Raw genomic sequence first — 71841 nt, 5'->3', positions numbered from 1 at the left:
CTAAAAATGAGCTGCATCTCGATTGCCATTAGAAAAAAAATGAAAGAAATGAAGAGTCACTTGTGGCACAGGGTAATGTAGCCCAGACATTACCTCTGCTTCCCACCCTGGAAGTGAGGGAGGTGTAAATTAAGTCAGGTGCCATTGCTGGAGAGCCAGAGATAAACTGTGGTGTTCCAGCAGAAATCATTGTGTGTGAAACATGGAGCATAAACACCATCCTTCTGTGACACTGAGAATGCCAGGCTTAAAATACTCACTATAAACAGTGTTAAAAAGAGTTACTGTCTTGGGACATCAGCCTGCTGTAATAGTGTGCATCCCTGAGGCCTTCTGCTTCCTTCCCACCTCCCAAGTGAGTGTGGTGCTGGTCTGAGGGGTGCATTGAGCACCTTGCATGGCAGGCGTGGCTGGGGGTCACTGCCCAGAGAGCAGCAGGCTGGAGCCAAGGAGTGCAGTGCTGGAAAGGAGATTAATCTCCTGGTAAACTGCAGTGCAGTGCAGTGCTCAGCGCCTGCAGCATTAAGTCTGAGCAGGTATCTAGGAGAGCAAACAAGCCTGGGTGCTGGAGATGGTTTCAGCTGCAGAAATGTTTTGCAATGACAAGAAAAGTAATGTGAATTTCTTGAACATCTCCAGGGGTGGTGAATCCACCACCTCCCTGGGCAGCCCATTCCAATGCTTGACAACCTTTTCCATTAACAAATTCCTCCTGAATATCATACACATACATTCCATAGACATGCAGTATGGAATAATTCTTTCTGCTTCTAGATGTTTGTTCTGAGGAGCTTCCTGCACAGCTTCTGATTCCTGCATTCTCTTTGACAGAACGATAAAGTGAATTATGTAGATGTTGGTGGATCATATGTGGGACCTACCCAAAACCGGATTCTCCGACTGGCAAAAGAGCTGGGTGTGGAGACCTATAAAGTGCATGTCGAGGGCCATATGTTCCATCATAAGGGGGTAAGTATTGCCTTTCCATGCTGAGGTACCCAAAGGTAGCACTGAAATTTGGAAATTACTGACAGTCATCAAGAGGGTTTCATTTAAAACTCATCCTTAGTAATCCAGAAAGCACCTGCTTGAAGTGTTGTTATTCTGTTTTAACTCACCGGGAGTGGGACAAATGGTTCTTACTTCCTTTCTAAGTGTTCAGAAAGTGTAACTGACAGCAGCTAAAAAATTTGGGATGCATTTGGCACATTGTCTTTGAACATACCCTCCAAAGAAGTTTTGCCTCAAATTCAGGAAGTACTTGTTCTGAAATAAAAGCCAAATTTAAATTTACAAAGTAATAGTATTGATGGATAGTATTGACTAATGATACTGGACAACAGTGTCACGGAACTAGCCTGAGAGTAGGATAATATATTTGCCCTGTGTAACTAGATTCACATGAGATCTCTCCCTGTCCTGTAGTGTAGGATTTATCTTACTTCCAAATGGATGTCTGGAAGTTAATCTTTTAATCTGGGACTCTGAGGTGCCCTCTCTAGCTAATGGTGACACACAAGCCCTTCCCAAGAGTCACCAAAAGTTTCACCTCTGAGATGTGGGGCAGCAGGAGTCCAGGTGGCCACTCTTGAGCAGGTACTGGTGTGGCTAAAGTGAAACTGTCTTCAGAGCAGATTTCCAGCCCTTGTCCCAGATCTTTAGCCCACTCATTTTTTTGCACAGGTCCTACTACTGCCAAAACCAGTGCAGGGTGAGACCAGCAGGGAGAAGGACAAAGAAAGGGCTAAGATTCATAGGTATGAGATGTGACTGTCTGTATCCATAATTCAAACTATTTTACTTTGCAAAGACCATCACTTCCATTTATTTAATTTTTTTTCTTTTTTTTTCTATAATATTCTTTAGTTCTGGTACTTAACAGACTCTGGTAGAACCAGACTTGAAGCCTCATACTCAGTATGAGTCAGAGTTGACATACTTGATGAAGGCAAGCCAGCCTATGTGATGGATCCTTAATTGGTTTCATTTCTATTACCTTCCCACTTTTTCTCCTAAGAATTAGAGCGATGTGTTCACACTGCAGAGTTTTACCATCTGGTTCTGCAAGCACCCCTTATTGGGCAAATTGATGCCATGCTCATAAAATAGGCACATCTTAAATAATTGCACAGCCACTCCATAATACTAAAAAAGTTATTTGTCACCTCCTCATGCAAAACTGATGTTATTCTACAGCAAGAGGGATGGGCTGGTTTGTACCAGCAGAATGTTTGTCCCACTCTAATTTAAGCTCAGGCATGAATCTCTCAGCATCCTAAAAGGCACTTATCTTCTTTATGTTAAATAAAAGGCTCTAATGGGTTACATTACTTTGAGCCCTTAATCCATTTTGACACCAAAGCTGCAGCTGTTTATTGTCCCACGTTGCATTATGCACGTCCCTGCTAATGACCATGTAATTTTGGAAGTTTTCTTTGAAGTGGAAGCATGTTTCTAAGCAGGAGGCAGCATTATGAGCTATTCAGCTGGATCACAGGCTGTGGATCAGTTCTGGGTTTGTCATCGTGGTCCTGCTGAGCTAATCAGGGTCCCAAGGGAGCTGTAGTTGTTGGAGCAGGGTGACAGCAAAGGGGCTTTAAGGTCTCCCAGATTAAAGCACTGGATGAATAATAATGATGCTTTTCTTCATGTAGGTCTCAATTCTCCCACATTCTCTTCCCACTCTTTGAATTATAGCTTTTTCTTCCTTTTTTTTCCCCTAAGGTTTTGTACTTCCCCTTTCTTTTCCCTTGAGACATTGTGCAGTCACCGTACCTTTTGATTTAGGGATGTGTTGTTGAACCCTCTCTTACACCCCACTTCTAGAGGAAGCTTATTGAACTCCATCTGTGCAGTCCTGGCTGTTGGCCGGGCTGGTCAGTGTGCAGGGCTCTTTTACCTGCCTCTCTTTTACCTGCCTGCTGCACACTGTTCCCAGGCTGGAGGGTGAGGTGCAAGTAGGGGTTTGTGCTCTCCCAGCTGTAGATGCACCCCTCGTATTCATTAAAGATGCTCCAGGAACACAAGCACTTGTGGTATTTCCTAAATGACAGAAAATGTTAGCAAAGACATTATTTGGTATTAAAGGATCATATCCACCAAAAATTAAATATTAATCTGAAAGATGGATGTTTTCAGCTTCTTGGGCTAAAACACCATCAGCCATGGGCCAGCTGCTGCCTTTCAGGTTTGAATGGTCTGACTAAAACTTCTCCCCTTGTGTCTCAGCTGTTGTTGCTGTCAGCTGGTGGCTGTCCAGGAATGTGTAGCCAGGGCCAGACGGGAAGGTCTCCTCCCAAGAGCTTTCTCCAAAGTCTGCAATGTTGTGTGGTTTTGTCAGAGGTGAGAGGAAGTGTTTTGAGCAGTGACTAAGCACAGCTTTAGATGTGTTTGTGACAGTACTACTCTGTATGTAATATCCAGCACCCTTGGATTACGAGATTTTTGGTCTTTTGTTTGCCATAACAATCGGTTCAGTTTGGCTTTTTCTGAAGATTTCCAGGATACTGCTTTGATTGAGTTAGGAGAAAGTGGGAAAATGGTTTATCCGAGCAGCGGATGCAGCCAAGGGAAAGTGAAAATCCCCAGAGGGATTTAATGAGCTTCTTTTCTCTGACAGGAATTTTTCCCATATGCATGTGGAAAAATTCCATGTACTGCAAGCTTTGATAACCAAGTTGCTTCATTGGTGCAGGTTTCCTTTGTAGTTACAGTTTATTTGAGAATCCAAATATGTAACCATTGTTTATCTTTTTTTTTTTTGTTTGTTTGTTCTCTCCCATCAGTTAGCATGGTAACATGGACTCCTTTGGTGTCAATCAGGAATTTTTTTGGCATCCTGTCCTTGTAAATCTGTAACTTGAAACTGTAGTGTTTATTATGAGCCCCAGACTTTCTTTCCAGCTAAATTTCTCTGTGGCTACTGTCCCATAGTTCAGTAAGAATGCTTTCGAACTGAGAAAGGGCAGATGTGCTGGAGTTCTCCCTTCCCTGAGCTGGCAGACAGCTTTTTGTTTTTACAGAGGTCCATGAAGCTCTGTGCTGTTTTCACCCTTTTAATAGAAGACCCTAGAAAGTAAAGGCTTTGGGCCTTGGTGTGGTATTAGCCTTCTCACATAACTGTACTCCTCCAATATCTGGCAGCAGCACACAGCCCCAGGATATATAATATTACTTAATAAGGAATTACGATTTTCAGAGCGAGGGAACACTTGACAAAATATGAGCATTTCTATACAATGCTTTACATTTGCCATCTAGTCTTTTCTTTCCTCCATCCTGCCTTAAGATGAAGAGCTCAGGGTGCAGCAGGTGGGTCTGTGACTAAGACTGCACATCACAATAAACTTGTTCAGACACAGGAGTCAGACAGTCCCAGGCACTGCAGTGCTCCCAGGGCTAGACCTGCTGGAGGAGGTGGTGATCAGGGAAGGACACTCACCCGAGGAATCACACCACGGGGAGCTGCTGCTCTGTGTGTGCTGTGCACAGCCCCAGGCAATAACAACCCCTGCTCTGGGGCATGGGGGATGCTCCCCCTGTGCTTCCTGATGTGTGCCCTGTCCCTGGCACAGCAGGCAGGAGACAGACTTGCCTTTCTCAAGACTGGCAAAATCATTTTCTCCTCTGGCACAATGTGAAACTTGGGGTGGTGTCACGGCTTGAGGTTAATTCCTGTAGTTTTGGCATAGCCCTGAGCAGGGAAGGGACCTTGCAGAGCTCGTTTCTCACTGCCTTCTTTCTAACCACTGAAGGATGGTGCTTGAGGATCTTGTTTTCTTTGGATTGGTGTGGGGTAACTAGTGCAAGCAGGCAGCAGAACTCAGATCTGAGGTCTGCAGGAAACCACTTTACACACTAGGAAATGAGAAAAAGGGTTGGATAAACTCTGTGGGTCAGTCAAGCAGCCCTGTGTTAGCATGGGAACAAAGCCAGTAGGTTATTTGCCTTTCAGTTAAGAAAACAGTAGTTCTGAAAAGAATGTGTCCAGAACACTATAAACTTGTTTAAAAATGGAATATTGCAAGACCTTGCCTGTTTGCAGTGAGCTCCTCTGTGAAACATGCAGCCAGAACTCCTCTGCCTAGCAGGGAGACAATATTAAAACCAAATTAATAACTCACCCAGCCCCAGCTCACTCGAGCTAGATTTACTCCCTGCCGTGGAGATACTTGTGCCAGAGAGAAAGCTGGAGAACTGATGTGTCTCAGGCTGTTGGGCTCACTCTCCCTGGTGGGAAATGGGAATTTCTTTCCTGGAATTTGCTGGAGTTGGGCTTTCCTCTGACCTCATGTCAGATAGGTACAGCCCTGCCACACAAGGGGTCACTGTGTCTGTGAACCATTTCAGTCTCTCTGAATTCAGTCTTAGCCTCTTCCAGGTCTGTTGGCACTGCTGTCTTTTTGCAGCTTTTCCTGCCACTGGACTCCAGTCTTACTGAAGTTCTGGGGTTTTTTGCATGCAGAAGAGAGCAATAAGTAACACAACTTTAGGCTTTTTAAATTATCAGTTGGCATTTCATAGTTCTCAGGGGATAAAATACATTTTCTCATTGATCTCTCTGGGCTATGCCATTGACCAAAGATGTTTTAAGCTAAGTAAGCTAAGGATAGGAGAGCTCTTTGCAAGTTACATCACTCTGTACAAGCACAGTCACTTATCAAAAAGACTTTTGAAAAGAGGTGTCACTGAACAGTGAAAAACTGGGAACTTTTTGCTGCCACTCCTGATTGGACACAGGCTTATCTTTTCCCTTTGCCCCCTTGCAGTATTTCCTGACAGAACTACAGTAATAACTTCTCCTCACCTGGATTTGGGTGGTCTGACAGCATTGCACCTCATCTCTGCTGCAGGGCAGAATTATTGCTGTTAAAGCACGTCAAGGAAGGAATGTGGATGGCACCTGTGTTCCTAACCAGAATGAAAAGCCTAGCAATATATGAATTTTGAGAAGCAGTGTTTGATGATCTTTTAGAAAAGCAAAATGTTGTGCAATAAGAATAAAATGATTAGTAGTATGTTACTGCTTGGTATCAGTATTTCCCAGTTTGATGCAGCATCAGTTTACGACAGTAAAAGCTGCAGTATGCAGTATATCTCTTTGCATGCATTGTTTGGCCTTCTTTTCTGTGGCTGAACACAGTGCTCTGGCCTGCCAGTGAGAATTTGTCCTCAAGGGAAAGGAAGAGCCAGTGTCATTTGGAGGATTCCCCTGCTGGTAGTTCACAGGAGCATTTATTCTGCTCTTGCCATGGCAGAAATGTTTTGCATGCACGTGTGCACCTGGAGAAAGCTGGAGCACCCACCACCCTCCTTTAGTGTAACTCTCTGGAAAAGAACAAAATGGGGATAAAAGAGAAAGAAGTATGTGGTACACAAGACTGAGATTACATACCCAGAAATCCAGAGGTAACCAACCACCTCCTGGTGACTTGAAAGCACAACATTTACTGGAAATTTAAAAAAACCCCCGAAAACCTTAAACATGTGGATCTCAAGCTGAACTAAGGCTGAGATCACAACCTGATGCTTTGCTTGGCCCAGAGGAGAAATTATTGGGTCTGGATGGAACAGGAGAGTGGCTTTGCTGCTGCCCTCACTGAAGATGGTGAGGAGGAACAGCACAGAGTGACCTGATGGATGTCAGAGCTGGGGCACCCCTGGAGCCCTGCTCTGAGGAGTGAGGACCACGCAGTGTCAGCCAAGTTGCTGTGGTCCCTTACCCACCACATACATTTGCCTCCCCTACTGTACCTGTCCTGGGGCGGACAAGTGTTGACCAAAGCGTAGGAATTTCAGTATTTTACTGCTTTTGCCAAGTGTGAAAGCTCACTATGATCTCTGAGTTTCATCTTGCACCTTTTATCTTTGTTATGATCTTTGCAGAGAAAAATGTTCTGCAGAATATCAAAAACCCATATGTGTTTACAAACAAATACACAAATACCAGTGGGAAAGATCAGTAAATTCTCTCTCATGAAGTGTGAGAAGGGTGTGTTTGGCTCCTGGTTTGTGTCCTCTGTCTCTGGGTCCCCATCTCCTGTATTTGAAGCACTTCAGCCTCTCTTTTGGTCTGTGGCTCCCACCTGCCAGGTGTGATGGGCTGGCACAGGGTCCATGGCACTGAAAAGCTTTAGCACCCCAGCTCCTATCTGTCATGGTCAGTGTGTTCCCTGCATCCTCACACAAACTTCTGACACATCTGGAAGGGCAAACAACAGAGAGGTCTGATGAGAAATTCACCACTGGCTTACATGGGGGAAGGTTCAAAGCAATTTAGTAAGAGAAAATTTTACCTGCTCATCCGGTCCTCTTTCAGATTAAAGTTATCACAAAGAAGCAGCTGCTGCCAGATTGTTTCTCTTATCATTATATCACAGGATTATCTGAAACAGTCAGTTTCAGATAATAACAGCTGCAGCCACTGCTGCAGCTCAGTGTCATACACGTTGTAAGTACTGACACCATTTTTGCAAGTGTACAGTATTTTTCTTCCTGCAGCCAAAAACTTCCTTTTCAGATTTTTTTATAGGCTAGGTTTCTTCCATGGAATAATAAAGTGAGATGTACCATAAAGGTGCTTAAATAGTTTGAAATGCATGCAATTATAGACCCATGCCAACTTCAGGATGCACATTTCAGCAGACAGGCAAATAGTAGATTCATTTAAATGTAATAATGGAGGATGCTTAGGAACAAGAAATATTACCTCTTTGGCCATGGCTTCGGTCTCCTTAGCCCAGAATTTGACAACCTGCTCAGAACAAATGTACCTTTCCCCATCCTGTCAGAATAATAAATATAAAAAGTTGTTATTGTCCCTTTTAATGTCAGTCCAGCTGTTTTTATCCCTCCTGCTTAGCTACATGCATTTCATTGCTTGCATGCATATGCAGGAAAAAAAAAAGAAAACACCTAAAACCCAGCCAGGTCTTTTGTGGCAAAAGGCCAGCCATGTGATGACTGAGAATTTTGTGTTCTTGAGTAGTGAAGATATGCTGGGTTGTATTTCAGTTGCTTTTGTTTTTATGTGCATTTCAGGGAAAGTCACGAAATTTCACAGGAATTTGCCCTTCAACATGGAATCCCTTGGTTTATCTGGATTACAATAACTTCTGGAGAACCATGGACAAGATGGGAAAAGAGGTAGGCTGTGAAAATTCTGTGTTTCCTACAATGCTCATGTCACCATGAATAAATCAGGTTTGGTTTTGTTTTGTTTTGTTTCTGGCAGGGTTTTTTATTCCTTCTTTAATACAAAAAAAACCCCTCAACAGCAAAACAAAACAGAAAGGAAGCATTCATCAGGAAAGATTCCTATATTGCCCAGGAACTGTCAGAAGTAAAAGGTCCTCCTCACTGAAGGAGGGTGGACTAGATGACTTTTAAAGGTCCCTTCCCACCCAAACTATTTTATGATTCTGTGAGAGAAGACAAAAAGGTCTGGAGGTGTCTAAGATATCTGAAAAAAGTGAGGTTGAACTCAGTGTATATATATTTTCTCATGACAGGGAAAACCATTCCATGAGCTAGGGGATTAGAAGGAGTTTTTTTCCCTTCCCTTGTGACAGCATTTTGAGTAAAGATGATTCCTTTTTTTGTAGCTGCCTAAGCTGAGCTCCAGTTTGACTTCAAAGTAACTTTTTTTTTTTAATTCAGAATATAAGCAGTACAGCTGCAGCCCCTGGAGCATTATACTGTCTTTCAAATGTTCATCAGTTGCCATATAATCTAGCAACAAACCAAGGGCTTTACCTTACCAGAACCTTCAAGCATAACTCACTGTACTCCTGCAAATTTTATTGGTTTCATGCAGTTTTGCAGAATCAAATTTGTGTATGATGCTACACTTTTTTTTTTTTCCAAATAGTACATTTTTTAAAGATTTAGGGATTTGGTAGTGTCCTCCACATGTTACTTACATGCAAAAAATTGTTATTAAGAATTTAACTGCCTAAAAATATTTCAGTGGTATCTAGACTTTTTTTTCACTCTGCAATTAGCAGAGAGACATGGGTACCTTTGGATACCCATCTTGGAACTGACTGAAAAAAGAACTTTCCCCTCAACTTTTAGAGGACACCAAGACAACTAAATTGCAATCACTTCTGGACAACTAAAAGCCAGATGAGTCCCAACACAAGGATATAGTTCATTGGTCAGACATAGACAGATTTAGTGGTCATGGTACAATTCATGCCGAGATGTGTGAATGGAAACTATTCCATTTAGTGAATTTGTTCCAAATTTATATCCATGTGCAGCAGACAAAATAACTCCTGGCCAACATATCAATTAAGTCTGTGCTAGTAACTAGCTATGACCAGGCAATGGTGAAGTATTGAATCATTTATTGAGTATTTCACCTCTATCTCCAGATTCCTGTTGATGCACCATGGGATGCTCCACATGCTGAAGAATGGGACAAAATGACCATGAAAGAGCTGATAAATAAGATTTGCTGGACCAAGTACGTAAATCTTTATCTGCTTTGAAATTCCAGCTGTGGAATTATAGTGGCTTTTTGGCAGATTCTGGGGTACAGCTGAGTACAGGTGCTGAGAGATCAGGAGGTGTTCGAGATGGGGTTTGGTTAGCTGGCAGGTGGCATCAAAGGTGCTGGGGGAGCCTGGGGTTTGCTTCAGCAGGTCCCTGCACACAGCAGTGGTGGTGTGGGCTCTTCCCACCATCCTTTCACTTCAAACCATTGCACTCCAGCCAACTCTTTGCCCTGCAGGATAGTTTCCTAGGAGACACTGGCAGTCAGGCCCTCGAGGAGGATGTAATCTGCCCTTCCAGATTCCAGGGCTGCAATTCTGCTGTTTGCCTTACTCCTCTCAGGATCTTAAACTCCACAGTCTCATGGCCACTGCAGCCTAGGCTGCCCTTCACCTTTGCATCATCCCACAGGTCCTCCTTGTTTATGAGTGGCAGATCCAACAGAGCATCAACAATAGTTGGTAGGAAGAGGGCTGAAGGTCTATAAAATGACCAGTGTGTTCTCTGTGAGGGACCACACTGTACAAATAAAAAAAGGAGCAATGTTCAATACATTGAGGTGATGACCACTGGAAATTCTGTTTCCTTCCTTTCTCTTTTCAGTCATTTCTCCTTATAAGGCAAAGAGAAGTGTGATTGTATGAGCACTCATGTCCCCGCTTGCTGTGCCAGCCCCTGTGCTGTTCTCTAACACTCTCCTCCCTCCTATTCAGTGTCTTTTATTTGTATGGCTGTGCTCTGTTTGCCCTTTCATTCTGAGTGCAGTTTAGTGCTGTGTCTGCGGCTTTCTGACCAAAACTTTTCATTTTAAATTCGTTTTTATGACTTAGGTCTTGCTCCAGCTCCATGGGATCTGCTGTACAGCCATTTGGACTTGCTCGAGCTCTCTGTGGCATTGGAGTTTCCTTTGCAATTAGCTTTATGAGCCTTTTGCCTGCAAACTCAGTTACTTTGGACTACTGTTGCAAGTGCACTGATTCTTCCTCTTCTACTTTTACTGCTTCTCTTAGTCATGGAGCTGGTGGGAGTATAAGCAGGACTGGGTTTATAGTGATCCCTCCTTTAACAGACTTCTCTGCAAGGCAGCTTCTACTGCCAATGGTGTTGTCAGTAAAACATCCAGTTTTAATGGATGTTCTCAGCTGAAACGCATTCAAAAACTCAGTAAAAACCCATTTTAGATCTTCAAGCCAAGCCACATTTTTCTACACACAGTTAAAAAACAGTGCTTAAACAGACAAGCTCTTCCACAGGGTTTTCTGTATGACTGAGGCCAAGATTACAAAAGAAGGTTGGTTTGTCCTGTGTCACAGGTCAGCATCTACTGATCCTGGAGACTTTTTTCACATTTCTCAGGCCTGAACCTGCTGCAGCTGTTTAGTGTCTTGGTGCTCTCAGGATTGTCACGGAGTTCTTGTGTGCAGGCTGTTTTCGTATCCTGGCTAATGAAATAGGGATGAATGGACTTCATACTTAGGGAAATGAGGTTATAAAAGTTTATGTTACATATTTTAGCCCAGATAACTTGCAAAGTTCCTTCCTTTAGCAGAGGATTATAAAATCATGTTGTTTCATGGAGCTTCATCCAAGTCAAAGTCCTTTTACCTTCTTTGAAAATAATCTCAATTTCCTTAGCAATTTGTAGCCACAAATTAAAGAAATGTGAATATCGAGATCTTCAGTTCCTGCTGCTGTTTCTCTGTTCATGTTCAGAGGACTTACTGTGGTAGACAGGTGACCCTTTCCTTATTTTTATGACAATGATTGCCAATTTGGTTTCTCTGGGTTATTTACCAAGTCTGATTCTCAATTTCACAAAAGATCAGTGCAGCAGTGTTACGTGAGAGGTGGGGAATGTTTTGGCTGCATGGCTACTTCAGTCCCTCAGGACCCATCAGACCTTGGAACTGATGTGCTCAATGAGCTCCCCATAGAGGAGAAATGCAGAAAAGTTTCACTAACAGATTACCAAAAATGTTCTTCTGCTGAGAAAAATATTTATTCTGATGAAAGGAGTAGCAGCTGGGAAACTCTTTAACTGAGGTGAAATCAGTGGGATTTCAAACTAAATGGGTAAATGCTTTGGGAGGGAAGGAGGTGCTGGTAGAAACCATTTGAACACTCGCACTACAGACTGAAAAATTAAACAGATATAAATCACCTTGACTTTTCTGACTTTGGGAAAGCAGTCCTTGTTTAGTAAGACAAATAAAATCCTGAAAGCAGTCAGGAAGTCATATTTTCTCACTGTCTCTTTCTGCTCCTGTGTCTCATGCAGAGCTGTTAGAGACTTCGCCACGGTCTTTGTGAACGTCAATGTCACATCTGAGCCTCACGAAGTTTCTGCTCTCTGGTTCCTGTGGTATGTGAGGCAGTGTGGGGGCACATCCAGGATTTTCTCTATCACCAATGGGGGCCAGGTACAAAATGTCTCATTTTCTTCCTTCTCTCTTGAAATTATAAGGAGCAAGTGGAGTGTTGTACCCATCAAAACCCTGCAATTAATGAAAAGATAAGAGCATGTGGCACCAGAGAGAGACATGTTCTCCCGGGGTGATACAGCCCTCTCAACTAACCCTATTTAATGAAGGATTTTATTGGCTAAGCTGTGGGATAAATTGGGTCTATTTAAACATTTGGGGGGGTTTCTGCATTCACTTCAGCACAGTACTGTTGTTGCAGTTCTGTTGCTTTTTTGCCAATTTATTTTCTATGGGTTACTTGGCACATTTGAATGTTTGCAAGAGTTCAGAACAAGTGCACTTCAGAGTGAAATATGGGTGTTTTTTTGGTGTTGAAGCCTCTAATGACAAGAGTTGGAAGTAAATAGCAAAAGGTCCTTCCTTCTTGAGTCAGCTCACATGGCAACAGTTTCCATCAACATCTGTCCACTGGGGTAAGAATAGACAACTGTATGTCAGGAAGGATGTGTGCTGATGCTGTCCTGAGGTAGGAGACAGACCTGACTAAGAGCCTTCCTCCTCAGGAGCCCCTCAGTCATGTTTACTGTCCCACATCAACAACTGCTAGATGTTGCAGCAAGAATTAAAAATAAAATTAAACCCAAGATACTCAGAGCTAAACAAAACATGTGGAGAAGGGAAAGCTAGCCTGGGAAGAGCACTTGCTTTTCTTGGTAGCTGGATGGGAAAAGCTGTCTTTGTTCCTATCATGCTTCCCTCTTCCTTCACCCCAATCAATATAAGTTGAGCAAAAGCACTAAGGGTTTCTGGCTTTGTGGCCCTGACAAGTCTTATAAAACCTCCTTGGGCAGCCATTTCAGTCTTTCAGCATGAAACTTTGTGGATCCTTTCCTCCTTGCCAGTACCAGCATCTTACACGTGAAAGTGAGCTGCTTGATACCACGCTGGTGGCTGGTAGATAAAAGAGGTTTTAGTGCTTCCCCTGCCCCTCTGCATGGACATTACAGGGAAATGTGTGTCACAGATTGTGCTTTTTTCCAGACAGCACTGTCTTTGTGTCTTCCCAGGGACAGAGAAAACTCATTACCTTGGGACCAGACCCAGTTAAAGATCTGTCTTGCTTCTGGGCTGGTGCAGTTTTTCACTCTGCAGTTGGTTTCTTTGTCACACTTGAGGGTTTTGGTGTGTAAAATACTCAAAACCTGTTTTGAATGAAGTGATATGTTTATTTTTGCTAGAATGCCTGCATTATATGTGCATGTTCTCTAGGCTTAAAGAGTCTTTAAGCCACGTCATTAGGGAAGGCACTGTAAAAGTGGTTTAGTCAGTAATCCCCACTGAGGCTCAGGTTTATGCCCTCACTCTTCTGAAAGTCTGGGTGTCTTTATGCACCCTTAGGACTTGAAGATTTGGCCTGGAATTTCATGATGGTGAGCAGAAGTCATATTCAATATCATTGTGATTAATGCTGTTGACTTTTTGTTTGTGTTTCTTTTCTCTTTGTTGTTTTAGGAGAGGAAGTTTAAAGGGGGTTCTGGTCAGATATCGGAGAAAATAATGGAACGCCTCAAAGGCAGAGTTAAACTGGAGAGACCTGTGATCAGTATCGATCAGACAGGTGATAATGTCCTTGTGGAGACTCTAAACCATGAGATATATGAGGTAACTCGATCAGAATAAGAGTAGAATATGCATTTAGTGGGGGAATACATCTGCTGTAGCTCTTAGCCAGATGTAATCAGGAAGTACCCATTTGTGTGTGTCTATTTCTTGGACTATGCTGACACTCCATGAAGCCTGCTTTACAGATTTATTTATGACTGGCTCTCTTCTTGGTGTTCTGCTACTTGGTTTCTGTCATTACTCTGACTTCTCTGCCATAATTTTTATGTCTTTATAAATTTTTACATTTTAGTTCTGCATTGAGACCATTTCAAAGGAAGGAAAAGTAACCTTCCTGTTCGTGTCTAAGTTTGTGGTTTGCAGCACAAAAAACAAAAAAAAGACATTTCAAACACCCTTAGTAAGATTTTGCCTCTGTGCTGTGAAATGCTCTATCAGCACATGTTTACCCACAGTGGTACCCATGGGACAGCAGCAGCCCCACCAGCCTGAAAGCACCTGAGAGCAGCTGTGTTGTGATATAGTGTCATCCTATAGAGTCCTGCACTGCTCCAGTCAGACCCAGACCCTGTGAGAGGGATGGAACACATTCAGGAAAGCTGAAATCACCATTAGTATTCCTTGTCCTGAAGTAACGTCCTGTGAATATGCACAAATGGGATTTTTTTAGCATCTTTTAATCGGGATAAATATGGGTGATATTTTCCTGGGGATGATAAAAGGCAGTTTTACCTAGGCCATAAGATCTCTCATGTCCCATTTCCCTACCTGTCTCCAGCCAAGTTTCAACTATGCTCTGTTTTTTCCATCTCCTTTTTTCTGAAATGGCAGAATTACTTTGGTCACCTGGAAATATATGTGTGGGAAAGCCAGCTAGCAGGGTCAGGTGTGGGAAAGCTGTTAACAGCTACAAAGAGTGTCTTTCAAATGTGTCCTGTGGAACGAGCTCACTGAGAGGCAGCGCCTTGTGCTGACTTTGTTCTACATTTCAGGGCAAGTATGTGATCAGTGCCATCCCTCCAATCCTGACAACAAAGATTCATTACAAACCAGAGCTGCCACCAAAGAGAAACCAATTGATTCAGCGTTTGCCTATGGGGAGTGTCATAAAATGCATGATGTACTACAGGGAAGCCTTCTGGAGGAGGAAGGGTAGGTGGAGGATGTGGAGGACTTGGGAACTCTGAGCAAATTTTGAAGCTCTGCTGTCTAACAATCAAGGAATAAATCCAAGGGGGGGTTAAATGGGTAAAACCCCAAAATCAAACACACAGAAAAGTGAAAAGTAAAGCTCCTTAGAAAGGAGAACTTTTTCTCCAAGCTTGAGTGCATGCCTTATCCCAAAGATGAGTCCAGACCCAAACAGGATCCTGAATCTCATTGCTGTTAGCTGAGGTGGGACAACCAAGAGAGCAAGCATGGGAAAACCTGCAGAGAACAGAAGCATCAGCTTCCCTGCAGCATCAGCTCCCTTCTTCTCCTGCCAGGGACAGTTAGGTCAGCCAAAGAGAATTTACAGCAAAGCTCAAGGTATATGCAAGACCTTTCCCTGGTTTTAATCTTCTGTTCTGCAGACTTGGTATCTCAGAGGACTGGGAAAAGTAGGTTCAGTTTTTGTTTAGCTCAAGATATTTTTTCCATGCTGCAATGTTATGTTTTTCTCAGCTTTATGATACCATATTCAGAACTATTTGTATGAACAGATTAGTTCCACTTCCTTTGTACCGGTACTGAGAGTGGCAAGAGTATTTCTTAATCAAAGTAATATAATTTTTGCATGTTTCAGGGCATAAACTGGCCACAGAGATTAGACAGGAATACAATCAGGTGTATACATTGTTCTCTAGATGAGATTTTTTGCATGTTCATCTGAAACATGTCCTGACGTGATCCTAGATTAGACAGGCCATGCTTCTGCTGCATTACTGTTACAGAACACCATTCCTAACAATCTTACCACCAGCAAAATCAAAATAGTGTAAATTTGAGCCTGCAGTGACCAGATGTATTTACACTGGGTTTTGCTTTGGTCAAAGTTAGTCATGGAATGAATCACCATACTTCTGACTAGATCAATTTATTTTTAATGTTTATTGTCCCCGAAACAGAAAGCCAAAGAGACTTGCAGCAATCCACAGAAATTCGTTGTTAAGTAACAATGGAATTTTAAAGATTTTTATAAGTCTGTGTACACAATTTCCCAGAGTCAGAGAGAAGAGAGTAGAGAAACTGTTGCAGAGACACTTCAGACATGTAGGTGTTATTGGTAACAAAGGAATTACTGTACAATTCCTTTTATGGATAACTTTCCTTGCTCGTTGCTATCAGCAACAGTGATCACCAACAAGTTTCTCTGACAATCATCTTGGGGTTCTTTTCCCTTTAGGTTACTGTGGTTCCTTCATCATTGAGGATGAAGAGTCTCCAATTGGAATAACCATAGATGACACAAAACCTGATGGAACTTTCCCTGCCATTATGGGGTAAGAGCTTCCAGCCCACACTCACAGATGGGTATTTCTTCTTGTAAGAGTTAGTGGGAGGAGGAGGGAGAGGGGAAATGACCAGATTAAATCAGTGTTTTCCACTTCCACAGTCTGCACTTCTGCCAAGCCTCTTGTGCCCCTCTAGTCCATATAAACTTTCTGGTGAAGGTTCTGCTACAAACAGCCTAATACAAAGGATGTGGTTGGGAAGGAGTTCCTTGAATTCAGCTGTAGTTTATTTTAAGCACTCATTTCATGTCTTTTTTTGCCGTGGAGTAGATTCAGAAAGAAATCCCTGTCTTACCTATCTGTTTGAGCCTGTATTTGGCTTATGTTGGGCTTTTATGTTTAGTGCCTGGGCCAAAATGACAATGCAATTGTCCAAGAAATCCTCATTTGTCTCCTCTCACCACTGAGCTGAGGCAGGACAAGGAACATCAGCTGGTGGAGCAGAGAAGCAGCTGTGCAGTGAAAAAAATCAAGATTCTGTAGAAACTGACAAGTAAAAATGTTATAGTTTGGAAAAACAGGTGGTAAAATACATGACAGCACTGACTGACTTTTAAAATAGCTGAAACCAAATGAACAATCAACCTTTACAGACGTTTCCACCATAATCTGAGGTGATGCTGCCAAAAAAAGGCCTGTATAAATGTCAGACAACTACTCCTTAACTGTCTGGCAGGAAAAGCTCACCACTTCTACTGAACTGTACATGTTTGTGGGCATGTTCAAGACTTAAAAGCTTCCATGGCCCGAGAGCAGCAAGCCTGCTCCAAACCCCATATGGCAAACAGCTTCCTGCTTTCTTTCTCCTTGTGGATTTATGTGACTTTCTGAAAGAGTGCAGGAATATACTTCATCCCCTGGGTATCTCCACTAGGGTCAGATGGACTAATTGCCAAATCTGTTTCCTTCAAGATGAATAAATACTAATCCCAGTTCTTGCAGGAGGGATCCATGACACTGTGCAGTGCCTGTCAGAGCAGCAGGCTGCCGTCACCTACTAACACCAAGTGACACAGGCAGCTGCCTGCTAGACTACAAAAGCTCAAGAAAGCTCAGGGTCTCTCAGTCCTTTTGGATCAGACCTTGATAGGTGCCCTCTGGGAATACACACCCTCCCTTTCATTTAACTCTGCAGGTTACCCTGCACAGGCTTTTTCACCTGTGTGACCTGTAATTATTAAATGTTGAGGTATGATTACAAACATCAAGCCCATTACATACCAGTAAGGTGTTTTGCCAATCCCTTTTTAGAGTCATTTCGAGCAAGAGCTTGCGAATCAGCTGGGGTGATGTTCATAAGCCTTATTTTTCTTTTCAGTTTCATCCTTACCAGAAAGGCTGTCAAACTGGCCCATCTCAGCCAGGAAGAGAGGTAAGAGTTCAGAAGCTGTAAACATTCAGAAGCAAGTTGTTTCTCTGGGATGCTTCCCCACAGGAATATGTGTGAATATGTGTGTGAATATGCACAATATGCTCAGTGCAACTACCAACACTGGAAATTGAGGCAGAAATTGAGATTTAGCATAAACAAGCCAAGACACTAATGCTAATATTCATCCAGCTATGGATATTTCTACATTTCTGAGTCCTGCCCACTCTTCCATGCTATGATTTACCAGCTCTGGGTCTCTGTGTGAACGGAAATGATTTTTCTAGAGATGTTCCCAGACGACATCCCCACTGAATGATGCTTTAACCCAGGGATACAGGGAGTGCTGACACGTCTCCTTTTGGGTCCCCTTCACATTCAGACTGGCTGATAAAGTTTTTAAACTTCAGTGTTGACAAAAGTGTGGTTTCCCTGTTAGTCAGTGAAATCAACAAACAGTACTTTCTAAATGTGAATCTTAGTAATGTGCAAGAGGAGCTCTGCTTAGGAATGTGAGCAGCATTCTTCAGCTCATATTTTATTCCCAGCTATAGTAAATCTGTAGGGATTTAATTGATTTGTATTGCTTTTCTTCTGGTCTTACACCAGTGAACATGAGAATGAATTGGCTCTGCATCCTAAAATAGCTGTACAAAGATTTGTTTTTTTAGAGCTCATTGCCAAAATCAACCTTCATTTCTCATTCCCTGGGTCCATTTTAGATGTAACTTTCAGGCATCAGCATTTGAAATATGTATGTTACGATAAGAACTTGAAATCAGACTTAAAAACAAATCCTAACCCAACTTTCTTTCCAGTGTGTTGCAATAAATTTGTTGGGTTTTTTATAAGAAGAATTAGAGCGGAGAGGTTTCCCCCCCTTTTTTTTTCTGACTCTGATTTTATTTTCATACAGGAAAAAGAAGATCTGTGAGGCATATGCCAAGGCACTGGGGATGAAAGAGGCTTTACAAGTAAGGAATTAATGCCTGGTTTTGCCTCTGTTGTACAATAATGTTGCTCCTTTGTTCTGGGTGATGAAGCCGAAGTTCCTGGCACCTAAAATGTGTACCTAAAATTGCATGTTGTGCCATACAATCTGTACTCCCAAGGGGAGGGCAGCATCGAGTACAGGAAGAAAAGAACTGCCAGTCTCACCCTGCACAAGAAAAGAGAAGGCAGTGCATGTTTTAATTTGTCCTGTTGTGTCCCCGTGGGGGGCTGGTGTTTCTGTAAAAGCACAAAAATTTGTTTTGTGCAGATGGATAGCATTAGCCAGATGACGTGGCACTCCTTTGTCAGGTATTCTTAGCCTGTATTTTCCCCCTTTTCAAAAGAAATCTGTTGTTTATTTCCAATTTCTCTGCCAGTGTTTTACTCTGTTTTCTCTGTTGATACTCACAGCCTGTGCATTATGAAGAGAAGAACTGGACCATGGAGCAATATTCAGGGGGCTGCTACACAGCCTACTTCCCACCAGGCATAATGCATTCCTATGGAAGGTAAAACAGAGAAAGCTTTGCTTTCTAATTCACATTTCTTAGCTCACATACAATGCCTGTATACCTGATGTAACACACCTGTGGCATATATTGAATACTGGGGGAGCCTCAACCCTCATTCCACTCTCCTACTCCCTGGCTAACAAGGATCTTGCTATTTACTTTATTAAGAGCAGAGTTTCTCTTGTGGCTTTCAAGGAAACAAAACACAGTCACAAAGGGACCTGCTAAAGCGACAAAACTTTTCCCCACTGGACTATTTACGATTGTTTGTGCTATGCAGTATTTGCAATGGATCCCTCTAGAGACACCCAAGCCCTTGAGAACACACATCTTGGACAGAGGAAGACTGTGTAGGTGGAGCATCAGGTTCAGGAGATGCCCAGGAGTTCTTCAACATGTCCAGCATGGGGTTACACCCTGTCTGAGCCAAGATCATGTGGGGAGGGGTCATCCCATGCACAGTCTCTTCTCTTGTCATTTATCCAAACACTTGGGCAGTGATGGGTGAGGTATATGGCCCAGGGAAGCTGCTGTCAGGCAGACTGGGAAAACCTAATGGGGGATTAAGTGGGAGCCATTACACCAGGCACATTCCCAGGGGGAGAGGGAGCTCATTACCTACAGCTGGGTTGGCTGGGATGCTTGTGCAGGACTGCAGGGCTGAGGGAATGGATTTATGACCCTACAGGGTGAATGCAGCTCCCTGAATGCCAGGCCTTCAGCAGCCAGGCAAGTCCAGCCTCCAAATAGAAGCTGATATTAGTGATCCATCACTGCAAAAATGTCATTCACATTCCACTTAATGGAAGGATAACAGCAAAGCTGCCCTGCAGAAGACATAAATCTATCAGCTGCACGGCATTGCTGGAGGCTGTTAGGATTATCCCTTATCCCAGCACTAAAATAAGGCCTGTATTACTTTGCATGGAAGCTGGGAACACTGATTTATGCCTTAGATTTTTCTCTCTCTCTGATGTTGAGTTTTGTGTACAGAAGCAAGCAGGTGGTCCTGCAGGGACAGCTTATGGCACCTCAGCCCAGGTCTGCGGGGATTCTGGAGAACTGAAGCCACGCGCTCCATCAAAGCCATAAATTGCTTTTAGAAGGATCATTGCCTTCCTGTCACTTGTCATCTGACATTCTCCACTTGTTTTGAAGGATCATTCGCCACCCTGTTGACAGAATCTACTTTGCTGGCACGGAGACAGCAACCCAGTGGAGCGGATACATGGAGGGGGCCGTGCAGGCGGGAGAGAGAGCAGCCAGAGAGGTACAGACCGTTGCTCTGCTTTCAACATCTCTATCAAAAGGCTAGAAAGGATTAAGTACAGCTTGGAGGGTCTGATTTTGTGCAAAGGCTCCTAGAATTGCCAGGGAGGGATCCCATAAAACAGCAGGAACCAAAGTATTTTTATTTTTTTAAACTTACTTAGTTTGTTATTGAATAAAGTGAAGCCAAGAATCTCAACCAAATCAGAATATTACTGCACTGGAGACTTAAAATAAAGCTTATGCCACGTACTGCATGTCTAGAGGAAAAAACCCCCAACCTGATGCTGCTTGTAGATATACTACCTCAATTTCTGACAGATTAATCACTGCGTGTTTTAAAACTACTCTAAGTCATTTCAAATGCTCACAGCTATTTCCTGTGCAGCAATCTGGAAATCTGAACATTGTTATTGTGTTTGATCTATCCCTTCTGCTTCTCCTTTTACAAGACAGTCCTGTTAGCTGAGCTTTATGAATTTGTAATGTGCAGCTCTGATAATGTCTAAATCTCCTCAGAGGGACACACATTGGGCTGGGCTCCCAGTGACAGTGAAATCCCTTTACAACAATCTAGGGGGAGGGGAAAAAAGCATTAAAGGGTGCACATTACAGTTACAACTGCTGCATGGCAAAGCCACAGAGTTGTTACTTAGGGAAAATCAGTCTTTTACTTCCATTTGGCACAATGTCATATTCACCTTATAATCCTTATTACTTGCTTTGTTTCAAGTCACCTAATTTCTCTTTTCTCCATGCCTGTGAGCAGTAGTTACAGAGACAGTTAGCTGTCTCTTCTGGAGGCATTCTTTTGCCCCCTGGAACCTCCATGATTGTTACAATCAGTTTATTCTCAAGAAAAATCCTTGATGAGCTTTGTACTGCCTGAATAGGCGAGGGATGACTGCATAATTCTGTGCTGTGAGAGCCTCAGGGTTTCATCTTTCCTGTTTCTATATCCCAGCAGCATCACTCCTAACAGGTTTTGTGTCCCAAGTGTGTGGCAGTAACCTCACCTTGGTATTTCTCAAACTGCCTTGAGAAAAAGCATTTTTACTTTTATTTAGGAAAAAAAAACCAACAAAACAAAACAAAAAAAAAAAACATAATTAAAAATCCCCCCCCCCCAAAAATATTTAGAGAAGCTCTAGTAGAAATCATTGTATTTTCTGGTTCAAAATTTTCTGGTTCAAGAGACTTTCAACTACTCACAGTTACGCTTTTTATCAATGTCACCTTGCTCTGATTTCCTCTGTGTTTCCAAAACTGGAAGTAGTGTGGGTTATAATTTTTTCATGTGGTACAAACAATTTTTCCTTCCAGGTACTGCACAGTATGGGGAAGATCTCCAAGAGTGAAATTTGGGTGCCAGAGCCAGACTCAAAGGTAAGCCAGTCAGGCACACACCCCTCAGTCCCACGTGTCCCTATTTCAGTGATGCCTATGCACCCTGCTCCCAGGCAAGGCTTTGGTCACCTCACATGCTGATGGTATTAATTTTTGTGACTTGTCCAAGGAATATCATTACCCATGTCTGAAGGGTGGATGGCTAAGAGCCAAGGACAATGATCTCAGGGCCCGGGGGACTGAAAAATGCAGCCTAATTCTGCCCAGTCCCAAGCCATGGTTTAAAGCCAAATATAACCTCCTTCCAATCACAAGTAACTCCATCTTCACTGTCCTGTGGCTGTTCAGGATGACAGAAAATACTTCTCACAGCCATGACTCTTCTTCCCTGCACAATCTAGCCCTTGGGAAAAACCTGTGACATCCCCAGCCTCGTGGGGGACGTTTGCCACCTCCCTGCTCACGTGGTGAGGAGGGACCCTGCAGTTACCATCTCCTCTCTCCCCCAGGATGTCCCAGCCCGACCATTCACCACCACCTTCTGGGAGAGGAACCTGCCCTCAGCGCCGGGGCTGCTGTGCCTGCTGAGCTGCGCCCTGTGTCTCACCTCTGTGGCTGCTGCAGGGCTCTTTGCCTGTAAAAAGGGACTTGTCGCTCGAAATTAGTGGGGACCACACGCCCAGTGGAAGCTGCATATCCCCTCTCCTTCCCTTTTACCAGATGAGTGTTATTTGGAGAAAAGTGGCATGGACAGCTGGAAAGAGCATAAGTTATTCTCCTTGTGATTTTTCTTTTTAGTCCCATAATTAATGCATCAAATCTACTGCAGTTGCTACCAGCTAAACAGAAATAAATCAACTGTGGGGGCATTTTTCAGATTTGCCTTATTCTTGTCCATTTGTTTTTGATTGGACATGGTAATATCAGTATATATCAGTAATATCAGAATATATTCCTAATAAAGGCAAGGCAAAATGCAGATCACACCTTTTCTGAGTTGCAAAGAGGTCTCGGAGAATGCTTTTGTTTCCACTCAGTGTTTTATTTTTCTCCACATGAGATAGTAAATGCCCTCATGCATTCACCTCAGTCAGCAGCTCAGAACATCCGAGGTTATTCCCATAACGTGCCTGCTGCATAGAAGAGATTAGCATGCCAATCAGTCATAGAATTGCCAAATTAATTTTCAAATGCATTTGATTAATTATTAATCATTGCAACGTGAAACTTAACCCGAGCTGGATGAAAGGAGGGAATTAGCACGAAGCACAGCACTGAACAGAGAGAGAGGAGGCGTGGGTGGACTTTATTCTGCCCACTGCCAAGGAAACATCTGTGCACATCTGCTCTGCGGGGTGCCTGCCCCGAGAGCACCCATCCAGCCCAGCCTTGTGCTGTGCAGCACAGTGAAATGAATTAGCAAAGTTAAATCCCCCCAGCTTGCAGCAGGTGGTGGCTGTTATTTTCCAAATAACAGCCAGCAGCTTCCTGGCTCCCTGTCAATTCGCTGCCCCTCATTTCACTCCTAATCCGTAGCCCCTTCTTCCAATAAGGAGAAATGTATTTGAGGCTCGAATTACTGCCTTGTAAATTACAGTAATTGGATGCATCTGCCTGTGCTGCTCTTATTATGTACATGATACACTTAAAATAATCACTTTAGTGTTTTACTGAAGTCAGGAATGTATGTTTCACAATGTACCATCATTATGTGGTCTTTTTGCTATGAATTTTGAGCATTGTACTTGTCCATGAACTCAACTGTTGTTCAACATGGGTGAAATGTGCCTTTCAATAGTTCTGAAACCTTGATCTTCTTATAAACTTTTCTTCAGATTCTTTCTTGCTTGGTTTTTTGTGAGTTACATGAATTGCTGATTGACTCGAGGGCTCCCTGCTGAATGTGCTCTCCCCAGCTCCAGCCATTACTGAGCGGGGATTCCAGTGCCCAAGGACTAGCCCATGCATGCAGCTTGGCACAGCCACGGTGTCTCCTCAGGGAGGGAGGACAGGCTTGCTACTGCTGAGCCTTTTGTGGTGTGAAACAGTTCTACACCACTGCATGCTTCCTCCCGGGGGATATTTCCACCACCTGAAAAACACTGCCCATATTTGTTCAAAAATAATTTATCCATAGGTGTATTTGTAGCAATCAGAGCCATTCATTTTCAGGCTTACTTTAAACTTGACATCAGAACTTCTGTGTGCACATAGAAAGGGACCCCAAATCATCTGGAATACACTCATGAGCCAGCACTGTCCAGCTTCACTTTTCACCTTATTCACGCACATTTATATTGCAATTAGTTTGGGGTTTGGAATACCAGTTCAATTCAGCTGAACTCATCTCAAACTGTTAAACAGGGCCAGGTACAATGTTCTCCCCTTCCCAGGGAAAGGCACATCTCACCACCATGGGATTGGCAGGCGGCAAGTGAAATGAGAGAGATTGATTAAAATTGGCATTTCTGAAACTCCTGCAGCTCCCAGGCACCAGGCTGCTGCCGAGAAAGGGCAGCATTAGTCAGAGATTATAGACCCGTTCCCATCCTGCTTTAATGCCCTTTCTGACAATCAGACCAATTCCCCTGTTTAAACATTAAACATTTAGCTTAAATATTAAACAGCCAGGCATCTTTCTTAAACCAATTTTGAAACAGAATGGAACCGAGTTTATCACTACTGACAACTCCTCAAGCAAGCTGCTGCTGTGGTATTAAAGCCATGAGGATGAAGCACCAGGGAAACACCTCTTTCTTCTGGGGACCAAGCAGAGTCCTCACCCAGGCTGGGGAGTGGGAAAGCCTTAGGACACCTTCCCTAACCAGGAGTGCTCAGTGCCCCAGGTTTTGGAGGAAGAGCCCTGCACTCCCTTGGCAGAAGTGGAAATGTTCTGTCCTCTCCTAAGTGAAGGGTGGGATGGGAGAGGTAAAATTCTACACCATCAGCACCAGTGTGGGAAGTAAATTGCAATTCCCTGGAAAATGGGAAAACATTAGGTGAAAGGGCTGCTGGAAGTAAAACAAAGACCAGAGCAAGCACTGGCAGAAGGAGTAGCAGAGGGGAAAGAGAGAGAAAAGACCCTAACCCTCCACAGTAGCAGTGAAATAAGAAGCACCACAGAGCACATAGATCAGGCGGTCCAAAATAAGCAAGCAGGGATGATACATGTGAGAAAATCTGCCTCTTTTTAATCAAGTTGCTGGGTTTGCTTACAGACAGCATAGCAGCTTTGCCCAAGCCCTGGGGATGGAAGAACACTCCTTTGAGACTCTCCCTGCTTCCCACCTCCTTTCTGGCCCACTCCCCTTGGCTGCAGCTCCTGCCTGTAAAGGGTGACATGCTTGGTCCCTCCCTTGCTGCCATCAACCAGCCCATGGGGACAGGGATGCTGAAACGGGATGGGCTGCTGGGTCAGCAGGAGCTGGACAGGCAGGAGGGGCAGGAGGAGAGCCACTGGCTTGATTTTAGCACCATCAGCCCAGCGAGGCTTTCCTTCCCTCGTTACCTGCCCAGCCCACAACCTCCTGACACAGGAACTGACAACCCAAACCTCTCAGGTTGGAAACCCACTATGTGACAGGTCTGGGAAGGGGCCACCACCCCAAGGAAGCTGTGCCAGGTCGCAGGGGCTCCATGTTGTGGAGCAGTGAACATGGATGTTCCCCAGGGCAGGCAGTGGCCCTCCAGTTGTCCTCCTTGTGCAGGACAAGGGGGAGGTCTGACAACACACACAGTTTGCTAAAAAGGTACATGCAGCCTCGAAATGGTGAGGGACAGGGTGCCCAGAGAACTCAGGCTTGTCCCATCCCTGGAAGTGTTCAAGGTTTTCTGGATGGAGCTCCGAGAACTTGTTTTTGTCAAACAGGGATTGGAATGAAATGATCTTTGAGGTCCCTTCCAACCCAAAGCATTCTATTACTCTATGAAAATCCACTCTGGGGAAGCAAGAAGTTGCTGCCTTCCCTTGGTCTCTTTGTTAGTCCTTCAACAGCAGTACTTTTCAACTCACATTTCATTCAGCCCCCAGGTTCACACTTGATCTCTTTTCCCAGGATCAAACATATCCCCCAACTACTGGCAAAATTAGCTTTATATATTAGAATAAAAATATCACCCAGGGTGATGTGCCAACATTGCACAGTCTGGCACATCTAAACATCCAGGTTTTCCACCTGGATTCCCATGTCCCACTGATCAGGTTCTGATGCCTGACAACAAGGGTTTTCCCCAGCCAAAAACCATGCCAGGATCAAGCTGGGGACTGGTTTTATGCTCTCCGCACAGAGTTCAGCTCCCAGCTCCAAAAATAGAAAAATAGACAAACCAGAGAGTCCTCTTCTGTGGAAATGTGGCCATAGTGGGTTCTCTTCCTCGTGGGCTGTTTGTCCCCTGCAGCAATTGCTTTTCACACACACAGAGAAAGGAAATTTCATCTTGGTGAAAATCCAGGAGGAGAAATCAAATGTGCTCTTTGTGAGTGAACTGTAACTTTTTCTTTTCCCACTCAGCTCCTGCACTTGGCAACAAATGCTTTGGGCTCCAGCTGCAATTCCTATTTTGCTCTTTATTTGTAGCACTTGGCTTTCCAGTTTCTGTTCCCTGTTTCTTGCTCTCTTTGTTTTGTTTTTTTTGACTCATCTTACATAACAGAGACAGAATAACCCAGGACACATAGAAGGAACAGGGAAAAAGTTTCCCAAGTGAGAGCCCATTGCTGATGATAGGAGAGGGAAGCTTTAGCAGAGTGGTGCTGGCACCTTGCTGGGTGCCAAAGGAGGTCAGCAGTGCCTTCAAGCCACACATCTCTTCTTCCAGAGCCCCAGGGGTGTGGTGATCCCTGGCCTATAATGAACAGATCCAACAGAGGCATGAATTTGCACGGCCTATGACCTTACCAAACACAAGAGAATATAAGACAGATGCACTTTGCCATCTGTGTCTTCCCACGGTTGTTCTTTATGAAATGTGCCTGACACTCACAGTACAAGAGGACAGCTGCCACTTGAGATGGGGTTGAAAATGAAGCAAAGGATGTAATTAGTGCTTGTGTTGGCATTTGGACTTCCATGGCCAGTCCATTCACTTGAAAACTCCTTGGATTATAGCCTGAGTCCCATCATTTTCATCAAAACCTTGGTTAAATGCAGGACACCTGGCTGAATTCCAAAAGGCAGAGGCTAGCATTTGAGGAGGACTTCTGTCAGCAGACACCAGCTGCAGACAGCTGAGCTGAAGCCCGGCCAGCTCAGCAGCATGGCACAGCAGGGCTCAATGCTGAAATAAAGGCTGTCATCTTCTGGGCTACCTCATAGCAGTATTTTATCACCTCACAAAAAAAAATGTGGCAGAAGCTTAACACTTTGGTTTGCAGAAAGGTCTCTGTGGGTATTTCTGGGCTGGTGCTTAACATTCCTGCCAGCTACCCAAAATATTGATCTCTGTAACGAAAGCACACTAAAGGAAAGGATGTAAGTCCCCAGCTTTCAGCACCACTCCTCACCCATCTCCAAGCTCTGATGCGCCACAGTGGAGGAAGCAGAGAAAGGCAGGCTCCATCCCTGTGGCCTCTGCCTCCTGGCTTTGGCCAGTCCCTGGCAGAAATCAGGGCAGTGAAATGGCTGAGGCACCACCCCTCTGCCAGCATTGCAAAACTTCCTGCAAAGGGCAGCTCAAGTCCCTTTTCCTGCTTGGCAGCATAAAGGAGCTGGAACAAAAGCGTGAGCACAGATCCTAAATGCACCTGGACACTCCCCTCCTCCAAGACGGGGGTTTCTGTGGTGGCAATTTTCTTGGCAGAGATGGATAGAGGTGCTGGCTCAAATATGCACACTATGAAAAATTGTTCTGGCCAAACTCCATCTCATAAAGAATTATTGGGAAATAATATGGTTTCTAATTTAGTTAAATATTCTTGTTCCACTTTGGACTGAATTGGCAAGTGGAGGCTGGAGTAATGTCTTCCCTTGATTTTGATTAACTACAAGCATGCATTTCAATTGTTTAAGATAATGACTACACAGCCCAATGGGACACCTCCCTGCCTCAGACCTGGAATAGAAGTTTCCACATCTGAAATTATAATGTAATTTCTGCTAAATGCAACACTGCTGTGCAAAGTGTTTTCTTACAGCTTGGAGCGTATGCAAATTGGGCACAGCCTGAGGGCTGACAAGGATGCCTCAGTGCATTATTGATATGTTTCCTTTTCCCTGCTCCTTCCCAGCCAAGCACTGGAGCATATTCGAGTGCAGTGTTGAATCCCATTAGACAGAGGGGCAGGAGCAAACAGAGCCACTTGAGAAACCAAATCATCCAAAGGCTGGTGTTTCTGCTGGGTACCACTTCCTCAAGTGCTTCTTGGAGTCTCTGCTGCTGCAGGGAAATGGCACTCAGAGACACTCCCTCTCTCAAAGATACCACTGAAGTTCAATGACATTATGCCCTTGGGCAGATGGGGCTGGTCTGTGTTTGCTCAGCCCCTTTCTGCTGCAGGTCGGATGAATGGATCACTTAGATTTGGATGAGGCTTTTTCTCCCCCACAAAGCTGGAGGGATGGTGGGAAGGAGTCTACAGAGCCTGTAGATGTCAGAGTAAATGGAGCTGGATGGATATGGATTATTTTGTTAGGGCCGTCCTGCTAAGAAAGGATTAGAAACATTGCTATCAGAAAATTCACTGTGCACCCAGCAAAAGCCAGCCGTGGAAGAAAGCTAATACCCTTTGCTTCTAAATTAGAAACAGTATCTCACCTTCTGTCAAAACACAGAGTGAGACCAGCTTGGACTCAAACCAACTTGGTTTGCCTCTTTCAGCAGTGCCAGGAAGAATGGAAAACTGGGATGGGCCAGCATGGCACTGGGTACAGTCCCAGTGGATGAGACCATGTGTGTGTCACAGGTGTTTTGACAACAGGAAAGACATGGACCTGTTGGAGTGGGTCCAGAGGAGGGTCACTGAGCTGATCTCAGCACTGGAGCACCTCTCCTACAACAACAGGTTGAGAGAGTTGGGGCTGTTCAGCCTGGGGAAGAGAAGGCTCTGGGGAGATCTCAGAGAACCTTCCAGTACCTAAAAGGGTTGGAGAGGGACTTTTTAGGAGGGCTTGTTGTAATAGAACAAAGGAGTTAAAACTAAAAGAAGATAGATTTAGACTAGGTATAAGGGGAAACAATGGAACAGGTTGCCCAAAGAAGTTGGGGATGCCCCATTCCTGGAAATATTCAGGACCAGTTTGGACGGGGCTCTGAGCACCATGGTCAAGTTGAAGATGTCCCTGCCCATGGCAAGGGGTTTGGACTAGATGATGTAGAAAGATCCCCTTTCTAGATCCCCTCCAACCCAAACTATTCTATGATTTTTTTTTTTAATTATTTTTTGAGCTTTTTCTAGCCAAGCTTCAGAATAGTTTCTTGCTACCGACTGTACAAATCATGCACACTAAAATCAACTTACAAAGCCTCTTAGTCAGGTGTATTTTTTTACAGCTTATCTTGGCACTCAGCTGCTAACTGAAGGCTTTTCTAGCAAACACTGCTAATATTATGACTAGACTATCATGGCTCTGTTTCCAATGACAAATAAAATTCATCTATAGCCTGCCTGGCTAAAGGACAGCTGTGTATTAACATATTAAATGTGCAGCTACCTAGTAACACGCAACACATTAACTTGCAACGTGTTAGATCCACAGAGCCCACATCATTCCTGTTGGCATTTCTTCAAAACTAAATGCCCCAAGAAGTACCTAATTGCCATCAGCAGTCGGTGGGAGTAGAACCTCCCCAGTTTGGTACCCAAAGAGCATCTGTGCCACCAGGCAGGGCTGGTTTAGGACACACATTCCGTTGGGCCTCCGGAAGAGGTGCCTCCTTTTGGGGCAGCAGCTGGAGGCTGAGCAATGTGTCCTCAAATGTCTGAGAGGCACACGGCTTTGGCTCATGAATTGCTCTCTAGGTGGGTAAATATGTGCTCTTTGCAGAAAAAGTGAGATGCAAGTAAATTCCATCCAATAACTGAATTTAAAAGCCCATCCATCCCTCCTGCATGGGCACAGAGAGAGAAGGACATGTCTGTAGGAGTCCTACAGTACCTGCATGGGTTAAAATGAGGAGTCCCCCTCCACACCCACACCACAGAGCAGGACCAACCTGAAGAAAATGTCTTGTTTCCAGCAGATACCAAACTGTACTTTGGTTCTACCATCTGAGGTCACTTTTGCCTATCATTCTTGCATGTTTTGTTTTTTTTTCTTCTGAGGCAATTCCACAGGCTCAGGGGGAATTTATCCTGTCTTGAGCCAAAAGGCAAAACTCATCAGTCCCTCCAACATTTTGGGATTTGCTCCAGATGAGCAATTGATATAATTACACAAGACAAGAGGAAAAAATGATCCTCAGCTCTCATAGTAGCAGTGAGTTTTGCATGATTTAGCCAAATAATTTGCACACACATCCTATCCTCTTCTGAACAATGAGTGGGATTTCTAATTGGTTTCTTGGGAAATCATATTTGTATCTTCTATAGATGTTAAACAAAATAGATTTCTTCTGTATTAATCTGTCCACATTAATTTTCTGTACTCTGGACTGATGGAAATAATGAAGTGCCCCTTGGCTGACACAGTCTCTTAGAAATGCACACTGAAAGCTTTGTAAATAACTAAATTAATAACAATACCATTTCAGTTGTGTCCTCTGGGATTCTCCAGGATATGTCTGAACAAAGGATTAAAGAAGGTCGGTCAAATCTGACTCCACTTTCCACCCCTCACCCGTGTAAATCATATATTTAAGCATTTAAGAATTATCATTAAAATCCACATCTATCACACAATCTGCACTCACATCAACAAAACCAACCAAACAAAGCAAGACAATCCCTACACAAAAATCAAAGTAACTCCGTCATAACACAGAGCAAAAATGGGAAATTTACACAAAATCTACCCCTTGTCCCTTCACCATAATTACAACAAAAATTCCCCACAACCATTCTACTCTCTAACATTGTTCAGTTCATGTTTTGCCTAACCTTTCCCAATTACCATCCTTATCTCAAAATCCTCATGATCCTGGGTTTCAGCCCCAAAAAGGCTGTGAGGGGTTGACCCTGGCTGGATGCCAGGCATCCACCAAAGTCACTCTGTCACTCCCCTCCTCAGCTGGACAGGAGAGAGAAAATACAACAAAGGGTTCATGAGTCCAGATAAGGACAGGGAGAGATCTCTCACCAAAAACCATCACAGGCAAAACAGACTCAGCTTGGGGATATTAACTGAATTTATTAGTAACAAAATCAGAGCAGGATAATGAGAAGTAAAAATAAATTGTAAAAACAACTTCCTCCCACCCCTCCCTCCTTCCCAGCTCTTCCTCCTCCCCCCCAGTGTCACAGGGAGATGGGGAATGGGGGTTATGGTCAGTGCATCACACGCTGTTTCTGCCACTGCTCAGGGAGAGGAGTCCTTCCCCTGCTCCAGTGTGGGATCCTTCCCAGGGGAGACACTGCTCCATGAACTTCTCCAATGTCAGTCCATCCCATGTGTTCTCCACAGATCACTCCAGTGTGAGTTATTCTTCCCTGGGGCCAGTCGTTCAGGCACAGCCTGCTCCAGCCTGGGTCCCCCACAGGGTCACGAGTCCTACCAAGAAACCTGTTCCAGGGTGGGCTCCTCTCTCCATGGGTCTGCAGGTCCCTGCCAGGACCCTGCTTCAGCACAGGCTTCCCAGAGGGCCACAACCTCCTCTCAGCATCCCCTGCTCTGGTGTGGGTTCCTCCACAGGCTGCAGGTGGATCTCTGCATCCCTGTGCCCTCCATGGGCTGCAGGGGTGCAGCTGCCTCACCACGGTCTCACCAGGGGCTGCAGGGGAATCTCAGCTCCGGCACCTGGAGCAGCTCCTGCCCCTCCTTCTGCACTGACCTTGGTGTCTGCAGGGCTGCTCCTCTCACATATTCTCACCTTGCTCTTCTCTGGCTGCAATTACATCTGCACAATAACTTTTTTCCCTTCTTGAATTTGTTAGCACAGAAGTGTCACCACCATTTCTGACTGGCCCAGCCGTGCCCAGCGGTGGGTCTGTCCTGGAGCCGTCAGGGATTGGCTCTGCTGAACACAGGGGAAGCTTCCAGCAGCTTCTCACAGAAACCACCCCTGTAGCACCAAAATTGGCAGCACTCCTCTACCAAAATCAGGCCATGCAAACCCAGTACAGCAGCAATGTTTTAGAGTCATAACCACTCGCTGGCTGCTTTGAGGGCTGTGAAATGCATTGCTGGTTCTGACACATTTCTTAGGGGACAGATGCTTTATAGAGCGTGTGAAGGATTAGTTGTGGGTATTTGCTTTCATTGTATTTGTGCTCCTTTGTAACTTGTAATGCTGAAAGTTAAGCCTATACAAAGAGCACTGCACACTTTAGATGGTTTTCACATGGATGGTTACACTTTCTCCAGTATTCACGGCCAACAGTTTTGTGCAACACAGGTCCCTTCCCAGGAGCAAATTTGTTCTTCAGTTGCATTATCTTGCTAGCACTGACACTGAGCCAGTGGGTGAAATTAAGTGATTTTTGTCTCCCTTTTCTTCCAGGGTTTTTATGTTTACATCCCACAGGATTTGGTATAAGGTCTGCTTCTTCTTATGTTCAGTTTGAGCCACTTGCCCTACCGTAATAAAAACTAATTCTTAAGTGTAAGACAGTCAGTCATCTATACTACTACCAATTGTGGTTTGATTTTTTTTTAATTGTGTATTGGAGGGGTTGACTGGGATTTTTTGCACTGTTTCGGGAGGTTGCTTGAGTGGTTTTGTGTTATATTTTCTTTTATCCTCTCCTTTTCTTTACAGAGCTTTCTTTACTAAGAAAAGCTGAAGTTATCTCACAGGTTTCAGTATGAAATACAAAATGCTCTGTCAGTTAAGTAATACCACTACAACCAAGTCAAAAGGGGCTTCCACGAAAGAAAAACCTCAAACAACACATGTGACATGACAATATTTATTGATTCTAATTAAGGTTAAAAAAATTTCACAGCTGTCAGATAAAAATATCTGCAGAGCCTATTGAAAAGGGAGCTGAAGAAGGAAACCAAGGGAGACAGTCACCACAGAGGCACTTTAGAAAATGCTACGGTTATAAAAGGCACAAATTCATCACACACACAGCATATATATTCCTGCAAAGTGAAGTCACTCTTTTTTTTTTTCCCAAAACACAGAGGCAGGCACCACTGAGCACTGACCTGCACATGAGCACAGCAGACACGCTATAAGCGGCAGTCTATGACAACGCCTAAACGAATTCACTGGAGAGACACTTGGAAAGCAAGGCTGCTTTGGCTGTCTCATTTTTACAACCTGTTCTTCAACAGAAGGAAGATCAAGGTGATCTTAAGGTGGTGGAGATGGGAGAGGGAATGTTAGTTCATTTGAACACAGGTCAGGTTTATTTGTGAGCATTTGTGATCTGTGATTTGACGGGGTTTGCTTCTTGCCCAAGTGGCAGATCTGCAACTTAATCTTGACTCCCTAGTACTTCTGGGGGTCATACAATTCCGTCTTCCTCAAAAATATTTCTTTTTCATGTCTCAAAAAAGGGGAAAAATCTTAAAGTTTCTGCACATCTGTAAAGCCTACTTCAGTGAAACAACAGTCCCACTGTGGACACAGAAAGATTTCTTTAAGCCCCATAGCTTCTTGTCCAGGCCATGGGTTCCAGTGATGGATAATGCTCAGACATGTACTTAATTACTTGATTAATGTCTTCATATTGAGAGCAGATGTGCTATTTGGAATCAAGATCTGCACCGGGTAAAAAAAATGCACAAATTAAAGGGAAGACAAGGGGGCTGCCTCAGGTTGTTCACATCCTTGTTATTGTTGAGTAGTTTACACAATTAGATTTCAAGTACTTTGGTTAACACAGATTTTTATGCCATGACCTGTCATTCCTTGCAATGTACGGTGGCTATCAGGACAGAGTATAAGAAAGTAAATCTCTTTTTTTTTTTTTTTGTAAACTCTTAAGAGCATTACAAAATATGCATGGTAACACAGTTCAGTTCGTAAGAGACAAATACAATTATTTCCATAGTTGTTCCTATAGTACATTTTACAAAGCTGGTAAACTGGTGGAACTTTCATGATAGCAGTTGTCTCATCAAGTGTGTTAATAAATTGAGAATACAGCACGACTGGTTATCCATTAAAACAGACTTCATTCCTCTCTTCAAAGGGTTAGCATGAATTTTAGTTTCAAAAACATAAGCCAGTGCTAACAGTTCCCTCTACCCATAGGGAAGCAGCTTGATTCTCTACCTACATTTGTCAATTCACTCATCCTGCTGGCATCCACGCACACAAGGTGCCATGTATTCCTTTTGTGTTGAAAATGTTGAGAAAACAGCAGCAAATCCTTTTTTTAATCCCATAGTGGTGGTAAGGTCCACAGCACAATCATAGCAAGACACGGCTTTAAAGACAAAGAGAGCTTTCCTAAAGCTTTGGCAGTCTGAAAGGAAGAACACAGAGACTTTAGAATGCTAATACAGATGTTACAATTCAGACCTCCCAGCTCCAACCAGATTTGATTAGAAAATTTCAGGGAATCCAAATTTAATTTGACATTCCAAGTCTCACCTACTTCAGTTGTGGCAGAATAAGATGAGAAATGCTTTGTGGGATTGCTTTATTTTTTTTTCCTTTTTTTTTTTTTCACTTTGAAATGAAGAATATAGAAGGTTTGTAAGTATAGAAACTTTTCAATATTTTTTTAATTGGTCAATCTCATGAAAAGGTTAGGTTATAAATCAGTTCAGTTCTAACTACCTAATTTCTGGTTTTGATTGGAATTTCTGCCCCTGTGGCACACAGCAAGATCTTGTTAAATGGGGAAAAACTTCTGCCAGATTCAGGAGTAAAGAAGAGAGAAATACATTTTGGATGTGAATAAAACTGATTTATCCTCATTAATTTCATGAATCTGCTCCTCTTTAGAGAATGTGGAGTATTTCTAGGGCAGAAGCAGGACCCGAATTCCAAATAGTTCTGGCAGAAAAATCATCTGCAAATGCAGTAGTTCTTTATATGTAAAGTAAGTATTCACTGTCTAGCACTTACAAATATTGGGGCCAAGACTTTAAAAATGTCTTCCCAAATTTAGGTTCCTGTGTTTATTTCTGGCCTGAGAATTGTGTGAGTTGCAAAAACTCTGAACTTCCCATTCAGCTTTCAGTTCCTAATTCATTTAGTAAATAAATCACAGGGACAGAAAGCCATGTAGAAGCTCTCTGCAGTAGGCAAATGTCCCAGCAAATTAGAGCTCGATGTGATACAACGAGAGAGGCCATATGTACACTGCTGCACTCTTCTTCTGCCTTAAAGATCTTTATGCCTGAAAAGTTCCCCCATGCATTTTAAAAGGCCGTTATGAGGATATTCATTTGTGATAAAATCCAAGCTGCTGCTACAAGATGATGTTTAACTGGCACATCAAGTTAAAAAGAACAAAACCTAAGGGCCGGAAAGCGAGGTGCTGCTCACAAATATTACAGCTTTCCAAGCAGTTTGGTAAATTTCCATGGGACTATTTGGAGAACAAAGTACTGCTCTACACAAGCAAGATCAGATGCTAGCCAAAAAAGTCTGCCTGAGACTGGTGATACAGTTCCTCCACCTTCTGCTCGCACCAGTTGCTGGATTTATTATTATACTTCCTTCCATGGCTCTTTACTGCAATCCATTTTTTTTACATATAAATTGGTACTCAGTGAAGGGAGAAGTGCAGCAAACAGACTCTGAAAAATTCCAGACATCTCCAGCTTCATGTGCACCAGATCTTGTTCTCAGCCATACCTATGTCTTCCTGTTTTGTCTTGTGCACAGGTAACACAGCAGAAATATCTAGAACAAGGTACCAACAGGCTGACAAGTAGGCACTGAGATCTTGGTGAGTGGATTTTCTTTTTACTTCCCCCCCACCCCTGCATCCTGCCTTCTTTATATCTTCTTTTTCTCCACTGTTTGAACAGCACTAACCTGTGAAGGGCAGAAGCACTTGCATGTGACTCTCCTATCCACGGCTGTCTTTGAGCTCACTATCGTTTACATCATTAGTTACCAAAAGTGTATAATGAGTACAACACAGCACAGCAGGCAGAAGTGGAAGTGCTAATCCCATGAATATGGTTGTTAGGAGAGACCAAAGCTCTGGATCAGCAAATCTGTGCTCAGCATGAAGCAAGAGTTTGGGCGCAGATAAGTTGGTGGGTTTTGTTGGTGGTTTTTTTAGTTTTTTGTTTGTTTTGGGGGGGTTTTGTCTTGGTTTTGGGTTTTTTTTTTGGGGGGGGGGGGTTTTTGTTTGTTTGGGTTTTTTGTTGTTATTGGGTGGGGGGTGCTGTTGTTGTTGTTGTTGTTATATTTTGCTTGTTTAATGCTAACACTACATTTTCAAGCCCATTTTGCCCTACCAGGCAAGAGACAGCCTCAAGGCACCCACAGGGACAGACTGGACTGGACCACACGAGCTCTGCTGTGCCAGGCAGTCACGAACACAGCTGGGGAGCCTGAAATCAACCACACTGCCAAACACAGCAAAATATTGTCCTTTAACTCACTGTAGGACACATAAGCCACTGGAAATGCCAGCATCCTATGGCTGTACTTGCATAGTTCAGGTGGATAAATTCAGCCTGACTCGTCCCTTAGGTGCTCCCCGGGCTCTGGACATCTGGGTAAAAAATAAAAATACTAACAGTTTTTTACCAGTAATTTGCATGAACTATTTAATTATCCTGTAAGTTGTGGATTTCTTTTCTCAGTCTACCACACAGAAAGGCAGAAATCCTTTGTTTACAGCTAGAGATTTTGTTGTACAATACAAATAGGGCCTGTGGAGACTTGGAGTTCAGGGTCTGGTACAGATGTAAGAGTAAAACCAACTAGAAACCTCAAGGTGATAACACCTGATACCTCAGAAATTCAACAACCAGACAGTTACTGCTAGAAATAGGCCTGGACTCTAGGGGCTCTTTTTCAATATGGGTCCCCTTTCTATATCCCTTCCCTCCAACCTATTTCTCTACTGTTTTCACCTCTTCCTCAGATTTTGGAGACAGGAAAGTACATGACAAAAGAAAACCTCTGAATAAAAAAAGAAAATCCCTCAGTTGGGAGGCTTTGAGTTGGCACCTTTTTTCAGTTTCGAAGTCCCTTTTTGTAGGCAAATAACCCAGCTGCAGCCACAGAGGCGAAGAAAGTGGAAAATCCAATCAGCTTTAGCAGTCCTGGCACAGATGGCAAGTTCCTCTCCCAGAAGGTTGTAGTGATGGGCAAAGCTGGCACATCCTGTGGGGAGAGCATCCATTATCCACAGAACATCTCCACTGTGAGAGGCAGGATATAAATGGAGAGATTCTTGCAGCAGGAACAGAACTGGGTTGAAGCAGTTATATCTTATCAAGAAGCAGTATATCCAGATTTTCTCTCAGTTAAAGGGAAGAACACACACATGGAAAGGATTCACAGCCCAGTTAAAAAGTGCAGCTCTTTCCAATCCTGCCTTACAGACTTGTCAGATGGGTGCCCTCTCTGAGTTTCTATCCTCTTCCTTTTTTAGGGAAGGGCAATTTTGGTGAGTAAGGGAAAGTTTATTGTGGCTTTGATTTAGTGAACTTATATAAAAACAGCCAACAAAATTTTATCTCATCAGCAAAACAGCAGGAAAAAAAACCCAATCCATTTTATCTACATAAATACTTACAACTGATTCAGGTTCTGGCTTCCAAATTTCACTGTCTGGGATTTTCCTCATAGCAAACAGTATCTGAAAATAAGTAACACTCTCAATAAGTGCAATTGATTCTTCAGAATGGAAAAAAAAAATCTGGCTTCAATTCTTGTTTATAAACGGCGTGATGACTGAGTGCATAAATCAAAATGTATTCAAATTTTAGAAGAAAACTCAACCTTTTACGACGCATTTCTGGAGGCTTGATATTAATAAGACACTCCTCCTACTGGAACATAGAAACAGTAACAGAAAAATCTCTTTATGCTTAGTCCATGCAGGATATTGGAATTTGGCCAGTCCCACGGGAACAAGGTAATGTGATTATGACTAAGAGCTAAGCAGACACTCATGGCACAGTGAGGCATGAAGACACCAGCTACAAGGAGTCGCTTGTCTTGCAAATTTTATCATGATGTAGGAAGGGGCATGAAGACACCAGCTACAAGGAGTCGCTTGTTTTGCAAATTTTTATCATGATGTAGGAAGAGGAACAGCATCCTGGGAGTGATGACAGACCACTACTTCCAGACAAAGAAAAGCAAAACTAAAATGAAAACTTTCTCAATGGGAAAGTTACCAATTTAAAGTATCAAAGCTAGCAGAGATCAGAAGGACAGCAAAGGCTATTTGAAGTGATAGTCAGGGAAGATAGCAAGATTAGCTTCTTCTACAGTGAAATAAAATGGAAATGGTTATATTAATGTTTTTCCTATTCCAGGCACTTGTAGATTTAAGATTTAATATCTTTTACAATGGGCTTTTACTGTAGACAAGATTCATGGACCCTGTCAACCCTTCAATGCAGAAGAGTGAGAAGCACTAAATTTTCAACACATTTTCCTCTCTTAAGTAAATGAGGAAAGGAAAACATCAAAATTTTTACCAGTCAAGTGCACTTATCAGCTCTTCTGCTGACGCCTATGGAGGCTCTGCTGTAATGTCCTTAAATTAGAGAGGTCATGAGGCACTGCCTCTGGAGCCTTTCAGGAGCAGTTCAGGTATAACTTTCCCAAATGACAATTTAGGAACAGTTAATCCCTGTTTCTAGGGGCAGGGGTATGGGCTAGATGAACTCTCCACATCCCTTCCAGGACCATTTGTGTTCCATGACTGTAGCTTTTAGCCACAAGGTTCCCTTCACCTCAGAAAACAAAAACTAAATTTCTTTTGCTGTTCCCTAAACTGTAATGTTCCTGAAAATACTTGGGGAATTGGCATTTTCTCAGAAGAAAAATATCTAAGTCCTTGTTTAGTGACTTTATGTTAAGGCTGTCTCGATGGAATAGCACTGCATTGGAAACACCGAGGAAGGGAGTGGCTTGGTGTGCAGAGCTGCAGGACTGAGCTGTTCCCATGCTCTAACAGCCAGGATCATTCAGTGTGATGATTAACACATTTGGGAGAAAAATTACTAGGGGAGAATTTGGCATTTCTGCAAAAGAAGAAAGAATTTAATCCTAGAAACAAGGGGAGAGTTTGACAAAATAGCCAGAGCCCTTCCTAACATTCCAGATCTTAGGGCAGAACCTTTATCCTTTTTGAAGTCTGCCCCCTTTGCAGGGATTTGCATCAAGATGCAGAACACCCAAAGTTGTCAACACTCGGTTTTCATTTCCCCTCCAACCACAAGATCTTTCATTTTCCACAGGACATTTGACAGTGCCCCCTGAGCATCTTCTGTACCTCTCTGGCTGCTCTTTCTCCAGCCTGGACAGCCCCCTCCATGTATCCACTCCACTCTGTGGCTGTCTCTGTGCCAGCAAAATAGATCCTGCCAACAGGTTGCCGAATTATCCTGGAAGGGACCAAGCAAAAAGTCACGTCAGTGTCAGGAAAGAACTGAAATAGTTGGGTTAATGTTGGAATAAAGTGTTTTAAATGACAGCAGGAACTTGAAGATAATTGCACTGGGTGAGTGGAGCTGGAGGAGGAGTCTGGGTTGCATTTAACTTACTACAGTGAACACACATTTTCTAAATGTTTACACTGTTCATAGGTGAAAAGGACTAGTTTGAGATGAGACTTACACTACCTCACAATTCCAGCCTGTGGCATAAATACCAATGCCAGGCATTACTGGCACAGTGTAGTATTCTGAAATTGCTCCATAATATTTGAAGCAATAAGTAAATAAACAAAAAGCATTGTTTAAACTCTATTTTTTGTCAGAATCTGCAATAATTATCATTTTAATTACTTTAAATACTAAGGCCTCCGTAAGCTCTTTGTTACAACTGCTTTATTGCCCTAAGTTACTTTTAAATTGTAAGAACTTAAGCTTCAAAAGTAGGGCTATTCCAGCACATTAAAACCTGTGTATCTAAATCCAGTCACCAGTCTGAAGTAAATCTTTCCCTTCTCAGTAAATCTTATTTTCATGCAAAAACTGAAGTGGGAGAGGACTGTATACAATGGCACACTGTATTAGGCTTTCACTGCTAAAAAGAAGGAATGGTCCAAAGAAATCTCTCATTACTATCAATGTTGGCAAGAATTAACTCTGTCAGTATTTTTAAAACATCACCTAAAGATGTGCTTGAAATGGTTACACTGATCTCAAATACCCAAAGCCTGTTTTGTAAGCAGACTGTGAAAGCTTCCCAGCTCCCTTCCCAGAACCTACTCAGCTGTACTCACCAAATAACAGGAGTGGATAAAAGGCCCTAATGATACTGTACTCATCCATCATAAAGCCCAATGGAGACAAGTGGAAGGTTGTATTGTCTGTTTAAAACATCCCCCAGTGATCTTAAAGGTGTAAAGCGAACAGTGACAGAGGATTTATGACCCTTTCTGAGGATATTTATTAACTTGGTCTTATCTTACCACTCCAAAGCCCACTATAAATAGGCACTGTACCTTCCATACTGAGTCATTACGCCTGGTGGGAAGTAGGCTGTGTAGCAGCCCCCAGAATACTGCTCTTCACACCAGTTCTTCTCTTCATAATGCACTGGCTGTAAAACAGAGATTAATTCACTCAAGGAAAGGACAGAGTCTCGAGGAAGTTAATAACAGAACTGAGGAGAGAGCAGAGAAGAACAGCTTATCATTTGTTGCATGTCAACGTGTGACAAAATGAGCACATTTAACAAGTCTCTTAATGCAACACAAACCCAACACAATAAGCCCTAATTTTTTAAAAATAGGAATACACTGTCTAAAAAACTGGTTAATCTGGCCATTGTAGAACACAATCCCCTTAATCTGTCAACATTAATTTATGCTTTGTGCACAAATTTATGCTTTGAGCCATGTAAAGCAAAATTAACCTCTGGTGTATACAGCTGTAATACTTGTAATGTGTACATTGGGTACAAACATACACTGTTAAAAGTGCAAAGTGTGGCACTTGTATGGCTCTGTGTTGAAAATCATGTGTTCTCCAGATTGGTGTCTACAATTTTTAACCTTGTAAAATTGTCCTTAGAAGTATAAGCAGTGTTAGTCCCATAATCTAAGTGTGAGATCACACCAACCCTAACAGTCATTTACCTTTACAGGGAAGAGAAGGCAAGGGGAAGGCAAAAGAAAAACAACCCAACATGTGCAGCGGTGGATCTTAACAACCAGTAAGAGAGAAGATACAGGATGGACAGAGGGGGAAAGCAAACCTGTCACGTGTGACAGCAGCTGAGCTTTAGGGTGGCAAGCACCGAAAATTCCACCCATGGAGCTGGACAAGAACATACTAACAACATCTTTTAATGTTTCATTAATGTTCATAAAGCTTGTTCTTATCCTCACTGTCAAATCCAGCCCAAGACTTGCCATAATCTTCTCTCCATTCCTCTACCGAGGGCAGCAAGTGCTCCCATAGCAGGTACCTTTTCCAAAGGTATCTTTTCCAGAGATTTTGTGCTTACATGTAAAGCTTCCTCTGATCCCAGAACCTTTGCATAGAGCTCACATAGCCTCATCTTCCTGCAAGAGAAAAGCAACAGAAGACTTCAGTGTGGGGAAGAGAAAAAAAACCACCTCTAATTTACTCTACTTCCACGAGAACAAGTATTGTACCTGCTTGAATTTGAGGTTCCAGCTTCTTGGGATCTATCCTAATTCATCACCCTCTGGATCACTAGAAACAACCCAAGCTCCTGTGCTGCATAAATGCTGGTTTTCTAGCAGTTTCACAAGCTGTTCCCTTAAGATAACTCTAGCAGCCCAAACCCCAAAATTATCCAAATGTTCTCCAGGCTGTCAGGAAAGAAAGTAGTAAGGTAATGCACTTTTTTGTCTTGGCACATAGTCTAACTTAAGGTTTGCTCCTACTAAGATGCAGGTCTCGATATACTGTGGCTATGAGGGAATCAGTACTTTATTTCTGCATATATAAAATTTCCTCCTGTTTTAGTTTATGAGTCTACAAATCATTGAATATAGTTCATTCTGTAGCAAATCCCAAGTGCAATTAAGTTTGTTCCTACAAGCCCTTGGGTCTTACTCTTAGCCACGCTGCACCAATTCCCAAAAGCAAGAAGATCAGGATGAAATAACAATTATGAAAAAAACCCCTGCAAACACAGCTCTGGAAAGACATTTACTTCTGGAAGCAAATCCAGTGCTCCACAGAAAGCCATGCTGGGCACAGAAATACAGGAGTCCCAGCTCTGTAACTCTGAGGACTACACTTTCAGCTATGAAAGCACGTGAGGAAGCCACACATAATTGCTGTAAGAAGCAACCCAGCTCTACAGGAGCCCAGGTATACCCATGAGCAGCTGAACTCAAAGAATGCTATGGAAAGGGGATGAGGAGAAATAGGATGACTTGAAGGCCCTTGAAGGTGTCCTCACATTCAGGTTGGAGCTTGAGCAAGAAAGTGAAGGTTGCTACAGCTCAGGAAGAGCCATGGCCCTGGTGTGGATTTGCTGCTGGCAGGTGTCAAGCCAAGCAGCAGCAGCGGGGAGGAAACAGCCCCTTCCCTTTGCCCTGGGGCAGAGGACAATGGTCAGCCTGCTCCAGAAGCAGTGACTGGCCAGGAAGGCTCAGAGAGCTTCAGGACCTACGTATGAACATTCCTCTGCTGTCAGGGGTGACACAAATCCAGCAACAGCCATAAAGAAAAGGGTGATTTCCCAATTTCTCCGTAAGTGAGGTGAGCACTGTGCCCTGCAGACCACGAGCACCTACCCAGTGTCTGAACAGAACAAAGCCATTCCAACAGCAGGATTCAGCCAAGCCTCTGCTGAGGTCTGCCCACCACCTCTCACAAACACCATTGGCCCCGGCTCTCAGGGCAGGTCAGAAACACCACAGGGCGCCACAGGAAAGGGAGTTATCACCTTGGGACCCATCTGCTTCTGCTCCTCTCAGCACCATGGCAGGGATGAGAAGGACCCCTCTAGACCTGCCTGTGCCCTGCCTTTTTTCCACAATGACTTGCAGACCCTCCAGGGAGCCTGGAAATGGCATACCAGTGGCAGGTAGATACTGTCACTTGTGGCCAACTGCAGGGCTCCACGAAGGTGCAAGTTCACAGCTGTGTGCTGAGCACATTGCCAATATAGATTAGTTAGTTTAAGAGAGCTGTGCAAAGGAAAATATTAAGCTTCAGGTCAAGGGCATCTTCAGACTGTTAAGAAGTGTCGACATTGGAAGGAATTATTCACCGGTAATAGGGTATTATTTGACAAGAAAAACAAAACCCAAATGAGCAAACAAAAGCAAAACCAAAAGTTTCTAAAAGATTGAATTGTAGCAACAGAAATCAATCACTGAGGTCATCACCCCTAATAAGAGCAATCTTTGCATCTGTGCTGGTCTCTCTGCAAGATCTACACTTTTTGTCCTAGAGCAGTTTAAATAAATTTGTTTTAATGGACTTGTAGTTAATGCTAACATGGAACATACAGAATATACAGTGAGTAAAATATGGCATATGCAGTGAGTAAAATCCTTCTTGGCTTTGGGCTCAGCTGTGAAATTGCTATAAGCACTAAATAAGAGGAATGTTATGCCCAGAGCTACCAAGGTAGGGTCCTGTTGAGTCACACTGTGTCCAGTGTGGAAGAAGTGCACATGCAGACACTCAGCTCTTTTCCTGGTCTCTTACTCCACAGCAGTGTGTGATGCCATGGCCTTCATTGCACAGCTCTGAAAGGCAGGGCACAATCTCACTATTGGCACCTGGCCTGGGAAGACCAGCTGGAAGGCAGCAGTGATTTTTATTCCCTTCAGTCTGGCTTAGCTGTAAAAAGATTTCCATCCTCTCCCACAACTTCCAAGTCATGATTTAGGATATCTGCCACAGACTCTACATCCTACTCTTCATATCCAAGGATTACCAAAACCCTTACCCTGTCCTCAGCACAAGCTCAGCTTGTGTTGGTAGGTGAGCACAGCAAGATACACCCTCTGCAGGGAGTCACAAGAAGTTGTGCTCAAAGAGATCCCTCCCTGCAACAGCACAGCCCCCATCTAAATTATACAAACTTGCTGCACCCTGAGCGTACACTGGGAGAAGGGCTGTGCTCGTGTTCTGCCTTCTCCTGGACCTCAAATTCCACTGGAAGGAGACTTGTGCTCTTGGGGAGGACAGGAGCTGCAGTGCAAGCCCAGAAGGTTCCTGCCTTTTCTGGCTGTGGCCAAGACTACGGGAGCCAGAAGCACCCCTGCACCAGGGTACAGCCAGCAGGTACAAACCTGGGCATATTTCATAACTATTCTTTACCAAAGCAAAGTCCTAGTCTAGGGTTTATTCCTCAAAAGACAAGAGTTCAAAATTCAACAGAGTCAGATAATTGTGCCAGTGCTTTTAGTGCCCAGGGAAAAGGATGGTGCCTTGCAAACAGCCAGGACAGACCCTAATTTCATAGAAAGAAAAGCTGTTCTCAAAGACTGCAAATGCTCAGTTGTATCAAGGATATTCACACAATGTAAGACACCATTTGGTGTTTAGGATGACTCAAAATGCTGAGCACACTGGGTTTCAGAACACCTGCATGACTTTTATCATCTGGCACCTGCTGGGCCTCTATCTCAAAGCCTCAGTGCTTGTCCATTCCTGCCAAAATTAAAAGGGCTCTGTGGTACCAGGCTGTCATTTGAAAAGACTGGGACATAAACAGCTCCATTTAGAACCATTATCCACAGACTGTCAGACTATTTGAGATGACTACATCTTCTCTAGTTAGACCAGCTATTACTGTAAAAATGTTTACTTGGGCACAGTATTTCTTTTATCACAGTTTAAAATCAAATGTATTTTCTCCCTGTCAAACCAAGGTTTTCCTCATAGTCCACACTTTCTAGTTGCAGCTTTGATTTGATCAGATACAGTGAACCAGTGTGATGGAAAATAAAAAATCATTACTTTATAAATTCTATTTTAGTAATATACCAAAGAGCACTACTCTATGCAGAGATTTGTTTCAAGAAGACAGTAAAATGACATCCATCTGTGCCTGAAGGGCAGCAGAGATTTGTTTCAAGAAGACAGTAAAATGACGTCCATTTGTGCCTGAAGGGCATTTTTTTTCCCCACACTGAGGGTGCAGAGATGGAGGCAGCTTTCTGATCCCTTCGTGATGGGATTGAGATGGAGGCAGCTTTCTGATCCCTTCGTGATGCTGAAGCTTGCTCATGGCAGCTACAGATTAAAGTTGCACTAAGTTACAGACTTCCCTCCAGGGTGAACAGAAAATAAAGATAAACACAGAGGCCAAGCCTTTCCCTTCTGACTAGCTCTCCAAGAGCTCAGGGCACCTGCAGGCTTCCCTCCAGGGTGAACAGAAAATAAAGATAAAATCAAACACAGAGGCCAAGCCTTTCCCTTCTGACAAGCTCTCCAAGAGTTCAGGGCACCTGCAGAAAGCCAGGGAGGCAGCAATGGGGGGCAGGTCCTTGGCCCTTTCCAGCAGAATGTCTACACTATTTTCATATTCAGCAGCTTAGAGCTGCTCTTTAGCAAGAGTCACATAAACAGAGCAGCCCTGAGGGAAAATAAGAACCAGGACCAGAGAGTTTCCAAAGGGATACCACATCTGCCACCAGGTTGTGAGAATTCTGTGGGGCCTTCATCCAAAACCAAGACATCTTCCTGCTTAAAGTGACATGTCTACCTATTGGCACAAGGTTACAGACAACTTCCTTCAAATCAGGGCATTTCTTTCCTGCTCTGGTCATTTATAAGAAAATTTTGACTTGAATTTCACACAGATCTCCAGGGTTTGTACTTACCTTTCTTCTTTCGTGAGACCCGTCAGTCTTCTGCACTTTCGAGCAAGAATGAAGCTGTAAGACCACAAACAATTTACTCCCATTATGCTGCTACATGTCCCGCATTATTTAAAATGCCAGTAACTTATGATGAGATGCCGTGATTCACAGTAATAGCTTTAGGGTCTCTAATAAAAATATCCATTTCACCTCTCTGCATAATGCTCTACCTGCTGCTTGCAGGACTCATTTAGAAAGGAACCACTCTGAAATTCATGTTAGAATATTTGCATGAGCTGTTTCCCAATTACTTTAATTTTATACAGCCTTGGGTGCAGGCATATAGCAATGACGTGAAGCCTGGGATTGAGCTGGAAATTATTTTTTAATAAAACTTCTAAGAGTGATCGTACTCTCTGATTGCTAAAAAAAACCCAGAACAAAATAAAACTTAATTCTAGAAAACAAATTTTCATTTAAAGAAGTGGAATACTTGGGAGAAAACTTTTCATTTCTGCTACCACCCTCTTTTCTCTTCTCTTCTCTTCTCTTCTCTTTCCTTTCTTTTTCTCCAAGTTTGTACTTTGCCACACAAAAAGGCAAAAGATAACAGTGATAAAAATTAGAAAGAGAGAATTTCATTTTTTAAATTAGCAATAAAATCATAGAGGAAAATTTTGAAGTCAAACAAACATAGAGCATCACCATACACTGAGAAACTCAACCTTTAATTATTTTAAAGTATCTCCTTTCAAAAGTATCAGGTTTTCCATTTTAATTGTTGCCTCTAAGACAAAATAAAAAGCATTAACTAGACACTTTCTTTGTCCCTTACCCTATTATGGCAGGAAAGCTGCCATCAGGCTTAGTGTCATCAAGTGTCAGACCAATTGCAGCATCCTCATCTTCAATGATCATGGTACCACAATACCCTGGTAAGAACAAGGTGGAAAAGCAGTCATGATCCATGTATCAAAACACAGGAGTTTCCAAGAAGTTGTGAAATATTCAGTCACCTCCTGCTGATCCATCCCAAAAACAATAGCCAGAACATGACAGGATCCAAACCCTTAAGTTCATTAACAGAGATGGGGGTGGATGACATTTGTGGGCAAACAGATGTGGGCTCATATAGCCAAGAATGAGAAGTGGGTGTTACTACATTGCAGTTCACCTTGGATTCAGTAAATTCCAAGAGAGAGCTGAGGAGTCATGATGGAAGCATTCAGCACGTAAGAGGAACCCAGGATGACTAGCCCAGCTGGGGATGTTTGTGTGAAGACACCTTCAATTACTGCTGCCCAGTCCATCCAGAAAGCAGAACTTTTGCAGACATTTCCATCCCACATCATCTGCACCTTTACATCCCCATACAAGTGAGAGAGACTCATCTCACACCCAGGTGGCACTCAAGGAGAGGACAACAGAGAACAACCAAGGCAATAAGCAACAGGCATGAATTCTCCCTTCATGACTACGCTCTTTTCTTATTCCCTCATCCACCCTCTCCTCCCAACCAATCTCTCAAGCTTCTCTCACAGGGGAAGGCAAAAATGGCATAGAAGCACGTGAAGTCTCCTGCTAAGGTTTAGCATCCTGTGAACAAAGAGTCTGCTCTGTTGCCATGTACTCTCTTCCCTCTTTCTGTCACTACTATTCCTTTCAATTAAAATGCAATACCCTTCTTCCTCCAGAAAGTTTCCTTGTAGTACACGATGCACTTGATGACTGAGCCCATGGGGATTCTGTTGATGAGCTGGTTTCTCATTGGGGGTAAAGGTGGGTTGAAATGAATCTTCAAACCAAGAGCTGGGGGAATGGCACTGATCACGTATTTGCCCTGGAAAAGAAATTATCCGTAAGCCAAATACATTCTCCCCTACTTCAGCCTAAGTATACTGCTGAAATGGCCTTGGCAGACATCTGGGGAGGCTGCAGGGTGTATCTTGTGAAGCAATTTTGGCATTTAGCAGAAGAATTGCAAAACTAAATCCTCACAAAATCCTGCTCATTAAACAACAAACAAGCGTTACATAAATAGCCATCTGTTCAAATGATGGGCAGCTGCCCTTTCCCCTGGTGTATAAAAGAAATCACTGTGCTCTAAGAGTCCACTGGTCTCCCTTCCATCTGGACTGCCCTGTTACAACTTGGAAGCAAAGTCTGCAGGTTTTTTCACTCAAAGTTTATTGCTAAGTTACATTTTACACCTTACAATTATCCTCTAATTCAGAAGGTAACTGAACACAAAGAAGAGATTCCAGCAAAGGAAAAGTTTGATTACACGCTTTGCTTTTAGGCATCACTTTAAGGCTCCTACATTGCAGTTACTTCAGGACAATGAGAACATGTGACTGTTTGCCATGGTCACTTCAATCTCTGCTGCACTTTTGTACAGGATTTTGGAGAAGTCAAAAAGGAAAAGCTAAAAGTTGTGTAGCCACCCATCCCACCATTAATGACTTCTTACTGGACGTGCCATTACCTCGTATAACTCATGGTCTAGGGTTTCCACGATGACACCGTCCCCCGACTGGTCGATGCGCACGACTGGCTTCCTCAGCCTCACCCGCCCCCCCAGGCGCTCCATGATCTTCTCACTGATCTGCCCAGAGCCCCCAACAAACTTCCTCTCCTGAAACACAAAAACAACAGCTCAGCAGAGCAGTGCTTGCGGAGCGTGCATCAGGACCAGCATTTCTCTTGGCATTCAAAACAAACCCCCTTCTTCCATCGTTATCAGAACATTTTTGGGAATTTTGGCAGTCTCACCTGGAAATGGACCCATTTTACTTTCTCCTTCTGTGAGCTTCTCAAATACTTCCCCTATTTGCCCACCATTTGAACTCTAGTCAAAACTAAAAGTAATAGTAACCTCATAAGAAAATCCCTTCTCCAAATGTGATCTCCAGAAAGATTTCACAGGCCTTGTGAATCAGCAGGACTTCTGAAAAGTGCTTAAACTTTCAAACCTTTCTCTGAGTTCACTCATCCCTGCAGAGCTCTGTCTATCAGAAGTAGGAAACCTGATCTTCATAATAAATAACAAGGTGTAAGAAGTAACATAGTTCACATCAAAAATGTCTGCTGCAGTACATAATCCAACCCAACTTAAACTCAAATCATCTCTAACATAGTACAGAATTCAAATAATATTTAATTAAATGTATTTAACTTAAATTACCTACAGTAATTGCTTATCTATGCATATTTATGCATTTTAATATGGTTAATGGATTTGCATTTTTATTTATGATTAAATAATTAGCATTTCTAAAAATATACCCATCTCTAATACAATTAGTGAAATTTGCACTTCTCAAGTAGAAGACCATTAAGGGAGTCTTTACTTTCTTCAATGCAGAAGCAGCTCTAATATACCAGATTGCAAACATTTCAGAACAATACCATATTTGAGCAGAGGTGTTCATTTTCTTGAGACTGATTTTAAAATTTTAATGGTGTTAATGCTTGGAAATGTGCATCTTAGGAACCCAGCTCTGGATTACATTTTCAGTATTAACTCACAGCTGACATTGTCATCTCCATTAAGTGATTCTGCAGTGCTAAGGATGGCTTCAGCCTCATGACAGAAATAAGCATAAGTAAAATTTTCTCTTTTCAAAGTGGATAAGCAAAGCACGTGTTCAATCTGTATCCAAAAGAAAGCCAGATACAAATCTACTGATCCCTGGGGGCAATGCCTTCAGCATGGGAGCAGATTTCAACACTAGTTTGGCAAGATCCAGATTAAAGACTAAATGAATAAAGCTAGTTATCAGCATGCTACTGGATCAAAAGTCATGGATGTCTCAGTTGGCCCTCTGAACTAAAATAAACCAGCAAAAGAATGAAGTTAAAGCAGGGCATGCCAAGAGCTGCAGGAGGTGATGGCTGACAGTACCTGTCCCCCGTTGGTCGTTGAGAATATCCTCGCTGTGCCCCCACACTGCTTCACATACCACAAAAACCAGAGGGCAGAGATCTCGTGGGGTTCAGAGGTGACATCCACATTCACAAACAGAGTTGCAAAACTCTTGGCAGCTCTGCAACAAAGACAAGAAAGTTAGCTAATTTAAAAACAGAATAACGCTGACAGGATTGTTCTTGAGTAGGCAGGAGGCTCTCTTTGGCAACCTTTTCTTTCATGGTGCGGGCAAAGGATTCCTTAATCTCAGCTGAAGTAAGGAATTATCAACTGCTTTTATGCAATATTTTTCAAGTAATCCTGAAAAAAAATATTAATGAAACACTCCTGTATTCCACAAAAATTAGGGCATTGGGAGACACAAAAGCCCAAGATTATATCACTTTATGCTATTAATGCAAAGTTAGCTTGTCATCCTAGCCTCAGGATTAAGGAGAGCAAGCCCTCCTGTCTTCACTGGACTCCAAAACCACCCTGTACCCAGTTCCTGGGTTACAAACCAGATATGCATCTCTGTCTGCCCCTGCTGAGTGCCTGTCCCCTCAAGAATACAGCATAGAGATTATTCAACACCTGTCACAAAAAAAAGTTAGGGGTCTTTTCTAAGCTAATTATCTAAAATCTATGGATTAGTCAGCATCCATTCACTGCCCAATCCTCTGCTCAGGGAGAGTTTTGCAGCTGGAACACAAGGAAAGAAATGTAAGTCAGAAGCCATAGCAGAAGAGCCAGCATTCATGCCAGAGTCTGTCAAGAAAAAGGAAAGGAAAGGAAAGGACAGGATACTTTTGGTAGCTCAACTCAGTAATTTAAACAGTGCCCTGGTATCCAGTGGCAATGAACACAGAAGCAGAAAATTGAAAAGGGATCACTGCTTCATGTCCTGTAACCTGTGCTTTCATAGCAGCTCTACTGTAAATTACTGTATAAGCCTGTACAAGGTTTTGTGGTACACTAAAACAGAGTTAATTAAGGCTCAGGGAAATATTCCTCCTGCTAAAAGTAAATACTTCCCTCTACCTTCATTCTGAGGAGGAATTTAAAGAGACATGGACAGGACCAGGAGGTGCTCAGTTTAAGTGCACTGTAACAGATAGGGATGAAGATTCTATAGATACTTCATATGCAAGACATCAAAGACAGTACAGAATCCACTTCTGGTTGCTTCTTTATATTTTTCAGTCTTCAAACTTTCAAAAAAAAAAAAAAAGTAACTCTAACATGCTATTTCAAAGAGCTCTAGATCTACATAGAGAAAGGCATCTTCTTTCTTGTCTAAAAATGCAAAGTCCCACTCAAGTACAAAGCTGATCCATTTTCTGAAAATATTTTGAGAATTTTTTTGTAAGTTTTTCATCTGTATAAATACATACTGTAAAATATGATCAACTCTCTAAGAGATTTTGCCTAATATACATGTATTTATTAACATTTTATAAGCATATGCTATTAGAAGGTGGTTACATTCTACTGGTTTCTGCCACCTTCTCCCATTGCTTTTCAGTTCCTGATGCTTTATCTAGATATGGCAGTATGATTTCAACCAAGAGCACTCAGGATATTTCCAGCACACAGTTCTAGCCAAAAGCAAACCTGTACAGCCTGTTGGATAAGAGGAAACAGTAGAAGATTGCCCTTCTGGATCATTACCTTCCTGGGTGGGAAGTTTCTGCAGTATGTTACCTAAATCTTGAACAAACCAAGCAAATCAAGCCGAGATGCACATATAAAATCTGAAAAGCATCTTCCAAGTTATACCAATATTCAGGTAAAATGTCAAGTCCTATTCTATCAGAGTTGGAAAAACGTGACTGTAGTCACATGAGCTATTGGAGATTGAGTGACCACTGGTGTGTGGTGTTTTGGTCACTTGGACAGCTCCTCACCCTGTCCGAGGCTCAGACAGCCAGCACAGCTGTCTGCACACATTTCCATCTGGTTTTACTGAATATGGACCATGGTGCAAATGAGAAAGGCTTTCCATATGCTTCTGTGCCATTGTCACTCTCGTTAAAGCAAAACTATGAACCAGAAGATTCCAAGTTTTTGGACAAGAGGCTGTTGTCCATTAACAATCTTAGAACTATAGAATGGTGAAAGACCTTAACATGTCCTTTATCACTTCCAGTTCCAACCTCCCTGTCATGGGCAGAGATACCTTCCACTAGACCAGGTGGCTTCAAAGCTCCATCCAGCCTGCCCTTGAACACTTCCAGGGATGGGCCATCCACAGCTTCTCTGGGCAACCTTTGCCAGTGCCTCACCACCCTTGAGGTAAAAAAGCTATTCCTATTATTTAATCCAACCCTTCCCTCTTTCAGTGTAAAGCCATTCCCCCTTATCCTATTCCTAATGTCCTTGTTCACAGTCCTTCTCCAGCTCTTTTGTAGCCCCTTTAGGCACTGGAAGGTGCTCTAAAGCGTCCCTGTAGCCATCTCTTCTCCAGGCTGAAAAAACCCCAGCTCTTTCATCCTGTCTTCATAGCAGAGGTGCTCCAGCCCTTGGATCATCTTTGTGGCCTCCTCTGGACTCACTCCAACAGGCTCAACACAAACAGCAAAGGCCATGCTGCTCTCTAGAGACTGCCTGAAGCCATAAAAATGACCCATAAAAATGTCAATGACAGCACCAGCTTTAGTGGGCACTAACAGGCTTCTTCACCAAGCTCCAGCTCGTGGCAGCCACGTGTCAGGTGCTCAGCAATTCTGAAGAGGTTGCAGGAGAAATCAATCTGCTCTACAGCAACCAGGATTAATGGGCGCTGGTTTTTTCCCCCTTCAAGGAGAAGAAAAACAATCAAACTGCTGTTGAATGGCAAGTAAAGAAAAATTACTTTGATGTATACATAAAAACAGGACACATTTTCAGTTTCCCTGGGTGGTACATAGTGCAACAGCTAAACAATAAAATGATGAGTGCTAAAGTGATTTAGTGTTACTGCAAGACAAATGTTATCTTTATAGCACTTTGGTCAAATCAGCTAGTCTAGCACAGAATAAATGTGTATTGTTCCATCAAGAGTTTGATTCAAAAACCTGCTGTAACCATAACATTTTTCTCTTAAAGGCTAAAATACAGTAAAGAGCAGGAAGTAACCTTTCACTAAAATATTTTCCTTTATTTTAGTCTAAAAAGTTAGGGGAATATAAGAGAATCTACTGAGTGTGCTGACAAGTGTCATGGTCCATTATGACAGGACTTTCTCATCCCTTTTCTTTAAAAGGGCTGTATTTTAGTGACAGTTATATCTGTTTGAAAAGCAGTAATGCTTATTTGGAACCCTAAAGTATATAAATATAAGCCATTATATTTCATATTAAAAAGTTTCTTACTTTGTCCAGCATATTTTATCTATGAAATCTTGCATAGTCATTTTGTCCCATTCTTCTGCACGTGGAGCCTTCCATGGAGCTTCATTGGGAATCTAAGGAGACATGAAGAAAAGCATTTATCAGCAAGTGAATGAGTGACCAAGAAATACAAATAATCTTGTCTTTAAATGCTAATTCAGCCTGCAAATCTCTGGCAGGTAACACAGTGAGCTTAATAGAGAATGCTTTTGGGGGAGGGGGGTTGTTTGTTAGCTTGTTTTAGCATTCTTCTTTTTTTTTAAGATTGAAAAAATAGAGAAGTAGTTTAGAGTTAAGGACTGTCTCTAAGTTATTCCATATCTCTCACATTTATTGATACAAGAGCAACCCCTTCTCAAATTTTGTAGCTCATTCAATGGAAAACTGGTCACAAACTAGAACAGACAAGTTGAATTTGAGGGTAGAAAAGAGCAAATGTTTGTGGTCTGCAAGCCTCTTAAAATATTACCTACCAAATCATCAGGAAAAGTGCTAAAAAAACTAAGGCATAAATCTTGACATTCCCATAAACAGAAAAATGAAGGGATGAGTGCAGACAGCCTCAGCAGCACAGGACTCAGAAGAGCTTGCCAGGATGCCACTCGCAGATGTGGCTCTGGCCATCAGTGTGTACCAAAATGTGTGGCTGCTCTTGCCAGCAGTGGGTTTGTTCAAGCCAGAGCAGCTTTACCTGTCTGCATCCTAATCCCTTCCCTCTGCCCCTCATGAAGCCAAGCTCAGCTGAGACAGTCAGCTGCAATGCCTCATGCCATACCTCCTTTCCCATTTCATCCATGGTCCTCCACAGGTTGTTGTAGTCCAGGTAGGCCAATGGATTCCACATAGGAGGGAATGGCCCTTTAAAGGGGTAAGATTTACCCTGCAAGATGAAAACAACCCAAAAACATCATTAAAAACCCCTAAAGATGACCATAATCACAGCTTCCATGTGTGGGAAGCTGCACCGAAAGGTTAAGTGTTCAAAAAAAGCACAGATTTAATCAATCCATGTGACAGTTTCTGACAGGTCGTGGCTGTGTGTGCAGGACACAGGACAAGAGGCAACAGGGACAAGCTGAAACACAGGAGGTTCCTTCTGAACATCGGGAAATGCTTTTTCACTGTGAGGGCACCTGAGCGTGGGCACTGATTGTCCAGAGAAGTTGTGGAGTCTTCCATCCTCAGAGACACTCAAAGGTTACCTGAACATGATCCTGGGAAACCAGCTCTAGGTGGTTATTCTGTCATTCCTGTTGTTCTGCATGTGCAATTCAGGTGTCATACACAGCTGAATTAGCAAGTCAGATGTGCAGAACTGATACTTTACCTTCAAAGCTTTACATTTGGCACTTATGGGCAACCAAACTAACACCCTGCAGTAGAGTCACTAAGATCAAACCAAAACAATGAGATGAAACAGCATTGTTTGAGTTGAAAAATTGGTTATTCACTACTGAAGATATATATATATATAAAACTTTTTTTCCTCCTAATTGTTCATGAAAAGACTGAACTGTTAATTGCATTTAGCAGTTTGGGGTTTTTTTCTTTCAAAGTCAGACAAGAGTAGTTGTGGTAAGCTTTATTATAAACTAAATCACAGCTCAGAGATCTTCCTGGGGGGAAAAAAAATGTTTCAACTTACCCGCCCTGCAGAAACTGTAGCATTTACTAATTAGACTTATTCTTTCAGCCCAACACCACTAGCTGTAAATTACAGTGGGACAGGGTGACCAATACCAATGTCCTAATTACATCATTACATACTTAAAAGTCAGATTTTTTGTATCTCTATCTCCACTACTAGATGTTCAAAAATTCTAGCTTAATTAAGAGTGGAAGACAATGGGTCATTTGCAGATCTATTTTATTTACATGGGATTTCCCTGGCTACTGTATGGACAGCAGCCTAATATCTTTAAAAATTCACAAAGAAAGGCTCATTACCATTATGCGGATACTTGTTTTTTCACAGTGCATTCTGGAGTCCATAAGATAGAAAAATAACAAAGGCTATATTGCATGCCACAGCTGATTTTTCAAAATTTGTATTAAATTATGTATTTAAGCATGCATTGCCTGAGCATGAATGTCGAACAGTAGAAGTACTAACTTTTAATAGATTCTTGATGTAGTGCCACACCAATACATCACTAAAAGAAGTATTTACACTGGCTTAACAAAATCATACTGCACCAAGATTTAATATTTATAACCAGGCAACAAAAACAACACTGTGTCTTTTTAAAGAAAGTATCCAAAGACAACTTACTCAAGAAATGTCAGGCCTGATTTGATTTAGCCTCTTTATTAATACTGTGAAAGAAGGGACAGAGGGCACATTATTCAAATCTGCAGGTGTCTGCAAGCACCAGAAGAGACAATAAAAGGGCACAAAGGGATCCTGCAAGACTCAAAACTTGGTCTGGAAATAACAAAATGAGATATATAACCTTGAAAAGAGCTTTGAGGACTTTTAATTCAAAGAGAAAGTTACTCAGAAATCAGTAAGGAAAAAAATCAAACCTATGAATAAGAGAAAATTAGTTTACAAAACTCCCAAACAGGTTAGAGGAAGTGAAGAAGAAACTGGTTTTTCACCTACTCTTTATGTACAGAAGACTCTAATGGAATCCTTGTCAAAAACACCAAGGCAGTGAAAGTTAGGAAGAAAGCAAAATGGAGAGGAAAGGATTTAATTCTTCGGTAAATGAACAAGAAGTAGCTACAAGACAACAATTTAACTCCACAGTGCTTTTGAGGATAAATTGTGGTTTTTACAATACCAAAACAAAATTTTTAGAAGTTTTCAATCAGAAGTTCTGTCACAGCCAGAGTAGATCTCCAGTCATTTTATGTGCCAGAGGCACCAAGGTTGAAAACCTAGCACTTACAGTTTGAGGATGGACATTATGGCACATGTTTACCCAGAAAATGGAAGGTTGTCTTTTTTTTTTTCGTTCTGCATGAAACAGAAGTGCATTTCTACATCTTTTGTGCTCAACCATATGAAAATATTGGAATCAGAAAACAAAACCTGAAATTAGGAAAACACACCCCTGTAGATGGAGATGAACGGCTCAAGTTTGCTTCATCAGAGGCATTTGGTCCCAGCATGAACATTTGGGTATTATTATGGAATCTCTTAACATGGAATCAATTTATACTGGGGCACATATCAATTCATACCTGGCTGCCAAAGGGCTGTGTGAGAAGAGCAAAACCTCTCAGACCAAATGCTTTCCTGTCCCAGGTGATAACACCTGAACCATGTAGGAAATTACCTTTCAGATATTTGGGGCACATTAAAATTCCATAACTGGCTCTAGGGCCTCAAGAAGTCAGTTTTACTGTACTTTCTTCTGAACTCTGGAGCCTTCACTAGTATCAGCACCATGTAAGTATTCCAAAGCCAGAGCTTATCAGTTTGGTTTCAAGTACTACTGCTATTTCCCAAATTTAGGTTTACGAAACAAGCACACTGCTGTGCTCAAGAAAACCAGGACAGCACCAGAATAAGTTATTCTAATTATTGATTTTGTTCTGAGCTTCCTGCTCTGCCAGAGGCAACCCTAACCCAGTTATCCCCTCGGAGTTAACTGAAGTCTTATGAATTCCCAGAGGTGCTTCCTCATGAGTGCACAGCTGAGAGACACACAAACCATATTTCTGTTTTACTGTTCTTCTATTTCACTGCATTTGAACTGCCGAAAGGAAAATCTTGGGTACGTCTCTTGTGTAGGAATCTGGGGCGATAAGTCTCACAAAGAACAAGAACAAACTTCTACCTGAAAAAAATAAAAACAGTCATCAAAGTTGGTGAGTTTCCTGTGAAAGTTACTTTCAAGAGCCCCTAAGCCATCTCCTACGGCCTGATCCTTATTTCTTGCACAAACAAAACTCCAGGAGCTGTCAATCAGAATTTTGTTTGAGAAGAGACTGCCAGACTAGGCTCTACACAGAAACAAAAACAGCAGCAGCAAAGAGAGACTACAGATGGCTCTAAGTAGTCACCAACAAACCAAAACATTTCAGCTTTACTGGTGCTGAATTTGCATTTTTGCAAACACAAAAACCTTTTTGATATTTAGACAAAATTTGCTTATTTGCTGGGAATAGTATTCTCTGTGCCTCCTGGTGGTGTGTGAACTCTAAAGAATAACAAGGCACTTGCCTGCCCCAAGATGCATGAAACATTCCCTTTCCAAATATTTTTATACCTAAATCAGAGCTGTATAAAACCACCAACAATAACCACTCCTTCCAATCATTTGACATGGTATTTCAACACCAGTTCTATGATGCTCAGAAGTGTTTCTTATCCTTTTAAAATTTATATATATACAATTTTGGGAATGGTTTCATGAAGCTACTTGCAATGCTTCAAAAAACACAACAGCAGCATCAGCACTTGCAGGTCTACCTGCCACTGTGTGGATCACTTGCTGCTCACAAAGCCTGTTGCTGCAGTGGGGGCTAAAGCTCGCTGAAGAAGCTGAAACTCAAGGGAGGAAACTCGTGCAACCCAGCTATCCCAGGAATAAACCAGCAGGGAAATGAGAAATCCAGTGTTTGTCACAAACTTTACAATTCCTGAGAGATTTTTCTCAGCCATCTGTTCCACGTCAACCAACATTTGGCTGCGTTATGATGGACCCGCGTAAGTCGTGCAGAAATAAGCTTTCTTTATACATCAGGTCTATTTCAGGTCAAGTAGCTGATAGAAGAAATGTGCTATTACAGGGAAAAAAAACCCCACAACATGACAAGTGAATATCAGTAGCCCCTTGAATATCAGCCCCAGCACTCAGGAGGGGCACAGGGACCAGGTCTCACGCACTTTCTCCTGTGAGGGTGACAGTGAGTGACTGCTTAGCTGAGAAAGGACTGCTAGGAAATATCAGGATCTCAATGCAAAGCGGGATTCTCAGGAGAAAACCTGCTTTTTCAGGCCCAGGACAACTTCATGCTCCCCTAAACATTATGTACCCAGGTAGTGCCACAGTGAGATGCAGTACTGTGAACTGAAGCCCCTGGTGACAATGATCCATGCATTTTTCATAGCACAGGATAAACATCTTATAAATAAAGTCAGCTCTCATTGGAAGATACGAGAAGGCATGCATTCCCTGCATCCCTGAACAAGCACAAATATTCCCTCAGCTAAACCATCCAAACCTTGGACTAACTGATGCTCACTTCACCAAGACTGTCACTCTGCATGTTAATTCACAGCCACACAGGTTTATTGGCACGTAGTGCCCTCTGCTGATTCACAGCACTGGTATGTCACACACACCCTGTTCTCTCAGCTTAAAATCCCAGTAATGTCATTCATACAAAGCTCAGGAACCGTAAGACCACAAGCTGTGACAAGGAAAATCAAAACCAGAAAAGCATCACTTCAGGCTGCAACTCTGTACCTTGTCTCAGATGCTGTTTCTCATCTGATGCCTTGTGGAAAAGTATCACTTTGGTTTTGTTTTTTTGTGGCTGTTTTTTGGGGTTTTTTGGCAGCTGTGTGTGTTTGTTCATTGTTTTTGGGGGGTTTTTTGTTTGGTTGATAGAGGTTTTTTTGTTTTTAATTTATAACATCTAACAAGACATTTTTGAGACTAAGCCTCTTGTATAATCACAATTCTCAATTAAAAAATGGCAAGTAGCTGGACCAAAATGAGAGATTATACAATCTACTTCAAATCTGTAACAGTGCTGAGCTTCCTTGAAACTCCCTTCATTGCAAAACTGTTCAGTATCTCAAACACTCAGCTGGTGACTATACTGACAGATACTCTAAAGGTAAGAAGATCTATATGTTAGAAAATATAAATGCAAAAAAAAAAAGCATAACTGATGCTGCAAAGCTACAACATTAAGACCTGCCAAAATGTCCTCCAAATATCTTTCAATATTTAATTTGATTTCATCAGCTGTGCATGCCAACACATCTTGGGAATTTCATTACGAAAACTAATTCCCTTTTGAGTGTTGCACAGCCAGACATGGTGGCTTGAAATGTGCATTCTGATAAGGAAAAGAGCGAATTGGGAACAATTTGTTTCTGTTGTATTATGGAAATAAAGTCCATCTTCACTCTGCCACACCAGTCATGCAATCTGTTAAATACTTGTCATGCTTGAAAAAAAAGGAGAATGAGAGAAACACGACTGAAGCGATTTAGAAAGTAAAATTGAGGATCTTGAGAATCTGCTCCGAATTTAAAAGCTATATAACTATTTGTTCCAATCAGCTGTGAAAATAATTAACCAAGTGTCCTTCCTGCTAGAATGAGATTTTTTTGTTTTCAGACACCAAGAAACACCTTTAGAAAAAGCCTTAAGGTATCTTATGAAGCACAGATTCATAGGGACTTTGTTTCTAAATACTCTGATACTGGCCCTGCATGTGGCTTTCAACACCTGAATTAAATCAGTCAACGAAGTGGATAAAAGCAGTTGAAAACTTGTCAGTATTTCTAGAGCAAGTCTTAAGAAAAATCTTCCTTCCCTTCTACAAAGCAGATAAATGGGGCATAAATAAGTGAAAACAAAAGAAAAGTGGAGCTTCATTTGGAAGAAAGCCTTTAAAAGAGCATCTGCCCACAGTATAACTGAGTAGGCACACTGTCCCACAACTAGAACACTGGGTTTAAGTAGAACATGACTTTGGGGTCACTAAAAATATGAAAACGTACATAAAATTTTACAGATATGTGAAACCCAGTATGCTCATTCAGTTGTTCCTGTATTAAATACACATTTCTCTAATTCTGTTTTCCCATAGACATTAATCAGCTTCTCAAGGGAATCAAAAATCAGTTCTACAATCAGATGCAATTGAAGATTTTCTCCCAGCAGCCTCAATTAAATAATCCAGGTGGGAGCACAACTCCTTTTCCTTGTCTCCTCTGGAACAGACTGTGGAGTCTGGGAAAGCTAAGACTCAGGAAGATTTTTTTCCCCTCAAATTTAATTAAGAAATGCATACTTTATCTATAGTTCATTTTTCTTACTACTTTCATCCTCATGCTACCATTAGGTCACAGCTTCCAGCCTTCCAATCAGTCTTCCTGATCAATAAACACTCTTTGCAAGACCTTGCTTTACAGCCCCCCTTGACAGAGATCACTTTTATGGATTTGCTGTCCATAATTGCTTCTTTTAAGCTGCTGTAATACAAATATCCACATTTTAATTTAAAAAGCTCTAATTAGGAAATTTCTTCTTGCAAATACTGCTGGCTGGTTAGCATGGAAAAAAGGGAAGATGCCCCTCTATTTATAGGGCGGGTCCAGTGAGACCAAACAAGTCCAGCTTTTCCTATACTCCTGCCAAAAGCTGCTCTTCATTCACAGACTAAAGGATATCCCTTCTGGGGGTCTGGAAGATGCTTTCACCAACTTCAGCCTGGTCAACCTCAGACTCACTTTGAAGCTACAAGTGAGTGTGATAATGATACAGCATCTTGTGGCCAGAATGTCTGCATCCTCATCTCCAGTAAAGAGTTAAAATAACACAGATCTCTGTTCCAGTAATGACAGTGAAACTATCACGGCCCTGTAGCAATTTAAGTGTCTTTGAATTTACTTAGCTTCCCTTTCAAGACACCAGACACCCAGCTTCTTCAAGATTCAGATGAATTCTCAGCTCCCAAAGTTCTTGTTTACAAATTGTCAGCGAAAAGGGGAGAAAAGACATGAGGCTATTTCACCTCACTTCAACTGAGAGCTACTGAGATTCTCACAGTCTTTTAATTCTCTGACTGCACTCTAATTGAGATATACAAAGAACAATGAAAGCACTTTTATCTAGTCATTCAAAAATCCATTTAAGCAGTTATGTTCTATACTACAGACTATGCCAGGAGATACTGCTCTTAGACTTGCAGGTGAAAAGCTTAAATAAATCATATTTCTTAGCTTCTCTGCATATATCATGGATATCACAGAAGAAACACCACTAAACTCTGTAACTTCAGATACAGCAGTCACTTATCCAGCCGCTAATTAAATCCCAATACAACACAACCATCATATTTCTAATTCATGAACAAGACCACTGCAAACTGCATTTTAATAAGCACAATAGTGATGAAAATGAATGACACCCAAGAGGGCTGTAAAATTTTGTTCTGCAAGTCTGCTGTAGATCAGTATGTAACCTGGCAAAATCAGTGCAGATTTGGGGTCCTGGTTAAAAGCACTGTGTGCATAGGATTAAATATTCACCTTCATGAGGTGCTGCAGGCAGGGTTCCCATTATCACTCTCCCCAGAGCTGTCAATTACTTGTCCTTGTTTTAAAGTGGTACCAAACTTCAAGTGGGCATGGCACACACTCAGACACCCCCAGTCAGTGCTGCTGGCAGAGAGATGAGCAGGAGAAAACTCCATTTTCATACAGGGAACTTCACTGAGGTAATGATGTAGTGGTAAGTGGCTGTCAAGAACTTATCTAGTCACTAGGGAAGAGATGCTTCATGTTTCCCCCAACATCTTAACCTGAAAGACCCCCCCAGTATGGGCACCATGCCCATGGGGCCTTTTGGTGCTAAAGAAACAACTCAATTATAACCACATGAGGAAGTTTCAGGTGCAACAGGCTGTGAAAATAGCCAGCTACCTCAGCCAGCTGTTAGCACTATGCACAGCCTGCACTGAGACAACCCAGAGATGAGAAGGAATAAGTGTTACCACCATTTTTTATAATAAGGAATTTCCAGGAAGCCTCATGGCATTATCCCATAAAGAGATCTGATAGAAAATGGGACCAGAGGATGTTCAGTGGGCACCACAGCTGGACAAAGAGTAGGTCATCCCCACAGTATATAAAGGAATCAAGTTCTAAAAAGATTAACTGGGCAAACCATTCATATAAAGAAGTGTTTCCTCACAGAGATTCAGGACAGCAGAGCAAACCAGTTCCACAGTTATCCTGGACAAGGAACCCACCTTACGACTGAAAATATGGTAAATTTGTGTTTTAAAATGAAAGTTTAAAAAAGAAAGTTTGTGTGGCTAAGGAAACTGCACAGAAGTGAAGTACAGATTGAATTAACAGGGAAAATTCGTTAATTAAACCCTCACAATAGTTGGCATGTTTTCATATTTCAGCACTTCTTTCCAGGGACTCTTACATGGAGAAGGTAAAAATTGCCTGGACTATATGCACTTAGCTTTCTTTGCTTTTTTAAAAGACAAAAGCTGTCATTCTGGTGAGGAAAATAAACAGCACTAGTCAAAAGTTGTAAATCTGCATATCTAAGGTAGGACCCTGAATCCTCTCTTGGGCAGCTAAGGAGAAGTTAGCTCATTTTAAGAAGCATTTTTACACATTTTACATCTGCCTACCAGTCCAGTGGGAGAACTGTTAGGAGAGGATGTTTTCTCATACATTTCTGCTTTTGCTTCTTAAATCTGGATTTATGAACCTAATTTCAGTTAGGCTATTGAAAAATCAATGGCGTTCAGGCAGCAATTTGCCTACCAAATACTACTTACAGAGCTATACTAATTTTCTCACTAAGGCTGATGAACCAGTATTTACAAAAATGAAAAGGACATACTAATCTCTTTTCAAAGACGATGAAAAAGGCTGCTTAACAAGTGGAGGGAAAAGAAAAAAAAATGTAGGGCAAGAAACATAATTTTGAGTTTCTCTGAAGATATCACATGCAATATAAGCAAGACCAAAAATAATCTCACAATAGAACCTGACATTAAAAAAGATTAAAGGAGAAAAAAACCACACAACCCAATCAAGTTGGTAAAGCCTAATTAGCAGAGACCCACCCAGAGATCAACAAAATGCATTCTTTTCATTTTGCAGTACAAAGAAGCTGCATATATTACTTGTATTAAAAAGCCTCTAAAATGAATTTAATTAACTATGAAAGGCTTGATTTTGCCTTTGGGTATAAGTAAAAACAGCGGCTGATTTTACAAGACACACTGTGATGCCTGATTGTGTAGCAAGAGAAGAATTAAAACCTTTAGGTTTCATTGCCTCTCTGGGCTCAGATAATTCTGTGGTCCAGAATTTAATTACATTTGGCCACGGTCACAAAGCTTGGGCCAGCATGTGAATTCAAATCCACACAGGGGACACAGCCCTTTGGGTACTTTGGAATGTACACAGCCCTTTGGTACTTTGGAATGCTTGGGAGCACTGCTTAGATTTCAAGGAGCACATGAGCATTGTCCATTTTCAAGGAAACCATGGACAAGCCACATGGCTCAGGAACCTGTGAGGAATGTGTTGAAGGTACACATTTCACTGTGATGGAATGCTGAAGATTTGGCCACAAGACAGTGCATATGTTTATTATATAGTGCTCACGTGCCAATTATTTAACTGTAATTCTTCAACTATGTTAATACTTTCCCACAGCTGTATAAACACAGAAGGAAAAAGGAAATAAAGGATTTAAAAATGAATTAAATCAGGAGATGCAAAGGATGTCCTACGGACTGTGGAATTACCTCCTCTCTTTACCTCTTGCTTGGCTACCAGGGAGTTCTGGCACACAATTCTACCCTTCTTCTCTTCAGGAACTCCTACAGGCAGTTGAGCCTACAAACTGTTTCCATACAACCTGTAGGCTCTTAGCATAGCTTGGGAGCACTCAGCCAGCAGCTGGGATCTCTCTTCTTGGAGACTTTCAACACTTGACTGTGAACAACCACAAGAAACAGAGACTTCTGGAGGTATTTTGGACAGCCACCATGCTAGGACAGCAGGCTGCCCTGAAAAGCTGGGCATCCTGACTGGCCATGTCAAGGGTTTCCCCTCGTGGCATGACCTCCTATCACTGTTGGGGAGATTTGAAGGCTAAATACGGTGAAGAAACAAAAAACTTGGCTTTGAGGATGATGCCAGAGGCACACAAAACAGAGCAGTGTGGATGTATCCATTAGTTCTACCGCAGAAATGGTAATTACAGGCAATCACCATAGCAAGTCATTTTGAGAACACTCTTTTATAACAATTGAGCAGAAAAAATAATGGAAAACATGACAGGACATCCATTCTCTATTGCTGTTTTTAAATCTGTCAGTGTCTTCTTAAACCTTTGATCAAACACCAACTACAAATATTTTGCTGGTCACTGCACAATGGCTTTTCCTAAGCATATAATGAAACCCAGAATTAACTTACTTGGGTCTAACAAGGAAAGTTTCCTTTCTGTGGGAGTGCAACACTGGTCTATATCAGGGAAGAAGAAAGGAGGCTCTTTTGGAGAATGACTAGTGAGAATAAGTGGGCTTTTTAACAGCTTTGCCATAGCCGTTCTATTTCAGACCATGAATAGATCACTTAAATCTACCTCCACAAGACTGTCTGATTCCCAGAGCCTTTTTCAGACACTATTTTGCTACTCTGCATGTTGAGTTTCCCCCATCAGCAAAACCAGACATAACCTTTCACGTTTCTTTCTGTCGGCACAATAATTGTCACTGGTTTAGGAAGCCCATGCTTAGAAACTTTCAGCCTGCTTGGAGATACAGCCAGGAATTCTGAAAGGGATTTTCAGTGCACATCAGAGCTGACCTGCACAGAAGAGTCACAGGTGCCCTGCTCACAAACAAGGAAGACTTTTGAGAGCTTCCAGCTAAGAGGTGAGACCTGAACCAAGGCATCAGCTGGCAGGATGCACCTACAGCGTACACACATAAATATGTGTGCATGTCATAATTTGTACTAGTATAGTAATTTGTTGGTGATTTCATTAACAACACACTTATTTTTTTAATCAACAAACTCAGATGCTGCACACTCAAACAGGTATTCTCCACTGCAGCAAGAGTGGAAAACAATGAGAAAGGATATCACTACAACTTGCCTGTTTACAACAGCAGCTTGAAAGCATCTCTTACCTTGACATGATGTATCAGGTGCTCAACTTCATTCACTTTGTATGTCTCTATTCCCAACTCTTTAGAGAGCCGCAGGAGACGATTCTGGGTTGGCCCCACGTAAGCCCCTCCAAGGTCCACATATTTAACTTGCTTGTTCTGGTTTATCACACACAACACACAAAAGGGAAGGAAAAAAAAAAACAAACCCAAAAGGGATAAGCTCTTTGTAAATAGCACACAAAAGAGCAATCCAGAGGAATGAAATTAAATTAAACACTCCCAGAGCTTTTTGGCTAAGATTCTTCTCCCCATGGAAAACAAATTCTTTGGTAGAGTTGTGGTATGGTGATCACAGAGCTCAAAACCAGCATGCTGGTTATAATCTGGAGTTCATAACCAGAATAGCTAGCCCATTGTTACATTACAGCCTTAACAAGAACAAGAGGAAAGAGCCTGACAGGCAGGAAGAGGACAGAGACAGAGACATCTGGGCTGCTCTTGCCCAGTCAGGCATCTCACCAATAACCAGTTTAAATCACACTGTCCTAGGAAGCAACATGGGCAAGATTCTCTAATGGGCAGAGTATGAGGGGGTGTCCCAAGTCAAGACAGAGTAGAAGGGAAAGGAGTGAAGGGAGACGTGGTAATTCTAGTTGTCAGCTACCCCTGACACTCCTCTGCCTTACACCACTCGGTATGGGCCATGTTCCAGTTCAGCTCAAGGCTCTTCACACCATGGGTGGCCTCATGGGTGTTTTTTCCACAGGCATTTCTACAGTGTCTTTCCCCAGGAAATGATTTTGAAACTTAGCTCATCACGTTCCCCTTCCCACATGGATGACTCCAGAGCCTGCAGATCACACAGAAATATTCTGTCCCCACCATCATGCCAGTCTTTCCCTTCCTCTCCTGGTACAATATCAGGAAACTTCCCACCTGCTGGTACTCTAGACATTTTCCCCCATACGTATGGCATGTACTGTAAGTATGAATATGCAGTATACAAATGGGTTTGGGGATAATTACCCTCACAGTGAAAGTTCTTCCACCAACCCTGTCATTGGCTTCCAGCAACACCACATTCAAGCCTGACTCAGTCAGTAGCTTGGCTGCTGAGAGACCTAAAAGATAAAAAGAAAAGCAGTTAAAGAATACTTCTGTATGTGCACTGCACAGCTTTTGTGACTTGATATTCTCATAAATAAATATTCTCGTAACTGTCCATCCAAATCCTGATTCTTTCAAACACTATGCCAGAGTGGTGAGGTGGTGGAATTAAAACCCTCAAAACCCAATAATTGTTAAATGGAACAGAAGCCAGCTATTAAAACAGTTTGTGGTCCAATTTTACATGTGCTGAGCAAGTTTTGCACCACCTGCTCAGGAATTCTGATGCATAAGCCAGCATTTGCTGTGATGGTCATCCAGCCAGGCAGAGAACTTACAAACTTTACTGTTTGTAAACAGAAAGCTGTCCTCCCCAACATTTCATCTTTTATAACTCCAACAACAACAAAAAAGGAAGTTTTATTAGCACTGCCCTACATTTCAAAAGTTTTCCTGACACTTATTCTATCTCTCTGCTTTCCAGTTCTCAATATCTTAAAGTACAGTAGCAAAGTTCCCACAGAGCCAGGTCACAGGTTTCACCTCTAAAAGAACACATGGCCTGACTAAGAAGAGACAGAATGTGCAGATGTGTGTGGCAACCAGAATTAAAAATATGGGCAAGTCTACCCCAAAAAATTGGTTCCTCATCCATTTTTTAATACATTTTATTTCCATCTTGCAACTCTTGAAGCTGAGACACCTAAGTGAAGGAACTGTAAAAATAGAGGAGGCAATATCTCTTTTTAGTCCTGATGTCATGAATTCTCAAAACTACAGTGGAAAATATCAGTGTCAAGCCCTGCAGCCAGTGTGTAAAGCTGCTGTGGGAATAAAGGGAACTGGAAAGGGTGCACATGGAGGGAATCCAGCCCACAACCTCTCAAAGTCCTAAGACCATCTCTGCCTTTTACTTCAGCACACAAACTGAGATTTAAATAAACCAAGGTGCTTACTTTGGCCACATGTGAATTTCTAGTAGGACACGAGTTACATTCTAGCAGGCTGTATCATCCTTTTGAACCAACAGGATGTGTTGAATAAAGTTCAGCAAGAGGCCAGGCTGGAAGCCACACTCATACATCATAATTCATCTATCCTTTCTGGCTCTCTGCCTTGTTACCATGAGAATGCAATCAGCTCCCTCTGTGTGTCCTAGTACATGCAGTTTTTGAGTTGTCATCCAAGCAGAATGTTCCAGGCAGAAGGCAGCCGTGGAAGAAATGGCAAAAAGCACTGGCAGCAAAAACAGATGGCCCAAGCTAATGTGTCAGGACTGAATGAAATTAAAATGAAGAAAATATAGCAGTCCTGGGGAGAGGCTACAGAACATTCTGGTCACCAACTCATGGATCAAGAGTAGGAGAACATGGTCCTCCAGCCCTGTAGTGAAACTGCTGCACTGTGCTGGGTAAACCACTTAAGCTCTATCTGTCCCTGTCTGAAAAAAAAATGAAAGAAAGAAAGAAAAAAAAGATACAATATTGTAGACCTATCTATCTAAAAAATTTGAGATTTTCTGAAAAAAAGCTGCGGATGTTTCCATTAAAACATCATACCCTCCTGCTTTTTTTTTTCCTAGCTTCATTGGCTTATTTATCTTGGGTTTTCACATAAGCGTTGGTGAGAAGACCAGTAATGAAACTGACAAAGGTCTTTCCATACTTCCTACTGAGGAAATTATATTGCAAAAACATCTGGCTGGATTGGTGGCCTTGACTACACTCAAAAACATTTGTAGATACCAAGGAAGAACATAATACAGAAATAGCCATGGTATGTAAACATGGACAACCCCTTCAAACAACTTGCAAAAAGAGATTGGCTCCTGGAGGAAAAATAGGCAACAAAACTCCTACATAAATCTGGCTTATCTGTTAAAAAAAAAAAAAAAGAAGGTACTTCTCAAAAAAGACAAATATTTCATCAGTTGGGAGAGGATCAATAGTAGTTATTAATAATTTACAGAACAAATGCATAAACTGAAGGCTGTTGCCACTGAAGGTCTCTGCTGGCTTATCATGATAACAGGTATTGAGTAATCAATTAATAGCATTCAGTTACCAACACTGATTAAGGGATATGAGATTTGACTTTCTTTATTAAAATCTAATGAATAAACATTTCAGTACAGCTGGGAACAAAGGCAGTTTATTCCCAGGAGCTGAACCAACAGAGAAGTTTGTGAAAGGATAACTCTCTAGACTCCACTGAAACACAGCTGATTCGCAGCCCAGGTACAACCTCCTTGTTTGCTCCCTCACCCTTCATCCACCTGATTGCACCTACCTGATATTTATTCTCCAGTGTTTATTTTGGGGCATGTGCCACCTTTCCCCACCCCCACACATTCACACATGGACCTGTGAGAGATAGGTAAGGGTTTACTCTTTCCTGAAGCAAAAACAAAAAACCAAAACAGTGCTGAGGGAAGGATCAGGCTCATTAATATCTCACTGCCCCATCCATGCCCATCCTCCTGCAGATCTGATCTCTGCAGGGGGAGGGATGTGTCCTTGGGGCTTGCAAGATGCAGTCTGCAGGGTTCCCAAACTAAGCATCACCTGATCAGTTCAAGGGCTAGTGGTCCACCCCTCCTCTCCCCCACATCACAGCTCTTTTCTGGTCCCAAGTTTGCTGCAGAAATCATCACAAACATGTGACAGGAAAAAGCCGGAAGAAGCAAAGGCAGAGGCCCAGGAGGGTCAGAGGGCACAGCAAAGGACCAGAGTAGGTCTCTCAGCACACACAGTGCAGGATAACTCAAGGCTGCTGCTGACAGATACCATATTATAGTGCAAGTGCCAGGTGGGAATGTTGCTGGTTTTGGTATCTCACACATTTGGAATCACAGTGATGCCACATCACTCCATACCTGGTCCCCAGAGCTGGACTCAAGGCCCCAAATGGGCTCTTGGGCTGTCACTATAATAACAGTGAGGGGACTGGATGTTGCGGAGGGAGAGCTCTGAGCCAAAGTGGTACAAGGACACCACCAGATAAGGCACCAGGAACAGCAACCAAAGCATATTAAAATACATATTAAGCATTAATATGCATATTAAAGCATATGAAATACTAGCATGTGAATATTGGGGCATGAGGTTGAATTTTGCTTTTCACAAACAACTGCTGCAGGAAACCCCCACAAACCACAACCTCTTTCCTGGGCAAGAGTCAGAGTGGTCTCTCTGTGCCCCAATTGCTCCAAACAGAGCACACACGATATCTGTGAAGCAAAGCCTGGAAAAATCAGTCACACATGATGTAAGGTCTCCTCTTGAGAAGTGTAACCCTTCTCACGTTTCACATTCCAGCACTGCCTCTGGCTTACCTGTCACTCCTGCACATCACTAACAAAAGGCAGATCTTTGATATTGCCCCTATTCCTCACAAGCGAGAGGCAAAGAGCCACATTCAAATGCAAAAGTCACCCAAAAACGTGACTGGTGTTATTATTACTCCTATTTTGTGCACAGTGTTTTGTCAGCCAGTGGCAGTTCTCCCTCCTCCCCAGGAGCATTTCAGTAGAATCAGATCTCCATTGTAATTTAAGTGCTCAGCCACTTTTGCCACCACTTCACAGAAGACAGAAACCGGGTCCAGTTTCCAGTGCAGGTCAGTTTTCTCCAAGGAACCACTGAGATCCATATATAAATAGATATAGATATAGATACGGCAGAAATCATGCAGTTAAGCAGCCTCAGCTGCAGTTCTGCTCAAAGAACTGAAAGGCAGGTAATTAATGCAAACAACAAAGAAGAAAAGATGATTATTTGAAGCCCCAGACTGAAAATACCACTGTGTTTAGAGGTTGCTTAACGGGGCAAGCCTCCATCTGTTACCACAGCAACCCGGTACCCAACGGCAGCCACCCAGAGATCCTGGTGGGAGATTGCCTCCCCCAGAATCTTACAATGCAAGTTCAAGTCATGAAAATAATTTCTTTCCCCATCGTGCAGCACTCTGCATTCACACAGATTGGACTCAAATGTAATCATCACAGTAATTATTTCATCTTCAGTTCCAACTTGTTTCTTCTTTGATGTCTCTATACCTACTAAACACCTTAAATTGCATCATTTCACTAAACAGCTTCATTACAACCTCACTTCCTAATATCAACAGTTTTCTTATCCTGAGAGAACAAATAATTCAAATTTTTTTTTTTAATAGAAAATCTTAGGTATTTATGCTAGGGTAAGATCCAAACTGCTATTTCATAGAATCATAGAGTCATTAAGGTTGGAAAGATCTCCAAGACTATAGAGTCCAACCTTTACTATATATACATATTAGTATTATATATACTTGGATAACATGTACTTGGATTATATATAACATATATATATTTTTATATATTTATTACATATATATTTGAATTGAAAAATGTGAGAAGAGTCACATTTTTCAACTGACCCCCATGTACACTACAATGCAGCCCTATGAGCAAATATATTTGGCTATCTAAAGAGTATTTTAAAGTATATTTTCTAAAAAAGCTGATTGCAATTTAATAACACCATTCTGATTCTGCCTAGAATCAGCCATTTCACTGATATACCCTTTAATCTTAGCATTTCAACAAAAAATCCACTAGAAAAGACATGACTGGAAGTTGCATCTCTGAAAAGCAGTACATTTATGAAGGCTTTCCTGTTGTACTTTCTCTGTATTACTCACTACTTTATCATGTTCCTCCATATTTATTATCTCCTTTCTAGGAAAAAAAAATTGCTTCTCTCATTTATCTAATTATAAAAAGCATCTACGAATTCTAAATTTTAATTCATGTAAGGAGCAAAGAAAATTCTAAGCCACATGGATTCAACTAATAGCTTCTAAAATGGCTGGCAAAAAAAAAAATGTTCACCTTACAATCTTAAAAATTTCTCCCTTTGACTAAAATTGTACACTGAGCAGGAAGAAATGCTGCCATCGTACTTGTGCTGTATTAACTTGCAGGTCTTTCTGCAGAACTTCTTTCAATTCATGGAATTTGCCAGCATTTTTCTCCCTGTATTTATTTTGACACAAAAGATATGTTCGCAAAGGATTTGTTTCCCCTGGTTGTCAACCTGTCCAGCCACATCTAAAGCACTAAGTCTGCAGAGATGTCAGGCAGCAGATGCTGCTTTCCACAGAGCTACTGGGCAGAGCAGCCTTGGTGGAGTCAAGGGCAGTAAACAAACATTGCACCAGGCTCAGCATGAGGATGTGTCCAAAAATGCACCTTGGAAATGGGATAACACTCACCCTGCAGAACAAGCAAGGTCCTCTGCCCTGGGGTTAATGGAGAAATTGTGGGATGCAAAAAGGTTTCACAAGACTGACAGCAAAACAAGGAAACCTATGGTAATTGATTATATATAGACAAGTAAGACCTCAGTTCAGGGTTGTCAAGGTAGATGAACTCAATTATTTTTTAACAGAATTACTCAATTATTTGGCAGATGGATGTCCATGGGTATTTAACACACTGAAGCTGTTATTTTAGTAATCTTTGTATTCTTCTTCTTGATCTTGAATATAAGTTTCGTTTTGACCAGAGAGGCCATGAATTTAATTTCTTTTCTTAATTTAAGTGATAAGTCTCAAAAAAAAACCCAAAAAACCAAACAAACAAACAACCAAAATACCAACAACAACAACAAACCAAAAAAACCAAATAAACAAATGAAAAAATCCCCACCTGAGGTATCTAAAATGTTAAGAAAAAAACAGGAAATCTGTCAAAACCTACAAAAAGTTATAGAAGCTGATATTGCTGTGGCATCACATGGGAAATACAACTTTCCTCACTATTAGATCTCTTTGTCCAGTATCCCTGACCTACCACCTCTGATGCTCAGGAATACTTGCAAAATACTTGCAAAATACATACAGAATGAGTTTGGCCAAAACTGCTGCACTGTACCCAAAGAAATAAAATCCATCTGTTAACACTGCAGAAGGACATTTGGGGAGAACACCATCGTTAGGGGTCAACACAGCTGCAGTGAATGAAGCCAGTAAGAAGAAACTCAGAGGAATATGCCCCAAGCAGCTGAGGTAAATTGTGGGGGAAAGAGAAAAAACCACTCCCTTTATGAGGAATTCAGTTTCTTGCTTGTAAAAA

At 42.3% G+C, this 71841-nt stretch overlaps 2 protein-coding genes across 2 annotated transcripts in view; one reads left to right on the top strand and one right to left on the bottom strand.

The window, feature by feature from the left end:
- Window positions 1-23370, top strand: part of LOC103615015 (amine oxidase [flavin-containing] A) — a 26206-nt gene extending 2836 nt beyond the window's left edge. Inside the window, exons 3-15 of the mRNA XM_008633015.2 lie at window positions 832-969; window positions 8041-8145; window positions 9378-9469; window positions 11777-11918; window positions 13434-13583; window positions 14537-14696; window positions 15931-16027; window positions 17358-17411; window positions 18325-18382; window positions 18813-18910; window positions 20072-20183; window positions 21506-21568; window positions 22039-23370. Coding sequence (XP_008631237.2) covers window positions 832-969; window positions 8041-8145; window positions 9378-9469; window positions 11777-11918; window positions 13434-13583; window positions 14537-14696; window positions 15931-16027; window positions 17358-17411; window positions 18325-18382; window positions 18813-18910; window positions 20072-20183; window positions 21506-21568; window positions 22039-22194 — 1425 coding nt within the window. The 3' untranslated portion in view covers window positions 22195-23370. The remainder of the gene's footprint in view (window positions 1-831; window positions 970-8040; window positions 8146-9377; window positions 9470-11776; window positions 11919-13433; window positions 13584-14536; window positions 14697-15930; window positions 16028-17357; window positions 17412-18324; window positions 18383-18812; window positions 18911-20071; window positions 20184-21505; window positions 21569-22038) is intronic.
- Window positions 23371-35877: 12507 nt separating this feature from the next.
- On the bottom strand, window positions 35878-65735 carry LOC103615014 (amine oxidase [flavin-containing] B). The gene is made up of 14 exons (XM_017733428.1): window positions 65643-65735; window positions 64635-64772; window positions 53536-53640; window positions 52743-52834; window positions 49387-49528; window positions 47968-48117; window positions 47163-47322; window positions 46318-46414; window positions 45504-45557; window positions 41189-41246; window positions 40182-40279; window positions 39006-39117; window positions 37293-37355; window positions 35878-36877 (listed from the first exon to the last, which is right to left on the bottom strand). The coding sequence occupies exons 3-14, from the start codon at window positions 53602-53604 to the stop codon at window positions 36728-36730; spliced, it is 1245 nt and encodes a 414-aa protein (XP_017588917.1). The 5' UTR covers window positions 53605-53640; window positions 64635-64772; window positions 65643-65735; the 3' UTR covers window positions 35878-36727.
- Window positions 65736-71841: the final 6106 nt, after the last annotated feature.

The sequence above is a fragment of the Corvus brachyrhynchos genome, unplaced genomic scaffold (assembly GCF_000691975.1).
Source record: "Corvus brachyrhynchos isolate BGI_N302 unplaced genomic scaffold, ASM69197v1 scaffold34, whole genome shotgun sequence".
In the NCBI taxonomy this organism is placed as follows: domain Eukaryota; kingdom Metazoa; phylum Chordata; class Aves; order Passeriformes; family Corvidae; genus Corvus; species Corvus brachyrhynchos.
The sequence above is the reverse complement of the archived record's forward strand: the minus strand, read 5'-3'. Positions and strand labels throughout refer to the sequence as shown.

Bases quoted from the DNA above. Each gene is read 5' to 3' on its own strand.
- LOC103615014 (XM_017733428.1), bottom strand. From the start codon at position 53,604: ATGTGGAATCCATTGGCCTACCTGGACTACAACAACCTGTGGAGGACC. The intron at 46,415-47,162 runs GTATTGCATTTT...TGTTCTTACCAG, and splicing joins AACTTTCTGGAGGAAGAAGG to GGTATTGTGGTACCATGATC. The intron at 41,247-45,503 runs GTAAGTACAAAC...TTTCTCTTGCAG, and splicing joins GGTCTCACGAAAGAAGAAAG to GAAGATGAGGCTATGTGAGC.